This window comes from Coccinella septempunctata, chromosome 3 (genome assembly GCF_907165205.1).
Source record: "Coccinella septempunctata chromosome 3, icCocSept1.1, whole genome shotgun sequence".
Lineage (NCBI taxonomy): Eukaryota > Metazoa > Arthropoda > Insecta > Coleoptera > Coccinellidae > Coccinella > Coccinella septempunctata.
This window is the reverse complement of record NC_058191.1, coordinates 14,300,762-14,371,052: the sequence shown is the minus strand read 5'-3', so window position 1 is coordinate 14,371,052 and position 70,291 is coordinate 14,300,762. Positions and strand designations below refer to the sequence as shown.

Sequence of the window (70,291 nt, the reverse complement as noted above, 5' to 3'; positions counted from 1 at the left end):
CCCCGAAGTGATAATCCGGGGAATAATGTCTAAGGATTTATCGAGCATAGTTATCCTCGGAAAGATAAATGACCGAAATGTGAAAATACTGGTAGACACTGGCTCGACCAAAACTATTGTGCGTCCAGAAATTGCTGAAGGATTCAAGATTCGCCCAGTTAGGATCAAACTTCGAACTGCGTCTGGACAAGAAATACCGACTTATGGATCGATCATCTCCACTATTGAATTGGGAAACACAACAGTTAGCCACGAAGTTCTGGTAGCTGGAATCACGGAAGAAGTTATTCTGGGATTGGACCTTGTTAAGAAGCTTGGATGCCAATTGGATATGAAGAGTGATGTACTTCGGCTAGGAAGTGAAGAGATTCCATTCAATGATGTGGAGGACAAGATATATCGGATTCGACTGATCAACATCACGTTGCCAGGGCGAACTGAAGGCATAGTAACTGGTAGATGTGACGATGTAACGAGGAATGGCTGCGTGAGAGTAATTGAGCCCTCTGACGATACAACCTTAGCCAAAGGACTATTACTTGGGAAGACCTTGTCACCCTGAAGAAGGATACCTTTATTGGACGTGGTGTACCTGTGTACCATATTTCGGGTGGGATAAGTACTGCAGAAGTCTCAAAATCGCAAAGCAACGTGTGACATTCCGAGTCATTCGCTTGACAAGAGAAGACGTGCTACAGTGCTCCTAGTGCTATCAAAGAGAAAGCGGACGAGAAAGTCGAAGTGTCACAGTGCCGTAAAAGTGAAAGCGGAGGTGAAAGTGCCCACTAACCAAGCTACGGAATATTTGATTCCGTCTGTGAAGTTTGTGTAGGTTCTATATTTGTTATCGGAATTTTAATTCGTTAAAATTTTCAAAGTTGGTGTTCATCCTAAGTGTCCAGAGGATTTTTTTTTCTCGTTGGTACTGCAGAAAACATCAGGTGAGCTTATTTTTCGTATCTCTTTTCTGATTTTTCTCATAGCGTATAAAACATTCGGCTTTATACCATAGTTTTATATTAGACTATTCCAGTGAAGATTTCTGAATACTTTATTATTTTCAAATTGTTTGATATTTTGAGATTTTTGAGTATAAAACCATGTCGGAAACCTCAGATAATGAGGATTCCTACATGGAAGCGACCGATGCTGAAGAATTCAGAGAAGGCGAACACGAGGAGCTTGTAAAACTCAGAGAATAAAATGGGCAGTTGAAAGCTCAAATAGTCAAACTGACTGAAACTGTGTCACAGTTAGTCGGTGAGATGCGCCTCTTGAGGGAGGAAATGACCCGCAATAATATGCCGAAATCTCCCACTTCCGCCGCAATCACAAAACCGGTAGCGGGTTCCAAGAATAATTCCCTTATGGGAATTGTTTCACAACCCGAAACAAGGAAAAATGATTCAACGCAGGTCGCGAAGGCCCCAAACGCGCAACCAACTAAACGCGCGCGAAAAGAAAGCTCCTCTTCTGATGAGGAGACTGTCAAGAAGGCAACGGAAGTGCCTAAAAGAGATAAAATTCCACCCATCACGATGATGGGCACCTCAGATTGGGTAGAGATATCTAAAGTTCTCTACACAAAAAGGATAAGCTACAACCGTGCAACTACAGTTAAAGATGGTATAAAAATCATCGCGTCAACCGTAGATGATTTTATAAAACTCACAACATTCTTCGAGCAGCATGGTAAAGAATTTTTTACCTACCAAATGGAGGAGGAGAAGAAGATATATGCCGTTATTAGGCATTTACCAATCGACGCTGATCTTGCGTTGATTAAGGACGACCTGATATTCCAGGGAATATCAGACGCTGAGGTGTCCAGAATGACATCGAACAAGACAAAGAAGCCAATACCTCTCTACCTGTTTAAAACCCAGAAAAAGGAAATCTTCGGAGTGAAGCGACTCTACAACCTCTGTATTGTGGTTGAACATAAAAAGAGGTCTGAAAGTCCAAGCCAGTGCTTTAGGTGCCAAAGGTACGGACATGCACAAAACAAATGCTCCTTCCCGTGGAGATGCGTGAAGTGCTCAGGAAGGCATAGCAGCAATGACTGCACACTCACCAGAAAAGGTGAAGAGAGAAATGCCACATGCGTCTTATGTGGAGAAGAGGGCCATCCAGCCAGCTACAAAGGATGTAGCGAGTTCAAGTTGGTGACCAGAAAGAAAAATTCCCGAAAATCAGTTGAACAGAAAAAGAAGGTAACAAAAACAACAACTTCTGAACAAAAAATTCAGGAAGTAGCGAAGACCCAACCTACAGAGCAGGAAAAGAAGAGGGAGACTCCAAAACCCGTCCAGAAAAAAGAAGGACAGAAAAAGCTTACAATGAAACAGGCTGTGAACAGTCAACAGGAGAAGAAAAAGATATCTGAATCAGCCGATGATTCAGATATCTTCACGGAAAAAATTTTCAACAAGATAATTTTGAAAATTGAGAGGGAAATGGAGAAAAAACTCCAAGCATTATTTAGTAAACTAAATTAATGGACCTTACGGATATTAGGAAGAAATCCCTCAAGATAATCTCGTGGTGTTCCCGTTTATGTTTAAACGGGATCAACACTCGGAAAGCCGAGATAGAACAAATAATATCAGAAAGACAACCTGATATTATAGCCCTACAGGAAACAAGAATAAACCGGAACAGAAGACTGAATTTCATGAATTATGAAACATATAGATGTGACAGAATTACAAACACCGGAGGAGGAGTAGCAATATTGGTGAGAACATATCTGAAACACTACTTTAAAAGTAGATCCGACGAAACACAAGGAAAAACAGAAAAAGTGACGATTGTTGCCGAATTAAATCGGCAAAGAGTCGAAATAACCTCGGCGTATAAGCCACCACAAAACAATCTATTGGAAGATGAGATAAACAACATGTTGGAAGGATCAAACCCAAAAATCTCCATCGGAGATTTCAACTGTAAATTCCCATTATGGAATAGCATAACAGAGAATAGAAATGGCAAAAAACTCAAGGATTTCGCCGAAAAACAAAATGCCATAGTTATTGGACCAGAGCTACCGACATATCTTGCTTTTGGAAGAGGAATACCAGATGTAATAGATATCGCGATATTGAAAAATATAACTCAAGAATTCTCGATTGAAACTTTGGAAGATGGAACCTCAAACCACAAACCCGTGGAATTGACAATTGGAGAAGAACCAAGAGGAAAACTGCTGGAAATAAGAGAATATACCAATTGGACTAAATACAGCCATTTAATACAATCGGAAATAACAGAAATTCCAACAATAGGCACTCCAGACGATCTGGAATGTGCGGTTGATAAACTGGAAGAGATTATATTGAAAGCTTACGAAAAAGGCACGAGAAGGGTGAAGAGACCAGCACCAAGTCATCCGCATGGCGATACGCCTAAAGAAGTAAAAGATCTTATACAAGAAAATCGAAGACTCAGAAGAATATATAGGATGAACAAAAATGATCTATAATAAATAGAAGGAACCTCAACCGACATAGCCAAGTTCTGAAAAATGCCCTGAAAGATCTAAGAACAAGCAGATGGAACAAAAGGGTTCAAGAACTGAATACAATCGATCATTCTGCATGGAGAATGCAAAAAAGCCTACGAGGAGAAAAAACTAAAATTCCACCCCTACACGGAGAAAGGGGAATGGCTTATACCAATACTGATAAGGCAGATGCATTGGCGGACTCGATCGAACGAGAATCGAGAATAAATTACAGGATAGACGACGATAATGAAGATTTGGAAGAACTGGTTGAAGAAAATGATGAAGAAATGGATGAATTACCAGCGACTGCTGAAATAGACAAGCCAACATCTCCAAACGAAATCAGGGAAATAATTAGAAATTTGAAGAAGAGGAAAGCTCCCGGAAGCGATAAAATAACGAATGTTGTGTTAAAGAAATTACCTAGAAAAGGTATAGCCGCTCTAACAAATATCGCGAATGGAATTATGAGGACAGAACACTACCCAGAAAAATGGAAAACAGCAGAAGTCATAGTATTCAATAAACCATTCAAAGAGAAGAAGTTTCCACAAAACTACAGACCGATAAGTCTACTGTCGGCGTTAGGAAAAGTAGTAGAAAGAATTATCGCCACGAGGCTAAATGAGGAAACCGAAAATCTGGAACTAATACCACCAGAACAGTTCGGATTCAGAAGAGAGCATTCAACAGAACAACAATTATTAAGGCTCACAGAGTACATAACAGAGGGATTCCAAAATAAACAAGCTACAGGTCTTATTTTACTAGACGTCTCAAAAATAGAAGATTTTACGTAAAAGTGGGAGGAGAATGCTCCTCAACAAGAGATATAGAGGCTGGAGTACCATAAGGATCAGTACTTGGGCCACTTCTGTACAACATATACATCCACGATATTCCGAAAAATCCAAGAACCATGCTAACGTTATATGCTGACGACACAGGCATAGCAACTCGACACCGAAACCCTGAAATAATAGAACGAGTTCTACAAGAGTCGATTGACGAAACAAATGACTGGTGCATAAAGTGGAAAATCAACCTCAATGGACAAAAGAGCCAAGCAATATTACTACAGAAGAGAAGACTGCGACCCACAACAAAACTGGATGTTGACGGCGAAGAAATCGACTGGAAAAATGAAGCCAAATATTTAGGAATAACGCTTGACAAAGGACTTACCTGGAAAAGTCATATCAAACAAGCAATCGACAAAACGAAAGCAGCGATGAATAGACTCTATCCTCTGATAGGAAGAAGAAGCCACATGTCGAAAGAGACAAAATTGAAGATAATCAAAGCCGTTGCTAGGCCTCAACTGACTTATGGCTCCGTTGCCTGGGGTTTCGCGGCAAAGAGCCATATCAAAAGAATTCAGGCCACTGAAAACAAGCTGCTACGATGTGCAATAGATGCACCTTGGTTTATAAGGACCTGAAATAGGAAACCATAACGGAATTCATGAACAGAAAAGCAGAGAAATTATTCGAAACAGCGAAAAACCATCCGAATCAAGAACTCAGGAGACTAGTGGACTACGACCCAGAGGAAGACAAAAGGAGAATGCGAATTTACCGAAGGAGACCAAGAGATCAATTAAAAAGAAATGAAAATAACAACAGAAACTTATTGAAAAATTCAATAAAGTGTTAATCCAATAGAGGATAAACACACAAATCCCAGCACGATAGTGTGCGAGAAGAAAACCGACCAAGAGATGAACGGTTTATAGGCAAATGCCCGGAACCAAAATTCAAGAAGCAGTAGGGTTTTTAGTGGGTCTCGAGCTCAGGAGAGTGAGAAACCCCACACTGTTCCCCTCAGGAGATGAGGGTGGTTCGTCTGTCTTGCAGATTTTCCCCCTGCTACACCAAAAAAAAAAAAATCGCAAAGCAATTCTGAAGAACTGGTGTCCCTCCTCACTTCAAAATGTCAAGAACTCGACCGATACCAACTACTCGAAGTGAGAAACTTGGTTCAAACGTTCTCCGACGTTTTTGCTACGGACGGAAAAGCAGGGAAGACTGATGTTGTGCAGCATAAAATCAATACTGGTGATGCACAACCTATCCGACAGCATCCTAGACGTCTTCCTCTGGCAAAAAGAGAAGAAGCTGAAAGGATTATTGAAGACATGGCGAGAGAAGGTGTAATCGAACCGTCAGATAGCCCCTGGACATCGCCCGTAGTATTAGTGAAGAAGAAGGATGGAACTACTAGATTCTGCGTAGACTATAGGCAGCTCAATCAGGCCACGAAAAAGGACAGCTATCCCTTACCGAGAATTGATGATACCCTGGATACACTCCCGGGATCACGTTGGTTTTCCTCCTTGGATCTGAAGAGTGGATATTGGCAGGTTGGCTTGGATCCAAAAGACAGAGAAAAGACTGCCTTCAGTATTGGAACGGGTCTGTGGCAGTTTAAAGTTACGCCTTTCGGTCTATGCAATGCTCCTGCCACATTTGAACGTCTGATGGAGACAATATTGAGAAGGCTCTCCTGGAAAACTTGTCTGGTGTATCTGGATGATGTGATAGTAGTGGGAAAATCATTCCAAGATCACTTACGCAACCTATCCGAGGTTTTCCAGCGACTTCGTGATGCCAACCTAAAGCTAAGTCCTAAAAAATGTAATCTGTTTCGAACAGAAGTGAAATATTTAGGACACGTAGTTTCACGTAGAGGTGTCAAGGTTGATCCGGATAAGATCAAGGCAGTGCAGGAATGGCCCATACCGAAAGACAAGAGTGAGTTGCGGAGTTTCTTAGGCGTTTGCACTTATTATAGAAGATTTGTATCTGGTTTTGCCAACGTTGCCAAGCCGCTGACGAAATTGACGGAAGATGGACAGGAGTACATATGGTCCGATGATTGCACTGAAGCCTTCGAACGATTGAAAAAGGGCCTGGTCACAGCTCCAGTTCTGAGTTACGCAAGGGCTGAAGGTAAATTTGTGCTCGACACCGACGCCAGTAATACAGCCATTGGCGGCGTTCTATCGCAAGTCCAGGATGGACAGGAAAGAGTCATCGGGTACTTCAGCAAGGTATTGTCCAAACCAGAACGGAATTATTGCGTGACCAGGAGAGAACTTTTAGCAGTCATCAAGTCCGTAGAACATTTCTACAAATATTTGTACGGAAGGAAATTCTTACTAAGAACGGACCATGCTGCTTTGAAATGGCTCCTGAGTTTTAAGAACCCGGAAGGACAAGTGGCTAGATGGATTGAGAGGCTGCAAGAGTATGACTTTGACACTGAACACAGAGCGGGGACTAGCCATCGCAATGCAGACGCGTTATCAAGAAGACCTTGTCCCGAGAACTGCAGCCATTGTTCGCGTCTGGAAGAAAAGATCGATTTAAGGCGAACCACCGTGATCGAAGACGACTGGTTACCTGAGGAAATTACAAGAGCACAAGAGGAAGATAACGACTTGAAAATAATCCTGAGTTGGAAGAAGAGCGGTAGACGACCTACTTGGGAAGAAGTATCCAGACTGAGCCAGAATGTAAAGTCGTATTGGGCACAATGGGAAACGTTGAAGATTGATGGAGGTCTTCTGAAACGTTGTTGGGAAAATGAAGATGGAACTGAGCAGAGACTTCAGTTGATTGTGCCGAAGAGCCGTGTGACAGACATTCTGACCAGACTACATAATGGAACTTCAGGTGGACATTTCGGGATAACTAAGACGTTGGAAAAAGTCAGGCAGCGATTTTATTGGCTAAATTGTAAGAGGGACGTTAAAGATTGGTGTAGAAGATGCAAGGTTTGCGCTGCTGCTAACGGACCTTATGGTAAAGGAAAAGCACCAATGAAGCAATATAACGTCGGATCTCCCATGGAACGAGTAGCTATCGACATAGCTGGCCCCTTTCCCGGAACAGACCATGGAAACAAGTACATTTTGGCAGCGATGGACTATTTCACGAAATGGGTGGAAGCCTACGGTATTCCTAATCAAGAGGCAAGTACGGTAGCTGATAAATTGTTCAGAGAATTCTTCTGCAGATTTGGAATACCTCTGGAGCTGCATTGTGATCAAGGCCGAAATTTTGAATCGAAGTTATTCCAAGAAGTATGCAGCAAATTGGGAATTCACAAAACAAGGACTACACCTCTTCATCCACAATCAGACGGCATGGTCGAACGAATGAATCGGACCATGGGAAAACATCTAGCCAAAGTAGTTTCTGATCACCAGCGGGATTGGGATGAATATTTACATCTTTTCACCATGACATATAGATATTCGGTTCAAGAATCTGTGACGAGGCAGATTTTGCCCCGCCACGAAAACGAAATTTCTTCACCTATACTTGTATAATAAGACCCATCAACCGAAATATTTTCGAAGAAAACCGTTATGTTATCATAGGGGGTCTTTACCGATTGATATTATGTCATTGTTTTTCACCGACCAGTCCCATATTTGTAGCGGAGACCGTATATGTCCTTTGTTTTCAGAATTCTTATATTTTATAATTATTTCCGTTCAACCGTACATTTTCTGAGTCGAGAGCGGTCTTTCAACTTGTTCAGTTTTTTCCTTCTCTTCAGTTGTTTCTGTTTCTTTCCGAGCCGGCTGATTGACCGAACAATAGTGCTGCAAGTTTCCCAAGGAGAGGGGAGGTACTTCTTCGGCGCAGGGCGCTGAAGGTCAGGGGAAAATTAATTGAGATCGTGCTGTGGAGAAAAGTGCCGAAGGTTGAATTGGAAATTTTGATTATTACGTCAGGAAGACAAAAGTTTAAGGCAAGTCACTCGTAGTTTTATTATTTCTTACGTAGTGCATACCTGAGGGCTATTTTCCGCTTTCTTCAGTCTGTTGGACTGGCTGAGAATACTTACTAACCGTTTAAACTTGATCTAGTGATCGTAGACTGTGTAGAGTGCCGGCCATCTGTGTCCGTGCGACCGCCGTGGGGTCCCCGTAGGACTTGGAGTTCCTACCGTATTTTTGGTGCTTATTTTGTTAATATATTGCCGACTTCCGACCGATCGAGTTACAGGTTGACAATTCCTTCCGACCTGCTGTCTGACTGGCAGCCATTTTGTGGACCACAGAGAGAGAGAGAGAGAGATAGAGAGGGAGAGAGAGATAGAGAGGGAGAGAGAGAGAGACAGCACTGCAATTGGACTGAGGCCAGCCACGGTACCGATTTCCGCCGACAGAGGGTAACAGAGAGAGAGAGAGAGACAAGGAGAGAGAGACAGGGTGCACTGCCATTCGACTGAGACCAGCCACTGTACCGATTTCCGCCGACAGAAGGAGTGACTTGCCAGGATCTCAACAGACCGTAACTACCGTCTATTTTTTACCGTACTCCTCTGGAGTGACCGTACAAAATTTAACCGTATTTACCGTCTATTTCAACCGTATTTTTCCTGGAGAGACCGTATTTCATCAGCCGCCCTCACACCGACCAGGCCGCCGGTTGACATCGACATTCATTATTACTTGTACATTTCTGTATATAATTCAATCCAGTAGGAATAAATAACTGAACGTTTATTTTGTTGCCAGTTATTTTTGCCAGTGAGAGACAGTTCCCAAAATCAGTTAGAACTAGATTTTCGTCAGAAGAGGTAGGTACTCTTTTTGAGCGATTAAAAACCGTCAGAAAGCAGAGACCAAGAAGACGCTACCACCCTAGTTTTCACTGCTACCCTTCTCCACTGATCATTCAAGTCTACCCGGGCTCTCTAATTTTTGGAGATTCTGTGAGAGACGTGGGGTTCCACTGATTGCCCCACTGGCGCCCGAGCAAAGGTAAGGAGCGTCCAGGGTGAGAGAAAAAGCCCATCACATCTGGCGCCCGAGCAGGGACTTCTGCTGTTCTGTGAGTAGTTCCTGTTACCGTAACCGTCCGTATCGTTTCTGAATTTTTTTTTCTTCTTTTCGAACCAAAATACTCTACACTGGCAAATTGGTAACCGTTCTTTATTTCTTGTATATATCCATATAGTACATATTGTGAATATTTCTTCCGAGTTTTTGGTGCCGTAAAAATGGATGTCAACCGACTGAAAAGCGACGAACTTACGTGGGAGTTAGAGGCACGAGGCTGTACTGTAGGACATACCGTTCAGGAGAAGAGAACTCAACTGAGAAGGGCTATCCATTCCGAAATTCCGTTAAGTCAAAGAGATGACATTGACCAGGCACAGGAAATTGGTGTTTGTGGTGCCAAGTTGTTCGACTTGATGGGAGAGATATGTGAGTTCGATTTTAATAATAGAGACAATGAGTTACAGCGCATAAGGAGCCGGCTATTGCACGTTCAAGGCCGACTGAGAAGTCTATCTCCGGAAGCTGTCAGTCTGCTTCACAAGAAAACCGAGCTGGAGCACTCCCTGAAGGTTGCTATGAGATTGCTGGAGAATACTCACTGGTTAGGTGGTATTCCAGGGAACCTGTCAGCCGGCACACCGTCGCTGATTGACCGGGAATTACCGGACTGCGCATCTAGACTTGGTCCAGGTTTGATTCCGTGTTCAACAACCGTTGGAGAGGCAGACTTGTTGAACTTGGGAGAAGAAGGTGACATATCCCGACCGACCACTCAGGATAACAGGCTGCAGCAAGACCGCCAAGAAGTTTGTAGGGTAATAACCGAACAAATTGAACGCACTATTTTGCAGAATCGACCTACGTACAACCGACCACCAACCGATGTCCTTCCATTTACCGTCGACCAACCGCTACCAACAGACCAAACCGATGATGACCATAGACCGTTGATAACATCCCCTGAGTCAAGGCGATTAGCGAGGGATTTTGCCGAATCAACAAGGAGAGTTTCATTTGCGTCATCTCATACCGTAACCGCTGGAGTGAGAGAAGTAGGTAGCGAAGTCTCAACGGCCAAGGAAATCGAACTGACGACCGAAGATCCGTCGACGAAACCGCCGAAAACTACCAATTATTCCGTTCCTACTGTTCCTGTTTGGAAATGGAGCCTGACATTTGATGGGTCGACCAGTGTGACCTCGTTCCTGGAAGAGGCTGAGTATCTTGCCGAGGCTAGAAAGGTGAGCCTCGAACAGTTATTCGAGTCCATCTACGAGTTGTTACGTAAGGATGCAAGAGACTGGTACATTCCCCGAAGAGGCACATTCAGCGACTGGACAGATTTCAAAGACCAACTCCGAGAGGCCTTTCTTCCTCCTGATTACGAGGAGATTCTACTAGAGGAGATCAAGAAACGCACTCAAGGAACCGATGAACGACTATTGTTGTATGTAACTCGAATGCAAAATCTGTTTCAGAAACTGACCGTAAAGCGACCGACCGAGGAAGAGCAGGTGAATATCATCAGACGACGTTTACTGCCAGAAATACAAACCGCCCTAGCCTTCCAAACGACTTCCACGATAGATGAACTGCTCCGGAAGGGAAAAGTTTTCGAATTGGTCAAATGGCAAACCGCTAACTATACTTCGCCACCGATACAAAAAGGTCTCATCAACGAACCGCATCTTACCTTCCGAAATCCCTCACCGAAGGTCCAACCGATCGGAATGCACCTCAGCACACTGTCCGAACCGTCCGATGAACCGAAACTTGTCCAAAACTCTACAGCACGTCAGAGACAAGATGAACCGAAAAATACCGTCCGACCGCCAACCAAAACCCAGTGCTGGAGATGTGGTGGTAAGGGCCATCTACGAGTACAGTGTACATCGAAACCGATACTTTTCTGCTCTCGATGTGGCAAGAAGGGTATAATGTCCAGAGATTGTCAGTGTTCGTTACCGAGGACCCCGGTTATTCCGAAGAAAAATTTTTCTGATAACCGTCCTATAATTACTGTTGTTATAGGAGACAAGGAGTTCCAGTCACTCTTGGACACCGGATCAACCAGGTCCTTCATCAGCAGTGAAGTGGCTGCTCACTGCAAGGCCGCTGGAATAAAACCGAATTATGTTAGGGACGTTACCACCACCGTCGCTAACGGAAGTTCTATCCCGATTAAGGAAATGTACACAGCACAAGTTCAGGTTGGATCCGAAAATATTGAGGCTACGTGGTTGTTAGTTTCAGATTTACCGATCAGTGTAGTACTGGGAATGGATGTACTGAGAGCACACGACTTCTCCATCAACCTCCGAACCGCCGAATGCTTTCTGAATGGCAGGTCTCTAAAGGACAAGCCCATGACTCAGGAAAAGCAGAATCAGAATCCGTTACCGTTACCGACCGAAGGAACCATATGCCTGACCGAGGACAATGTAAGTTGCTCATGGTACGGAGGAAATTGACAGGGGTAAAATCGAATCCTATAGCATTTCCCGACTACAGGATTGTGTCAGGAAAATTATACCGCCATTTTTGCGATTCCGATGATTTTACAGAGCCAGAATTGGAAAATCCCTGGAAGTTATGTGTTCCGAAAGATGACCGAAGAGAAGTCCTTCTCGAAAACCACGACCGACCGACCGCTGGACACTTGGGAATAGAAGAAACGAAATTTCGCATAGCCCGCAGCTACTATTGGCCAGGAATGTTCCGAGAAATTGCCCAATATGTCCGAAAATGTAGCAAGTGTCACCGATACAAGGTTCCACAGCAGAAACCGGCAAGAAATCACTCCTATGTGGTGGAAGAACCTTGTGAAAATGACAGATTCTCCAAATGGAAGGAATTTAGGCCCATGAGAACAGCTGTCCAAAGAGGTGTGTACCAGGCTTCCAAGGAAGATGGAGTGAATTCCCCAAATCAGGAGTCAATCGGAGATCCCAGAGCATTCTTGAACTTTGATAGGGAAATGCGTTCATCGAACGCCAAATTTTCTACCGAGATTGCTAACAAGGAGGGAGAAAATCACAACGAACCGAATACCGAACCGCAAGTTGCTTACCATTTAAATAACCGTAACCGATTTACCGAAACTTTTAAATTTGTCCGAACTAGATTAACACGAGCCTTCGTCCAGCAAAGTCACCATAACCTACGTCGTAGGGACTGGCGTCATAGGATTGGAGACCAAGTGTACCGAAGAGAGCATCCCTTGTCTTCTGCAGTGAAGGGAGTTGCCGCCAAGTTGGCTTCGAAATACTCCGGACCGTATACCGTTGTAGACGTAGTCTCTCTTGTGGTGTATGACATCAAGGATGGCAGTGGTAAGGTTGTCAGCCACGTCCACACAAAGGACCTGAAATCCCCTGGGATGGAAAGGTATATGCCGTTAAGAACCTGACCGAATAATTTTCCAATTTGAAAATCCGAGAAGGCTAAAAGTCTTCTTACCGAAATGGCGGATGCGCCAACCGACAGTTTTTAAATTACCGTTCGAATTCATCAGGTCATGAAATGACGCCGAGGTCAATAACCCCGCAGCTTTCACAGGCTGAGACCGACATTTAGAAATACCGCAGCGATACCCAAGGGGGGTTGAAAGAAAAATAAAACTTCGTTTTATTTTTTGCCGACCAAGGAGGGGGATGTGACGAGGCAGATTTTGCCCCGCCACGAAAACGAAATTTCTTCACCTATACTTGTATAATAAGACCCATCAACCGAAATATTTTCGAAGAAAACCGTTATGTTATCATAGGGGGTCTTTACCGATTGATATTATGTCATTGTTTTTCACCGACCAGTCCCATATTTGTAGCGGAGACCGTATATGTCCTTTGTTTTCAGAATTCCTATATTTTATAATTATTTCCGTTCAACCGTACATTTTCTGAGTCGAGAGCGGTCTTTCAACTTGTTCAGTTTTTTCCTTCTCTTCAGTTGTTTCTGTTTCTTTCCGAGCCGGCTGATTGACCGAACAATAGTGCTGCAAGTTTCCCAAGGAGAGGGGAGGTACTTCTTCGGCGCAGGGCGCTGAAGGTCAGGGGAAAATTAATTGAGATCGTGCTGTGGAGAAAAGTGCCGAAGGTTGAATTGGAAATTTTGATTATTACGTCAGGAAGACAAAAGTTTAAGGCAAGTCACTCGTAGTATTATTATTTCTTACGTAGTGCATACCTGAGGGCTATTTTCAGAGAGAGAGAGAGACAAGGAGAGAGAGACAGGGTGCACTGCCATTCGACTGAGACCAGCCACTGTACCGATTTCCGCCGACAGAAGGAGTGACTTGCCAGGATCTCAACAGACCGTAACTACCGTCTATTTTCTACCGTACTCCTCTGGAGTGACCGTACAAAATTTAACCGTATTCACCGTCTATTTCAACCGTATTTTTCCTGGAGAGACCGTATTTCATCAGCCGCCCTCACACCGACCAGGCCGCCGGTTGACATCGACATTCATTATTACTCGTACATTTCTGTATATAATTTAATCCAGTAGGAATAAAGAACTGAACGTTTATTTTGTTGCCAGTTATTTTTGCCAGTGAGAGACAGTTCCCTAAATCAGTTAGAACTAGATTTTCGTCAGAAGAGGTAGGTACTCTTTTTGAGCGATTAAAAACCGTCAGAAAGCAGAGACCAAGAAGACGCTACCACCCTAGTTTTCACTGCTACCCTTCTTCACTGATCATTCAAGTCTACCCGGGCTCTCTAATTTTTGGAGATTCTGTGAGAGACGTGGGGTTCCACTGATTGCCTCACTGGCGCCCGAGCAAAGTTAAGGAGCGTCCAGGGTGAGAGAAAAAGCCCATCACAAATCTACCAAGGAAACTCCATCCAGTATAATGTTCGGCGGAGAAATAAGGCTGCCTTGCGACTTTTGAATCGAAGTTATTCCAAGAAGTATGCAGCAAATTGGGAATTCACAAAACAAGGACTACACCACTTCACCCACAATCAGACGGCATGGTCGAACGAATGAATCGGACCATGGGAAAACATCTAGCCAAAGTAGTTTCTGATCACCAGCGGGATTGGGATGAATATTTACATCTATTCACCATGGCATATAGATCTTCGGTTCAAGAATCTACCAAGGAAACTCCAACCAGTATAATGTTCGGCCGAGAAATAAGACTGCCTTGCGACTTAGAGTTTGGATGTAACCCTGGAGAAGACGTAGCTGGGGAGGACTACGTTAGTAAATTAAGGAACAAGCTGGATTACATTCATGACAAGGTACGCAATCAAATGCAGCAAGCAAGTGACCGAATGAAAATGCGCTACGACATCAAGGCTATTGAAGGTGGATTCACCACTGGAGATCTGGTGTGGCTACATAATCCACAAAGGAGGAAAGGTTTTTCACCAAAGCTGCAGAGACAGTGGGAGGGACCGTATGAAATAATCAAGAGGATAAACGATGTAGTTTACCGGATAAGGAAGATCCCCAGAGGAAAACCAAAGGTTGTCCATTTCAACCGATTAGCCCCGTACGTGCAGGACAAAGAAGAAGTACGTCTTGTGGAAGCCCCGATGCAAGGTAGCAGCGATTACCAGAAGTTTATGGATTGTTATGGTGAGACACGCGTTGCACGGTTCGGCGTTACAGAGGAAGTACATCAAGATCTCTTTACCGTGTCTGAGGAATACTCTGTCGCTCATTGCGTAGCGGAGGACCTTCGTATGAGCAAAGGAATAGCAAGAGTATTCAGAAATAAATTTGGACGTCAGGAACAACTATTGCGACAGCAGCCAAGAATCGGAAAAGTTTTGAAATTGAAGGCTGAAGGTCGGTTCATTTATTACGTAGTCACAAAGCAACATTCTTATCAGAAGCCAACCTATCAGAATCTATCGACGGCACTGCATAGCTTGAAAGAAGACCTTCAACGCTTTGGGGTTAGGAAATTAGCTGTTCCCAAGCTCGGTTGTGGATTGGACCAGCTACATTGGCGAGTTTTGCGAAGCATGCTGGAGATGGTATTTCAGGGGACTGGTATACGGATCCTGGTGTGCAGTTTCAACCCAAAGCAGGCCAGGGAGCCTGGAAAAACTGTGGAGTGCTACTTCCATCAGAATGGCTACTGTAGGAATGGTGATGAGTGCAAGTTTCGCCACGGTCCTCGGAGGAATTCACTAAATCTGTTCTGGGACAGAACAGGCTTAAGGAGGGGACAGTGTAACCAGTCCGGCTCTTGCGGTCGGACCTTTCGAGAACCAGAGCGGTCGAGAGCTTCCAGAATAACCGCGAAGGTACCTGAATGTTTCCGGCGCCTATATAAGCCCAGCGGAGGAGCAGGTAGGCAAGTACAAGTACAAGTACAGTTACAGTGCAAGCGTCTAGTGGAAATAAACAAGAGTGGAAATAAATAGTAGTGTAATAGTTAGTTTCGCCATAGCTGTGTCGATAATTGCTGACATGAGTATGCCCGTAAGAGGTGTTGGAATAAGATTCAGATTTGATGGAGGCCTTTTTAACCTGAAGCGCCTCAGAGCAAAAACCAGTACAAAGTTTATCACTGAACTTCAATATGCAGACGACTGTTCACTTATCGCTAGCAGCTCGGAGGATCTACAGATAATGTTGGACACCTAGAAACATATATACGAAGCTTTAGGCCTTAGACTCAATATCGACAAAACCAAAATCCTGGTAAGTCCGCCAGAAAGCCTTCAAACAGCTTTCAGTCTGGAGAATGAAACTCTGGAACAGGTCGAGCAGTTCAAATACTTGGGAAGCTTCATAAATACTAGGGTTAACTTTCACACGGAAATACACAACCGTATCAATTCGGCATCACGGGCATTCTGGAAGCTAAAGGAGAGAGTGTTTCAAAATCACGACCTCAATCTGAAGACCAAGACAGCTGTTTACAAAGCAGTGGTCCTCCCAACGCTCCTCTACGGAAGCGAAAGCTGGACGCCCTACAGGCGACATATTAAACAGCTCGAACAAACGCAACAACGTCATCTAAGACAGATAATGCACATCAGATGGTTCCACAAAGTTTCGAATGCAGAAGTCTTGCAACGCGCGAGTTGTACAACAATTGAGACTCAAGTAACGAGGGCCCGACTCAGATGGAGCGGCCACATTCTGAGGATGCAAGACACAAGACTGCCCAAAATAGCTCTATATGGCGAATTCACTGAGGGAACCCGGAAACCAGGAGGCCAGTACAAGCGGTTTAAGGATACACTACATCAATCCATAAAATCAGTTAATGCCAATCATAACTGGGAACAACTAGCGTTAGACAGGTCACAGTGGAGGTCTTTGGTACACAGTTATAATGGAGACTCGAGAAGGATACAGCGGCGGCCAGATCTGGTTGGTGACTATCCATGCCCGGAGTGTGGTAGGATATGTAGGTCACGATTGGGTCTCTACAGTCACAGGAGAGTACACAGTCGCAATTAGCCCTGAAAAATTATAAGTCTGTTCGCACCTTTTTTTTCCTTTTTTTTTCCTTTCTTTTTCTTTTCTTTTTGTTTTTCCCTTTTTTCGTCTTTTTGTAGATTCATTCCCGGCAACGGGATACAGCAATGAAATGAAATGAAATAAACCGTTCATCTCTTGGTCGGTTTTCTTCTCGCACACTATCGTGCTGGGATTTATGTGTTTATCCTCTATTGGATTAACACTTTATTGAAATTTTCAATAAGTTTCTGTTGTTATTTTCATTTCTTTTTAATTGATCTCTTGGTCTCCTTCGGTAAATTCGCATTCTCCTTTTGTCTTCCTCTGGGTCGTAGTCCACTAGTCTCCTGAGTTCTTGATTCGGATGGTTTTTCGCTGTTTCGAATAATTTCTCTGCTTTTCTGTTCATGAATTCCGTTATGGTTTCCCATTTCAGGTCCTTATAAACCAAGGTGCATCTATTGCACATCGTAGCAGCTTGTTTTCAGTGGCCTGAATTCTTTTGATATGGCTCTTTGCCGCGAAACCCCAGGCAACTGATCCATAAGTCAGTTGAGGCCTAGCAAAGGCTTTGATAACCTTCAATTCTGTCTTTTTCGATATGTGGCTTCTTCTTCCTATCAGAGGATAGAGTCTATTCATCGCTGCTTTCGTTTTGTCGATTGCTTGTTTGATATGACCTTTCCAGGTAAGTCCTTTGTCTAGCGTTATTCCTAAATATTTGGCTTCATTTTTCCAGTCGATTTCTTCGCCGTCAACATCCAGTTTTGTTGTGGGTCGCAGTCTTCTCTTCTGTAGTAATATTGCTTGGCTCTTTTGTCCATTGAGCTTGATTTTCCACTTTATGCACCAGTCATTTGTTTCGTCAATCGTCTCTTGTAGAACTCGTTCTATCACTTCTGGGTTGCGGTGTCGAGTTGCTATGCCTGTGTCGTCAGCATATAACGTTAGCATGGTTCTTGGATTTTTCGGAATATCGTGGATGTAATGTTGTACAGAAGTGGCCCAAGTACTGATCCTTGGGGTACTCCAGCCTCTATATCTCTTGTTGAGGAGCAGTCTTCTCCCACTTTTACGTAAAATCTTCTATTTTTGAGATAATTCCTGATCAACTTGCATATTTTGATCGAATATCCAGCACATCTCATCTTATATATTAATCCTTCATGCCATACTCTGTCGAATGCTCTGGCGACGTCTAGTGAAATAAGACCTGTAGCTTGTTTATTTTGGAATCCCTCTCTTATGTACTCTGTGAGCCTTAATAATTGTTGTTCTGTTGAATGCTCTCTTCTGAATCCGAACTGTTCTGGTGGTATTAGTTCCAGCTTTTCGGTTTCCTCATTTAGCCTCGTGGCGATAATTCTTTCTACTACTTTTCCTAACGCCGACAATAGACTTATCGGTCTGTAGTTTTGTGGAAAATTCTTCTCTTTGAATGGTTTATTGAATTCTATGACTTCTGCTGTTTTCCATTTTTCTGGGTAGTGTTCTGTGCTCATAATTCCATTCGCGATATTTGTTAGAGCGGCTATACCTTCTCTAGGAAATTTCTTTAACATACCATTCGTTAGTTTATCGCTTCCGGGAGCTTTCCTCTTCTTCAAACTTCTAATTATTTCCCTGATTTCATTTGGCGATGTTGGTTTGTCTATTTCAGCAGTCGCTGGTAATTCATCCATTTCTTCATCATTTTCTTCAACCAGTTCTTCCAAATCTTCATTATCGTCGTCTATCCTGTAATTTATTCTCGATTCTTGTTCGATCGAGTCCGCCAATGCATATGCCTTATCAGTATTGGTATAAGCCATTCCCCTTTCTCCGTGTAGGGGTGGAATTTTAGTCTTTTCTCCTCGTAGGCTTTTTTGCATTCTCCATGCGGAATGATCGATTGTATTCAGTTCTTGAACCCTTTTGTTCCATCTGCTTGTTCTTAGATCTTTCAGGGCATTTTTCAGAGCTTGGCTATGTCGGTTGAGGTTCCTTCTATTTAGATCATTTTTGTTCATCCTATATATTCTTCTGAGTCTTCGATTTTCTTGTATAAGATCTTTTACTTCTTTAGGCGTATCGCCATGCGGATGACTTGGTGCTCTTCACTCTTCTTGTGCTTTTTTCGTAAGCTTTCAATATAATCTCTTCCAGTTTATCAACCGCACATTCCAGATCGTCTGGAGTGCTTATTGTTGGAATTTCTGTTATTTCCGATTGGTATATTCTCTTATTTCCAGCAGTTTTCCTCTTGGTTCTTCTCCAATTGTCAATTCCACGGGATTGTGGTTTGAGGTTCCATCTTCCAAAGTTTCAATCGAGAATTCTTGAGTTATATTTTTCAATATCGCGATATCTATTACATCTGGTATTCCTCTTCCAAAAGCAAGATATGTCGGTAGCTCTGGTCCAATAACTATGGCATTTTGTTCTTCGGCGAAATCCTTGAGTTTTTTGCCATTTCTATTCTCTGTTATGATGTTCCATAATGGGGATTTACAGTTGAAATCTCCGATGGAGATTTTTGGGTTTGATCCTTCCAACATGTTGTTTATCTCTTCTTCCAATAGATTGTTTTGTGGTGGCTTATACGCCGAGGTTATTTCGACTCTTTGCCGATTTAATTCGGCAACAATCGTCACTTTTTCTGTTTTTCCTTGTGTTTCGTCGGATCTACTTTTAAAGTAGTGTTTCAGATCTGTTCTCACCAATATTGCTACTCCTCCTCCGGTGTTTGTAATTCTGTGACATCTATATGTTTCATAATTCATGAAATTCAGTCTTCTGTTCCGGTTTATTCTTGTTTCCTGTAGGGCTATAATATCAGGTTGTCTTTCTGATATTATTTGTTCTATCTCGGCTATCCGAGTGTTGATCCCGTTTATGTTCCACGAGATTATCTTGAGGGATTTCTTCCTAATATCCGTAAGGTCCATTTATTCAGTTTACGGTCTTCCACAAGGATCAGTTTTAGCACCTCTTCTTTTCAATTTATATCTGTGTAATATCCCTACGACTTCTTCTGAGAAATTTATTTACGCTGATGATATTGCCCTCGCTTTCCGTCATTCTGATTTTAGATGTATAGAAAATAATTTATCTACGGATTTAGAAATTTTGAGGAATTACTTTTTCGAGTGACGTTTGCGTCCTTACCCAAATAAAATCGAGGTTTCGTGTTTCCATTTGAATAATCATCAAAAATATAGAAAATTGAGTGTAGTTTTCGGTAATTCTTTTTTGGAACATAACTTCAATCCGAAATATCTAGGAGTTAAGCTGGATTCCCAGCCCATTTGGAAAGTTTGCGTCTAAAGTTAAAAACCAGGAATAATATTCTTCATAAACTAGCTGGCACTTCATGGGGTGCTGATGCAGCCACTCTTCGAACGGCAGCCCTAGCTTTGGTTTTTTCGGTTGCTGAATATTGTTGCCCCGTTTGGATTAATAGTGCTCATGTGCAGAAAATTGATGCACAACTGAATCTTTCCATGAGAACCATAACTGGAACTATTAGATCTTCACCTATTCAATGGTTACCAGTTCTTTCAAACATTTTACCGCCTCATATTCGTAGACAGACTGCGGTTATGAATTCCTGGAAAAAATTCCAATCCTATCCAGACTCGTTCCCAATTCTATCCTATATTCCCGAAAATACCATTCCGAGACTGAAGTCGCGTGAACCTTTATGGTCCAACTCTTTTCTTAATTCGAATATAAGGGACAAAGACCTTTGGCAGTCTGAATGGAATAAGTGCACTATTTTCAAAAAAGAATTAGTAACTGATCCTTCGAATAGAGTTCCTGGTTTTGATCTACCCAGGAAAATATGGTGTATTCTGAATCGTATAAGAACAGGTCACGGACGTTGCAATAGCATGCTTTTCAGGTGGAATTCAGTTGAAAGCCCTAGTTGTGAATGCGGGGAACCAGAAGAAACCATAAATCATCTAGTTAATCATTGTCCAATTTATAAATTTCAGGATGGTTTTAGAGCTATACATGCAGTTTCCGAATCTTTTTTGAATTGGGTTGTCAATTTTAGGTCAATCTGACATATTGAATCTAATTTTATTATTTTACGTTTTTCTGCTTTTGTTTTCTCTTTATTTCAGATAAAAGTTTCTGGTATCTTGGAGAAGACTTTCTGGATTTTCCTTTTTGTTGGAGAAAGAATCAATTTTTGCAGTGCGAGATGCCCTTCAATATGGAATATTTCAGCTTATTTCGTGAACAATTACAATCCACTACACTCACGGGGAGAAAGGGTTTTTTTACTGAGGTTTTTCCCTAAGCTCTTGTATCATACACCAATTTGTATGGCACCCCGTTACGCTAACCTCTGCTAAAACTGTATCTCATACACATGCTATAATTATTGTTTGCTGTTCAAGATTGTAATGCTCTATATCAAGAGAATATATATATATATATATATATATATATATATATATATATATATATATATATATATATATATATATATATATATATATATATATATATATTCTCTTGATATAGAGCATTACAATCTTGAACAGCAAACAATAATTATAGCATGTGTATGAGATACAGTTTTAGCAGAGGTTAGCGTAACGGGGTTATATATATATTATATATATATGTATATATATATATATATGTTATATATATATATATATATATATATATATCAGCGTCAAGGTATGCTTGCAGTATCCCAATTTTTTTCCTGATCTCATTGATTTTTCTTTCCATGGTGGAAGCACCATATATATATATATATATATATATATATATATACGAGAAAAACCCCCCTGGGAGGAAAGACTTCAAAAAAAAATAACGGCACTCAGGAAAGAAATAGGGATTCTTCACAATTATTCCACCGAGGACAAACCCAGCAGAAAAGTAGTAAGGAGAGTTCAAAATTATGCTAATAAGATCGGCCTGAAGAGAAACGACCCGCAATATAATCAAAAAATAAAAATCTACTCGGAAACTCTGAAGCAGAAGATAGCTGCACTAGGCAGCAGACTGAGGAGATACAACAAAAGAGCTCAAAGATACCGTCAGAATAACCTTTTTCTACAGAATCAGAGGAAATTTTTCAGACAACTAGAAGACGAAAAAGACGAAAAATCTACCACCCCCGCACAAGAAAAGATGGTAGAATACTGGTCGAGTATTTGGTCACAAGACGCTCAACACAATAATACAGCTCCATGGATTACACCCGAAAAATTAAGACTGCAGAGTGTGACGGCGATGGAAAATGTCGTCGTCACCGTGGAGGATATAAAAGCTACGGTTAAAAGGTTGAGGAACTGGTCGTCCCCTGGCATCGACGGGATACACAATTATTGGTGGAAACATCTCACATCAACACACGCGGCGCTGGCTCGGCTCCTCCAGTGTGCACTCAGGAACCCTAGTAGCGTCCCTGAGTATTTTACTCAGGGAATTACATACATGGTCCCCAAAAAAGGAGATCTATCGCAACCCAATAATTACAGACCGATCACATGCCTGCCATCTATATACAAAATTCTAACCTCCACAATATCTTGTAAAATCAACCAGTACCTGAAGAAGAACAACATAATGGCATGGGAACAGAACGGATGTAAGCGAAAGGGACGAGGAAGCAAAGAGCTCTTAGTGATAGATAAAGAACTGACTAAACAGGCAAAAAAACGAAAAAAAAATATATCAATAGCTTGGATAGATTATGAAAAGGCCTACGATTCTGTTCCCCACTCGTGGTTGGTCGAAGCACTTAAAATATACAAAATTGATGATCAGGTTATAAAGCTGCTTGAGTTCCTTATGACGTCCTGGCGAACGAAGATCTATATGAGAGGCAGCAAAACAGAGGAAATAAAGATAAAAAGAGGAATATTCCAGGGTGACAGTCTTAGTCCACTCTGGTTTTGTTTGGCCATGAACATCCTCAGTGCCATGCTGAACAGGTCTGCATATGGATATACCATCAGCACGCAGGTTACCATCACACATTTATTCTACATGGATGACTTGAAACTGTTTGCTAGAGGGCGCAAACAACTGGAAGGACTGCTGGAGCTGGTCAGAAGGTTTAGTGAGGACGTCGGGATGTCGCTGGGACTGGGGAAGTGTGCAACGGTCAATGTCAGCAGGGGAAGGATGACAGAGGAGGAGAATATCAGACTGGTGGATGGAAGGGAGATAACTGAAATAGGAACGGAAGATGGATACAGGTACCTGGGTATAGTGCAAACCTATGAGATAAAACATCAAGAAAATAAGGAAATTGTCGAGAAAGAACTGTTCAGGAGGATGCACAAAATACTCAAAACACAATTGTCATCCAAAAATAAAATAGAGGCCATAAACATTTGGGCCCTTCCATCATTCACATACACCGCTGGAGTAATCAATTGGTCGCGGACAGACCTACAGCGGATTGACCAACGCATGCGTGCTACCCTCACCAAGTATGGAATATTACACCCAAACTCGGCAATAGAAAGAGTTCATTTGCCACGCAAAGAGGGTGGACGAGGTCTGGGCAGCATAGAGGAGACATGCAGGAAGGAGAACGAGAGTGTCTCCAATTTCTTCGAGAAGAACAATCACTTGCCTGTCCACAAATGGGTAGTGGATCAAACGAGTGCTGCCTCATCATCTCACCAGGGAACTTCAGAAATGGAGGAAGAAGTGGACTATCTGGAGAATCTTCGAAGAAGGTGGCAAACGAAAGCACTACATGGGAATTTCTATTCCAGCCTACATCAGAATGAGGTTGACCTCGAGAGCACTAACATGTACTTAATGAAGGGGTATCTTTATCCACAAACGGAAGGAACTCTGTTTGCGATCCAGGACCAGGTGGTACCAACAAGGAATTATAGCAAATTCATCTTGAAACAGCAACTAAATAACACCAAGTGTAGGCTGTGCGACTGCGTTGAGGAGACAGTGCAGCATCTCTCCTCAGGATGCTCGGCAATTGCGGATACAAAATATATGTCCAGGCATAATAACATGGGTAAGGTGGTCCACCAGATGTTATGTCTTGGAGAGCGGCTCCTACAGAATTTTACACCTTATCACGCTTATACACCCCAAACACTGCTGGAGAACGAGCACACAAAGGTGTACTGGGATTTCGCAGTGCTTACAGACCAAGGGGTGGAGCATAATAGACCTGACATGATTGTATGGTACAAGACGGAAAAAACTGCCGTGCTCATCGACTTCTCGATACCGATGGATCAGAATTTGGCTAAGGCATATCAAGGAAAAATCAGAAAATATGAGCCATTAGCAAGACAAATTAGGGACATAGGGAAGTTAAAACGTGTCGATATAGTTCCGCTCATCATCAGTTGCAACGGTCTGGTACATAAGAAGACTACGGAACACCTCAAAGAAATGAAACTTCCACCTAACACCCTTATATGGATGCAGAAGGCGGTACTGCTGGGAACTGTCAACATAGTCCGCAGTGTTCTTTATCCACATTAGCTATACTGGACAACTCTTGGTGTTCTGACACCCGAGTTGTACGGTTAACCACCACGAAAGTGTGAAGGCGGAAAAAAAAAAAAAAAAAAATATATATATATATATATATATATATATATATATATATATATATATATATATATATATATATATATATATATATATATATATATATATATATATATATATATATATGGTGCTCCCACCATGGAAAGAAAAATCAATGAGATCAGGAAAAAAATTGGGATACTGCAAGCTTACCTTGACGCTGAGACTCCTCCTCCGAGATTACGGAAACTAACTTACCGTATAGCGGTGAAATTCAAAAACCAGAGTGGACTAAGACTGTCACCCTGGAATATTCCTCTTTTTATCTTTATTTCCTCCGTTTTGCTGCCTCTCATATAGATCTTCGTTCGCCAGGACGTCATAAGGAACTCAAGCAGCTTTATAACCTGGTCATCAATTTTGTATATTTTAAGTGCTTCGACCAACCACGAGTGGGGAACAGAATCGTAGGCCTTTTCATAATCTATCCAAGCTATTGATATATTTTTTTTCCGTTTTTTTGCCTGTTTAGTCAGTTCTTTATCTATCACTAAGAGCTCTTTGCTTCCTCGTCCCTTTCGCTTACATCCGTTCTGTTCCCATGCCATTATGTTGTTCTTCTTCAGGTACTGGTTGATTTTACAAGATATTGTGGAGGTTAGAATTTTGTATATAGATGGCAGGCATGTGATCGGTCTGTAATTATTGGGTTGCGATAGATCTCCTTTTTTGGGGACCATGTATGTAATTCCCTGAGTAAAGTACTCAGGGACGCTACTAGGGTTCCTGAGTGCACACTGAAGGAGCCGAGCCAGCGCCGCGTGTGTTGATGTGAGATGTTTCCACCAATAATTATGTATCCCGTCGATGCCAGGGGACGACCAGTTCCTCAACCTTTTAACCGTAGCTTTTATGTCCTCCACGGTGACGACGACATTTTCCATCGCCGTCAAACTCTGTAGTCTTAATTTTTCGGATGTAATCCATGGAGCTGTATTATTGTGTTGAGCGTCTTGTGACCAAATACTCGACCAGTATTCTACCATCTTTTCTTGTGCGGGGGTGGTTGATTTTTCGTCTTTTTCGTCTTCTAGTTGTCTGAAAAATTTCCTCTGATTCTGTAGAAAAAGGTTATTCTGACGGTATCTTTGAGCTCTTTTGTTGTATCTCCTCAGTCTGCTGCCTAGTGCAGCTATCTTCTGCTTCGGAGTTTCCGAGTAGATTTTTATTTTTTGATTATATTGCGGGTCATTTCTCTTCAGGCCGATTTTATTAGCATAATTTTGAACTCTCCTTACTACTTTTCTGCTGGGTTTGTCCTCGGTGGAATAATTGTGAAGAATCCCTATTTCTTTCCTGAGTGCCGTTACTTTTTTTTCAAGTCTTTCCTCCCAGGGGGGTTTTTGTCGCTGCTGTTTTATCAGTTCCGGTTCCTTGTTGGATGTTTCAAGAATGGTGTTGATCGCAGTAGCAGCACTGTACACCATGTGACACAGCTCATCAAAATCCATTGACCCATCAATCGCCATCCCTACTGCAACGTCAACTGCTTTTACGGTATCCAACACGTCTCGACTACACCGCACTCGGTGAATACCTCAGCTTTGAGGTAAGTTAGTGATTCCTTCTTGTCTATATTACTGTTTTGTAAATTTCCAGGGTACCGTCCATGGAGGGCTTTACTGTGCCATTTCTGAGTGAGCTGTTCGAGTGTCACGTCTCTTGAATCTTCTTCGCCTCCTAGATTTAGTGGGCTGAAGTTGTCGTCTTCCCTGCATACGGATTGGATAAATGGTGAGTGTTTGGACCTAAAATATTGTCGCAATTTATTTACCATCTTATTATGCGCGATTTCAACATTTTGTAATCCTCGACCTCCTTCCTGCCTTGGTAGGTATAATCTGTTGGATGAGGCATGTGGGTGATGAATACCATGCCTGGTGAGAAGTGCTCGGGTTTTAATGTCGAGATCTTTCAACTCTGAGGCTGTCCAGCCAACTACTCCAAAAGAGTAGGAGACACAAGGAAGGGCCCATATATTAATTGAAGTGAACATGGCTTTTGAACTGAGTTTTGACTGGAGTATTTTCTTAAGCCTGCAAAAATATTTCTCACGGAAGATGTTCTTCATTTCCTTTGTTTTGATGTCTAAGGCCTGTTGCACACCCAAATATTTATATTGCTCTTGAGCGCTCAGTCCCGGTATTTTTACGTCATCCGTTACCAGCATACACTCACCCTCCTGTATTCGCCCTCTCCTTACATGCACCACCGCACACTTATCCAGGTTCATTTGCATACCGATAGTTTTGGTGAAGGATGCAACAATTTTCAATAGTTTCTCCAGCTGCTCTTTGTTGGCAGCGTACAATTTCAGGTCGTCTATATACATTTGATGACTTATTTTGATATTTCTTATTTTGTCTACAATGTATCCGTATTGTTGTCTCGAGATAAGCCAGCTCAGAAAATTCATTGCCAAACAGAACCACAGAGGACTGAGTGTGTCTCCCTGGAAAATTCCTGTTTTGATATTGATTGTGTCTGTTGTGTAGTGTCCATCTTTTGTGTTCAAGACCAGATTGGTGCGCCAGGATCGCATCAGGTACTCCAGAAGATCCGTAATCGGTTTCGATATGCCGTAAAGTTTCAGCACTTTTATAAGCCATGTGTGTGGTACCGAGTCGAATGCTTTGCGGTAATCCACCCATGCAACCGATATACTTCTCTGTTTCTTTTTCACTTGCCTGGTGATGATATAATCTATGATCAACAGCTCCTTAGATCCCCTTGTGTTTCCTCGAACTCCATTTTGTTCGCGAGCTAATATATTGTTGTTGTTAACATGTTTCCAGATGTAGTGTGTCAGTACAGCAGTCAGTATTTTGTAGAGTGTCGGCAGGCAGGTGATAGGCCTGTACTTGCTGGGATCGGTTGTATTTTTATCCTTAGGAAGCATGATCGTGGTTCCAAGTGTGAGAAACTCTGGTATTTTGGTTGGATCTTTCAAGGCCTCACGAAATCTGTCAGCCAAATGCCTGTGCGTTGCTGTGAAATATTTCCACCAGTAATTGTGTATTTTGTCTACACCTGGGGCTGACCAGTTGCTTGTTCTTTTCAAGACTGCACTTATGTTATCTTCTGATATATTAACATCTTCCATGTGATACTTGGATGATTCCTCTTCAGCTTCCCGAATCCACTGAGCCTGATTATCATATGTTTTCTCTTCCTCCCATATTCCCTTCCAAAAAGCATGCATATTTTCCTTTGTCGGAGGTTTCCCCTGCAGCACGGGTTCCGTTTCAAGATTTCTGAAAAATTGCTGCTGATTTCTATGATACAGTTTGTTGTTTTTATATCTTTTTACTCTTTCATTGTAGCGCTTGATGCGGTTGCCTAATATTTTTATTTTCTGTTTCAGCTTATCATTCAAGATGGTCAATTGTTGTTTGAAGGGTTCGTTCCGGGATTTTAGCTTGAATTTCACCGCTATACGGTAAGTTAGTTTCCGTAATCTCGGAGGAGGAGTCTCAGCGTCAAGGTAAGCTTGCAGTATCCCAATTTTTTTCCTGATCTCATTGATTTTTCTTTCCATGGTGGGAGCACCATATATATATATATATATATATATATATATATATATATATATATATATATATATATATATATATATATATATATATATATATATATATATATATATATATATATATATATATATATATATGGTGCTCCCACCATGGAAAGAAAAATCAATGAGATCAGGAAAAAAATTGGGATACTGCAAGCTTACCTTGACGCTGAGACTCCTCCTCCGAGATTACGGAAACTAACTTACCGTATAGCGGTGAAATTCAAGCTAAAATCCCGGAACGAACCCTTCAAACAACAATTGACCATCTTGAATGATAAGCTGAAACAGAAAATAAAAATATTAGGCAACCGCATCAAGCGCTACAATGAAAGAGTAAAAAGATATAAAAACAACAAACTGTATCATAGAAATCAGCAGCAATTTTTCAGAAATCTTGAAACGGAACCCGTGCTGCAGGGGAAACCTCCGACAAAGGAAAATATGCATGCTTTTTGGAAGGGAATATGGGAGGAAGAGAAAACATATGATAATCAGGCTCAGTGGATTCGGGAAGCTGAAGAGGAATCATCCAAGTATCACATGGAAGATGTTAATATATCAGAAGATAACATAAGTGCAGTCTTGAAAAGAACAAGCAACTGGTCAGCCCCAGGTGTAGACAAAATACACAATTACTGGTGGAAATATTTCACAGCAACGCACAGGCATTTGGCTGACAGATTTCGTGAGGCCTTGAAAGATCCAACCAAAATACCAGAGTTTCTCACACTTGGAACCACGATCATGCTTCCTAAGGATAAAAATACAACCGATCCCAGCAAGTACAGGCCTATCACCTGCCTGCCGACACTCTACAAAATACTGACTGCTGTACTGACACACTACATCTGGAAACATGTTAACAACAACAATATATTAGCTCGCGAACAAAATGGAGTTCGAGGAAACACAAGGGGATCTAAGGAGCTGTTGATCATAGATTATATCATCACCAGGCAAGTGAAAAAGAAACAGAGAAGTATATCGGTTGCATGGGTGGATTACCGCAAAGCATTCGACTCGGTACCACACACATGGCTTATAAAAGTGCTGAAACTTTACGGCATATCGAAACCGATTACGGATCTTCTGGAGTACCTGATGCGATCCTGGCGCACCAATCTGGTCTTGAACACAAAAGATGGACACTACACAACAGACACAATCAATATCAAAACAGGAATTTTCCAGGGAGACACACTCAGTCCTCTGTGGTTCTGTTTGGCAATGAATTTTCTGAGCTGGCTTATCTCGAGACAACAATACGGATACATTGTAGACAAAATAAGAAATATCAAAATAAGTCATCAAATGTATATAGACGACCTGAAATTGTACGCTGCCAACAAAGAGCAGCTGGAGAAACTATTGAAAATTGTTGCATCCTTCACCAAAACTATCGGTATGCAAATGAACCTGGATAAGTGTGCGGTGGTGCATGTAAGGAGAGGGCGAATACAGGAGGGTGAGTGTATGCTGGTAACGGATGACGTAAAAATACCGGGACTGAGCGCTCAAGAGCAATATAAATATTTGGGTGTGCAACAGGCCTTAGACATCAAAACAAAGGAAATGAAGAACATCTTCCGTGAGAAATATTTTTGCAGGCTTAAGAAAATACTCCAGTCAAAACTCAGTTCAAAAGCCATGTTCACTTCAATTAATATATGGGCCCTTCCTTGTGTCTCCTACTCTTTTGGAGTAGTTGGCTGGACAGCCTCAGAGTTGAAAGATCTCGACATTAAAACCCGAGCACTTCTCACCAGGCATGGTATTCATCACCCACATGCCTCATCCAACAGATTATACCTACCAAGGCAGGAAGGAGGTCGAGGATTACAAAATGTTGAAATCGCGCATAATAAGATGGTAAATAAATTGCGACAATATTTTAGGTCCAAACACTCACCATTTATCCAATCCGTATGCAGGGAAGACGACAACTTCAGCCCACTAAATCTAGGAGGCGAAGAAGATTCAAGAGACGTGACACTCGAACAGCTCACTCAGAAATGGCACAGTAAAGCCCTCCATGGACGGTACCCTGGAAATTTACAAAACAGTAATATAGACAAGAAGGAATCACTAACTTACCTCAAAGCTGAGGTATTCACCGAGTGCGGTGTAGTCGAGACGTGTTGGATACCGTAAAAGCAGTTGACGTTGCAGTAGGGATGGCGATTGATGGGTCAATGGATTTTGATGAGCTGTGTCACATGGTGTACAGTGCTGCTACTGCGATCAACACCATTCTTGAAACATCCAACAAGGAACCGGAACTGATAAAACAGCAGCGACAAAAACCCCCCTGGGAGGAAAGACTTGAAAAAAAAGTAACGGCACTCAGGAAAGAAATAGGGATTCTTCACAATTATTCCACCGAGGACAAACCCAGCAGAAAAGTAGTAAGGAGAGTTCAAAATTATGCTAATAAAATCGGCCTGAAGAGAAATGACCCGCAATATAATCAAAAAATAAAAATCTACTCGGAAACTCCGAAGCAGAAGATAGCTGCACTAGGCAGCAGACTGAGGAGATACAACAAAAGAGCTCAAAGATACCGTCAGAATAACCTTTTTCTACAGAATCAGAGGAAATTTTTCAGACAACTAGAAGACGAAAAAGACGAAAAATCAACCACCCCCGCACAAGAAAAGATGGTAGAATACTGGTCGAGTATTTGGTCACAAGACGCTCAACACAATAATACAGCTCCATGGATTACATCCGAAAAATTAAGACTACAGAGTTTGACGGCGATGGAAAATGTCGTCGTCACCGTGGAGGACATAAAAGCTACGGTTAAAAGGTTGAGGAACTGGTCGTCCCCTGGCATCGACGGGATACATAATTATTGGTGGAAACATCTCACATCAACACACGCGGCGCTGGCTCGGCTCCTTCAGTGTGCACTCAGGAACCCTAGTAGCGTCCCTGAGTACTTTACTCAGGGAATTACATACATGGTCCCCAAAAAAGGAGATCTATCGCAACCCAATAATTACAGACCGATCACATGCCTGCCATCTATATACAAAATTCTAACCTCCACAATATCTTGTAAAATCAACCAGTACCTGAAGAAGAACAACATAATGGCATGGGAACAGAACGGATGTAAGCGAAAGGGACGAGGAAGCAAAGAGCTCTTAGTGATAGATAAAGAACTGACTAAACAGGCAAAAAAACGGAAAAAAAATATATCAATAGCTTGGATAGATTATGAAAAGGCCTACGATTCTGTTCCCCACTCGTGGTTGGTCGAAGCACTTAAAATATACAAAATTGATGACCAGGTTATAAAGCTGCTTGAGTTCCTTATGACGTCCTGGCGAACGAAGATCTATATGAGAGGCAGCAAAACGGAGGAAATAAAGATAAAAAGAGGAATATTCCAGGGTGACAGTCTTAGTCCACTCTGGTTTTGTTTGGCCATGAACATCCTCAGTGCCATGCTGAACAGGTCTGCATATGGATATACCATCAGTACGCAGGTTACCATCACACATTTATTCTACATGGATGACTTGAAACTGTTTGCTAGAGGGCGCAAACAACTGGAAGGACTGCTGGAGCTGGTCAGAAGGTTTAGTGAGGACGTCGGGATGTCGCTGGGACTGGGGAAGTGTGCAACGGTCAATGTCAGTAGGGGAAGGATGACAGGGGAGGAGAATATCAGACTGGTGGATGGAAGGGAGATAACTGAAATAGGAACGAAAGATGGATACAGGTACTTGGGTATAGTGCAAACCTATGAGATAAAACATCAAGAAAATAAGGAAATTGTCGAGAAAGAACTGTTCAGGAGGATGCACAAAATACTCAAAACACAATTGTCATCCAAAAATAAAATAGAGGCCATAAACATTTGGGCCCTTCCATCATTCACATACACCGCTGGAGTAATCAATTGGTCGCGGACAGACCTACAGCGAATTGACCAACGCATGCGTGCTACCCTCACCAAGTATGGAATATTATACCCAAACTCGGCAATAGAAAGAGTTCATTTGCCACGCAAAGAAGGTGGACGTGGTCTGGGCAGCATAGAGGAGGCATGCAGGAAGGAGAACGAGAGTGTCTCCAATTTCTTCGAGAAGAACAATCACTTGCCTGTCCACAGATGGGTAGTGGATCAAACGAGTGCTGCCTCATCATCTCAACAGGGAACTTCAGAAATGGAGGAAGAAGTGGACTATCTGGAGAATCTTCGGAGAAGGTGGCAAACGAAAGCACTACATGGGAATTTCTATTCCAGCCTACGTCAGAATGAGGTTGACCTTGAGGGCACTAACATGTACTTAATGAAGGGGTATCTTTATCCACAAACGGAAGGAACTCTGTTTGCGATCCAGGACCAGGTGGTACCAACAAGGAATTATAGCAAATTCATCTTGAAACAGCAACTAAATAACACCAAGTGTAGGCTGTGCGACTGCGCTGAGGAGACAGTGCAGCATCTCTCCTCAGGATGCTCGGCAATTGCGGATACAAAATATATGTCCAGGCATAATAACATGGGTAAGGTGGTCCACCAGTTGTTGTGTCTAGGAGAGCGGCTCCTACAGAATTTTACACCTTATCACGCTTATACACCCCAAACACTGCTGGAGAACGAGCACACAAAGGTGTATTGGGATTTCGCAGTGCTTACAGACCAAGGGGTGGAGCATAATAGACCTGACATGATTGTATGGTACAAGACGGAAAAAACTGCCGTGCTCATCGACTTCTCGATACCGATGGATCAGAATTTGGCTAAGGCATATCAAGGAAAAATCAGAAAATATGAGCCATTAGCAAGACAGATTAGGGACATATAGAAGTTAAAACGTGTCGATATAGTTCCGCTCATTATCAGTTGCAACGGTCTGGTACATAAGAAGACTACGGAACACCTCAAAGAAATGAAACTTCCACCTAACACCCTTATATGGATGCAGAAGGCGCTACTGCTGGGAACTGTCAACATAATCCGCAGTGTTCTTTATCCACATTAGCTACACTGGACAACTCTTGGTGTTCTGACACCCGAGTTGTACGGTTAACCACCACGAAAGTGTGAAGGCAAAAAAAAAATATATATATATATATATATATATATATCATGCCTATGATATTTGGCATATAGGCATATATATGCCTATATATATATATATATATATATATATCATGCCTATGATATTTGGCATATAGGCATATATATGCCTATATATATATATATATATATATGCCTATATATATATATATATATATATATAGGCATATATATATATATATATATATATATATTATATATATATATATATATATATATATATATAATACGAGTAATTTTAAGGGTTTAACGACTCTTTTGTGGAATGGAAATACTCTTTTTTCTCAACCAAGCTTTCGCAATTGTTTTATTGCTTCTTCAGGGTTTCTACAATATAAAATACAAAGATCAATTTAATATAAAAACATTTCTCTTTTAAAATTACCGAAAGTGAGGTTAAACGTTTCACTGACTTCAACAACGCATAACATACTTCGACTACAAGTAGTACAGACAGAACTTATTTTTTTTTTTCCGTTTATTCGTCATGTATATCTAGTTTTTATTCAGTCAATTTCAATTTATTTGTCCAAATTTCTTTTTTAACTCTCACTCTATTACGTCGCATTCAACATTTGTAAATTTCAATGTCATGATCACAGAATACACAAACCACAATTTCTTGTCAAATTTACAAATGTTAAATGCGACGTAATAGAGTGAGAGTTAAAAAAGAAATTTGGACAAATAAATTGAAATTGACTGAATAAAAACTAGATATACATGACGAATAAACGGAAAAAAAAAATAAGTTCTGTCTGTACTACTTGTAGTCGAAGTATGTTATGCGTTGTTGAAGTCAGTGAAACGTTTAACCTCACTTTCGGTAATTTTAAAAGAGAAATGTTTTTATATTAAATTGATCTTTGTATTTTATATTGTAGAAACCCTGAAGAAGCAATAAAACAATTGCGAAAGCTTGGTTGAGAAAAAAGAGTATTTCCATTCCACAAAAGAGTCGTTAAACCCTTAAAATTACTCGTATTATTTATAGTATAGACTCTGATAGTACATAAACATATATATATATATATATATATATATATATATATATATGAACCCGTAGTGCGCTGCTACCTCCGTTAAGTTCATTGGGCGACCTGACCTCCGGGTGAAGCAGTTATATAATTGGAATAATTTTTGTTTATATATGTAGAGGGGAAGGTAAATAACAGGGGTACCTAAAGAGGGGAAAAGATTTTTATCGACAAATTTTTCTTCAAACGAATCAGACCTTACTACCTCCGCATATATTTCTTATTAGTAGTGCGCTCTCACCTCCCGCTACGTTGCCAGATTTTAGGAGGACAGAAAGTAAGACAGCTCGAATTCTACTCATATATAGAATATAGCTGCTCTTCCGATTCATTCACACATATTGAAACCTGTAAATAGTTCGAGAACGATACTAATATTGATAAACTTCATACGCTGATAATTGATTGATAAGGTTCGTGATCTCGGTGTGAATGAATTTGGACAGTTTTGAATAAATATGCTTATGTCTACGATACTTCGTCCGATAGGGGAGTTTAATACCATATAGGTCCCAAAATGAATGATGCATGAAAATGAAATTTTTCGTGACATATAAGATTAATTCAAAAGACAATTTTACCGAATTTGTTCTGGTATGAAATAGTAGTCTAATTTTTGGGCATTATATTCACGACATCAGGAACTCCATATAAATGTTTTTCCCGAATGAATCGATAAAGATATACGTTTTACTTTCAGCTTCTATACTTCATTCCCTTTCATTTTAGCACTGGATTGGTCATGAAAATTGGATACCTTTCACTCTGTATGATACGAAAATGTTGGGTTAAGACGCTTGTCGAAACATTTTTGAGTTTTAAATCAGTGCTACGTAGTCCGTTCTACGTGAGTCTCTCAGTAATTACGTATTTCATCACAATGTCAAATCACTTCGGAAAATATGGAGTCGAAAATATGTAACGAACATAATTGACGTTCATACAAACTGATTGAAGACATACCAAATCTATTTATTTATATGGAAAATACAAGTGATCAGTAGCTTGAGGAGAGTTACTGTTGTTTATCTTCTTTGGCTGGAGGTTGAAGACGTTACATCAGTTGTAGAATTCAAAAAAATCAACCCGAAGATGAAATGCATTTGATGCAGTGTTAGCATTGAGTTGAATAATCAAAGGTGGTAGGGAATGGGTATCTCTTGAAGAAATGAACGGATAATTACAAGAATGTTGAATTCTTCAACAAAAATCATCTTGCGTGAATGGTAGTCAAAATAATTAGAAGAAGTTTGAAGCAAGAGGAGCTTCACCTCACAAAACAACTGGCTCGTATTCATGTCTGTTTATTTTCAATACATTGATATAATGATAATAATTATACAGGGTGTGGCGTAATGAATGGATAATATGGATCCTGCGGGTAGAGGACTCTATGGCGCTTCAGATAAATATATTTTACGTTTGGTAAAAGTGCCTTGGTTTTCGAGATATAATTATATAAATAATAATAATAACTGGATATTGACATTTTTCATCATAGTGCATCAAAAGAAACTCCTTGATTTAATGGCATTTCTTAATTGCTCGAGGAGTCTTTTACGATTTTTCAGTACACAGGGTGTTTCACAAGTAAACGGACAAACGAAAACCGTGAATAGAGGGCATTGAGCTGAGTTCAAAAACACCTCATATGTGTGTCTTGGGCATTCCGTTTCCGATATACAGAGGAGTTTATTCAAATTTCCCGAATTTTCGTTCAGCTATAACTCCAAATAATTTAGTTGTATTCGGCTAAAAACTCATTATCCGCTTAAGCTTGTAAGTTTCAATAAAACAGAACATTAAAAGTTGACGAACACAGCACCGGACTCATTGAGGCTATATTCAAACTTAAACTCATGCAAAACACTCTGTTTGTAGTTTTTTTCGTCATAATTTTCAATTTTTCAGGTATCTGCATTTATTTTCTCAAAATCAATGAAAGTTTGGTATGCTTTATCAGTGGATAATTTTTAATGAATAATTGTTTGGTGGTGAAATGCCTCTAGAAAAAACCAGCGCAGCATATTGACTTTTACTTCATAATAATTATTGGTATGAATATGATCGCCAATCAGAAGTGGAAATCTAAAAATGGAATTGGAAATGTTCAACTGAATTTTTTCGTTTTTGATATTTTAGCATATCTGGTTATTCAGATAAATCATTCACAGTGATAATAAGCTTTATTATTGATAATGAACAAAAATAGCAATAAAAAACTACGCTATCATGAAAATTATAATTATAACTTGATATCTTCCGAATGAATCGCTTTTTATGGACAACGTGGACCTGAAGTAATTTTCCGAATTGATTTTCACCTCATTTGGTCTTTTAGTGAAGGTAATGATTGGCACTTCGAATAAGTATGATAAATGCACTTTCGAGTTCTTCACTTATTCCGTTATATTCATTATTGGATCTATGGAAATCTATGGATTGGTCTGGTCTTATTACAATTTGTTATTGAAACATTGATGATATTCATGCACTAGCAGAAGTATTTATCAGTATTTCAGGTCATTTCATTAGAAGGGTAGGACCCCAACATTGGACTGCTAGATCTCCAGATCTGACACCCCGCGATTTCTTTCTTTGTTTTCATTCACACAACTAGTTGTCCAAAGAAAAATAGATTAATTCTGAAGATCAAGTTTTAATATTTAGTTTGAAGATAGCGTAGTTTTTCCATCCATATTTGTGCATTATCAATTTTGAAACATTTTATCATTGTGAATGACTATTTTGAAGACCGAATATGGTATAATTGTTGAACACATTCATTTCATTTCTTTGAAAAAAAAATCAATTAAGAATTCCTATTTTTCATGAAGTGCTCTATTCCTTGAAGGCGTCTGACCAAAACAATTACTTCTAAAACATGATCAACAGGTGGCGCAACCCAAAAATCAATTCATTTTGAGACAATAATAATGCAGATAACAAAAAAGTTTAAATTATGATTAAAAAACTACATACACGTTGTTTTTATGAGTTTGAAGTTAAGTAAAGCCTCACTGAGCCCGGTCCTGATTTTTGTCGAATTTAAATGCTCTGTTTCAATGAAATTAACAACTCAAGGCTAAATATAAATTTTCAGTCGACTTGATAGAGAATTTCAGGACTTATAGCCGAACGGAAATTCGAGAAATTTCAAAAAACACCGAAGAGACCTATATATAGGGTGCCCCAAAACTATTGAAACAAACGTCACACCACGATAGAGTAGATCAAATACTATCGAATGACACCAACATTAGTTGAGCGAAAATGTACGGTTTCTGAGAAAACCTAACCTAACGTTGCCGATTTTCGAACTATTTTTTCAATCACAAGGCAAATTTGTGATTAAGGATAGCGTTTTTACCCCATATTATCACCCCTGTTTAATCTGAGTATTGAAAATCATGTAGAAAAAACAATTGTTTCAATTAACATCAACTTAGGTCGAGACTTAGGTTATGGTTATGAAATAAAACACCCCTTACCTGGAATCAATGGAAGAGCGGCTTTCCACTGAACAAGGGGTGATTATTTTTAAGATGTTAACTACACAAAATTGAAGGCCCCCTTAAGGGCAAAAATGGTGGATTCGGCCCGTCGCGCGAAGGACAGGTCTTTGATGTTTTTCTATATTTTCTGGGGAGAAAATTTAAATGAAAATCTGTTAAATTTAACAAATAAATCTATTGCAGAAATTTGAATACAAGCACGTATTTGGTCGATAACGACCACAATAAAAATCTCAATTTCTTTCACACATGCAAAGTGCGCAAAGCAATAATCATTAAAATTTCATCGATAAAAATCTTGGATTAAAAAATTCTCTTTTCTCAATTTCACAACAACAATAAAAATATGATCAAAAATCAGATGAATTTTAGAGGAGCTTTCAGGACTCTGGACAAATAAAAATTGGAACCTTCTACCTTTTTCTGCGACCAGCGACCGTCGTTCGCCTGGGGTTGCTGGTGAACTTTTCGATCACCAGACTTTCCTCGCACAGTACGGCGAATTCTTTACACTCAACCGCACTTCCCGCACTTTTCCGTCGTCAACGATTAACGCTATTCGTTTCGACTCTATCCAAAATTCCTAAAATCCTATATCCGATTTATATCACAAATAAACGCAATTATTACGCCCTGACTGACTTTAACCACGGTACTAGATCTCTTACACTATTCCCCGAATAGCTTGTACCCGTCTCCCTTTTTGAGACCTAACTCCGAAAAAAAAATACTTCTAAATTTCTCGGACTGCCGAACTTACTTTCGGACTTCCAAATCTACTCTATTAGAATCCCGGATTCTACTTCCGTCTTCCCGACGTATATTTTCTTCGACCAACTTCCCACTGACTCCCTTCCCTATTTTGGTTCCTTTTTATCATTCCCCTTCTTAGACCAAAAACCCAAATTTCCTCTCCACCTCTCGTGGGTGTATCCAGAATTATTCTACGACGCGCTAACCTTGCATTTTTCTGAACTAATTGAATTAGCCGGTTAAAACTCAAGAGCCTGCTAATTCTTACAACGCCGAATCAATTATCTTCGAATATTGAATTGATATATAAGCTCTTATGGGCGAGTTATTATCTAAGCTAAACCGTTTTCCTTTTAACTTAAAATCAGCCTCAAGTCCGACATGAAACTCTACTTCTTCGATACTTATCTTCTTACTGGAAAAATATCATTCATACGCTTGTCATCGAAACCTTTATTTTCAATTATCTTGAACGTTGAGAGCCCGAGAAAGAATTTCCTAGCCCAATATTCTACCAGCATATATATCTCTTCAATATTCCTATTTATTACAGTTATCGATTAACTACTTAAAATAATTTCAATTAGGGGAGATAAAACAATAATCTTAATTCAATATAATTTAGAATCGATATCCTTCTTCACAAACTGGCCCTGTTATTAAGAAAAATAGTTCGAAAATCGGGAACTTTAGGTGTTTTAATAAAATTCTGATTATTTTGGAAACGGTACGTTTTCGTTGAACTAATGTTGGTGTCATTCGATAATATTTGGTTTACTCTATCGTGGTGTGACGTTTGATTCACTAGTTTTGGGACACCCTGTATATGGGGTGATTTTGAACTCCGCGCAATGCCCTCAATTCACGGTTTTCATTTGTCTGTTTACTCGTGAAACACCCTGTATACTCCTTGTACTCTGAAAATTTTGAAACAAATGCCTCACCCTCATATGAAAATTCAAATTCTTCTTGTTGTAAGAAACGTTCATCCAGAGACTCTGGTTCATCCCCCCGACCCTGGTTACATTGCCCGTTGAAAATGAAATCGGCATCTGTTTACTGCAAAACACGTGTTAATGCTGATACGAAGGGTTCAAACTTCTCTACCTGATTCGAGCTTTTTAGGAACGAATTGCTCAAGATGAGTTCGAGTAACATTTCGTTTTGCGTGTTATATTGGATAAAATTGAATTTATGCCATGGACGATTCGAGAATTATTGATGTCCAGAATGCTCTAGAATGATGAAAATTTTCAGATTTCATTGAAACTCTTGCGAAAACTGTCTCGTATATTGTCAAGTTTAGATTTTAATTCATTCAGAACTTTGAAGTTCGACAAATAACGATGTAAATAATTCAATATTATATTTGCCTCAAGACTCGAAACTTTTCGAGAAACGATTTATTTAATTATTTGATGACGAATAAATCAATTATGTGTGTTGATATTATATTTTCATTCATTGAAGAATATTTAGAATAATGAAGTTCAACAAATGATACGAACAAGATACTTATTCAATTAACCTCATGATCCGAAACATTTCAGAATTTATTTCGTGTTTAGATAATCCGCTGCATATCGTTGTTCACAATATGACTGTCAATTTAAGACCAATTATAGAACGATTCAATTAATAGATCAATAGCTTTCGAAAATGTTGGTCAGTCTATGACTGACAACTCATTTTGTCAAATGACGGATTTCAGTATCAGACTGCTATATTAGTATGATGAGAGTTCAAAAAAATTTGTATGGACTACAGAATTCAGATGGTTGATATTCCGTGTCGCTAACAGTCAATCACATTTCCTTCAGCGTAGTTGTTGTTTTGAAGAAAAAGTAGTAGATTCTCGCAAAATCCGAAACTCTACATGTATAGCAGTTGTTCAGTTCGGGATTAAAGTTTGTCCTAGATTGATTTTGACATTTCAGTTCAGTTCTGTCAGATCAATCTAGGATCATCTTAAATCTCGGCCTAATCCTGAAGTGATCAACCGGGCCTTATAGTAATAGCAACGTAGCATTCATTAAGTCGGTATATTATTGGAATAATACTAATTTTTTATAGTGGAGAATAGTGGATTCTCCTCGGTAGTTATTCACGAAATTCATTTTATTATGTTTTTTTAAGGTGAATCGGCCCGAAATCTTGGATCCCCCCGACCTGCTAGTTTCGTATACTTCTATTACAATAGCATAAAAACTCAAATTTCAACATTTTCACAGAAATTTTTGAATTTAAGGGAGAGACACATTGAAAAAATCGATAGCAATTTACCGCCTAAACTACGAGCTTGCCGAAGTTGAAACTGGTAACAATCTACTCAGTGCTTCTGTAAAAAAAAATTAAAACCTGTGAACTCGTCATCGCCTTCCAAAGTTCCAAAGGCTGTATTTTGGAAGGGCTGTCGATTTGGAAAAAAATTTATAGGAACTACCCCCGCTTATTTTCATTAAGGAATCATCTCCCTTAGTTCTTCGCATTTGTTCACAGATATCCTGTATATAGATATATTTTATCTATGTACCTACTTATTTTGGATAGTAGAAGTTTAGTTTCGAAGACCAAAACAAAAATGTCAATTGCACCTGATTTGTTGATTATAAGAATCATTTATTTTGAATAATAAAACAGCATGCGAAAATACTTAAATTAACTTTTGTCTTTCTCCTTTCATCATGCCTCCATCATAGTGTCCGCTGTTCATCATAGCTTTTGGGAATTTACCAACCAATCATCTGTATATCAATCATATGTATCCGAGAATGTATTTATATTATTAACTTCATTTTGTAGATTCATCATGTCTTGACAAAAACATGGTTGCAATTTCAAAATATGTTGACTCGAGGCCTTCTAAAGACTTCAATTTTGTTTAATTTTTCCCTTACATCCTTTATGATCTATCGAAAAATGAAATCTGTTTTGAATAATTCTTCATAAAATCTCACTTGTTTCGATATAATTGGTAATTTTCTTTATGATACATCACTAAAAAAGTTAACACAGAAAGATGATACAACCTCTCTAAATTTTCGGGAAAATCCAATATTTCAAACATAATCGATAATATGAGAGATGTTTCCGAGCAAAGTATTCCTCAAAATCATTGAGCAATCCGATTCAAAGAAAATATACAGAGCGTTCGATCTGGAATAACACATCAATGACCAACATTGGGTTCGGCCGACGTTCATTTCTTTTATATTGTAAAATTTATCGCGATTCTGAAATAATTTGAATTAATCTGAAAATGTTCGGAATCGCTTATTCTCATTGAATATTCATCACTATCTATTACGGTAGTGACGATCCTAGCAGGTATGCAGCGCTTGTCCGGCACGCGGTCGCCCAAATAAAAGGGATGGCCTCAGACAGCCACCTTCATTTGTCAGTCAGTGTCAATTATTGAGTATTACTTTCTAACTCCAATTATCCAAATTTTGAATGAGACGACGAAAAATATTAAATGAAACTGAATTTTTCAATCTTGTCAAATCGAATATTCCTTGTTCCCTTTCACCGAAAAAAAGAAAAACAAAAGAATGCTTGCTTCAGAAGAACGTGATGTAAAGATCGAACAAACCACCATCTGAGAGCAATTATCGTTATCGATAGGGACTCGAGATAGGAATGTCTAGGGTTTGTAAAAATTACCAGATTTTGAAATAGAATCGCGTGGTCGTAAAAACAAAAACGGCTAGGGTTCAATTATGATGCTTCCTACAGTTACTGCATGCGTGTACTTAAAAATGTAAATTGCATTTTTATTGTGTAGATTAGATAACATAAAAATCTGTAGAGAAGATGTCGGAGGGCAGGGACATCATCATCCAAATGGGAGATTATAGATTCTCATTTACAGGGTGTTTTTAAAGTTTGAGTGGAGTGGAAATTAAAACAACTCTATCTCCTGAACGGAATCGCCTATTCATCCGAAATTTGGAATGGAGATAGTTTCCATGAGGTTCCAGAAAACTGCAATCAATATCATTCTATTTGCAGGACAGTAAATTTGGACAGTCGTTGTCGTTAAAATTTCGCGAAATCACCCAATGAATTTCATGATTTCTCGATATCTGCGTAAACTATAAAATTTATTTATTCAATTTCTTCATAGTGACAATAAGCTCTTTCTCGTGTTGATATTTAACATTCTATTCTTCTCATACCGAAATGAATTTTGAATCTTTACGAATTTAATCAATTAAATATACATTATTGAATGTTTATTCCAATTTTCATTTGATCCAATACAAAAAAAAATCAAAGGTGCGGTGCGTTCTATAAAATAACATCAAATAAAATCATCTCTGCAACCAAAGATGTAGGAACAATTAATTCTTTAATGCAATTCATTAAGATATAAAATTCACTTCATCATGGGATGAAAACGATCACTTTATATTTTATTTTTACCAATTAAATTACTTAAAAATAAATAATTGTTGAGGAACCATCCTCGAGTTACTCTTCAGAAAACTGATCTAAGTAGTCGATCAAATGAAAACTAAAATTAACATTCAATAGTGATTCAATTGATTAAATCCATAAAAATTTAAAATTCACTTCGTTATGAGATCAATAGGATGTTGAATATCGACACGATAGAAAAAATTATTGTCGCTATCAAGACGAAAAATCAGTTTCTGGAACCTCATAGAAGCTATCTTCATATCAAATTTCGGATGAATATCTCCGTTCAGGAGATAGAGTGGTTTCAATTTCCATTTAAATTTGAAAAACACCCTGTAAATCAGAATCTAGAACTCTTAGATACTACATGTGGGGGTTCTTCGTAATCCTCGAGGGGTTCTCTATCTCACATTAAAATGTTTTTCATCTTATCTGGGACACCGTATATATGTAAAAAAAAGTATATTTTTTGTCTTTGGAGCGGGCGGAGCGGCACATAAGGAATTCGGCACGCCTTAGGATCGGCCTGTACTTCTGAATATTCTTTTCCAAAAAGTATTCTCCTTTCTCTGAACAGCTCATTTTTTTATATGCAATGTAACATTTCTGATTATTCGTTATTCTAATAGGAAGTATTATCTATATAAATAATTTTCATAGAAAGAATCAATATTATTATGGTTTTATTTCAGGTAGGTAATGAATTATTTCGCCAAATTCAGAATTATAGAGATATATTGAATTGATGTGACTGATACTGGATGAAGATCCACAATTGAATTCAAAATAGATAATACGATTTTACAAAATTAGTTTTGAACCACGACACAATAACATCTTCAGGTGGGTGAAGGTAAGCTCAGTTTACCCAGTAGTGGAATTAATAGTATTCCAAATCTTGCTTATGACCATGAAGGTCTTTCGACTAGGATCGGCCTTCCAAGTGAAGATTCTTCTGTTCTTCAGTTGTTTGAGGAACCCTCATGTTGGGGAATCATCTCCCATAGATATATCAGTGGTTATTCATTAGAAAATAGGAAAAAGAAATTCAAAAATTTCTCACACTTTATTGAAAATTCGTCAATATTTCCTATCAGTTGTTATCAAACCGGCCGAAACAAGGCAACATTTGGCCCGATAAAATCATGCAGAAACCAGAGACGGAATAGCTTGAAATATCTCCAATTGTACAAATTCGTGATTCGTGTTGGCGTAGATTCAGGGTTTTTAGCCCGATATGTATTTTAACAAGTGTTTGAAACAATGAATAATTTTTCTCCTGTTGTGTTATCTTGCAGGTAGTTGTACATTCTTAACAAAAACCTATCTGGTATCATCCATTTAAGCCGTTTCCCTACATAGAGCATTACGCTCTTGTGAGTGATACACTTTTTGTAGTGCTATCGATGTTGATATAAATGAATATCGAAAGTTCGAGCTGAAAGAAAGTTCTTCATAGTATATATAGATATATTTTACCTCTAGGTGTACCTAGAAAAGCTCCTTCCTGTTATTCTATGTTCTAAGAACATTACTGATTTATTCGTTATTCTAATGAGTGGTATTATCTATCATTTTCATAGAAAGAATCACTATTATGTACGAGATTCAAATCGATTTGTTTTCAAGTAAGTAATTAAATCGCCAAATTCAGAATTATGGTGTTAGCTTGAGATGAAAGAAGTTCAACGGATGCATAGATACACACGATGAAATGTATACAGTCCTAATCCCATTCGAGAGAGCTAAGATTGGTTTTCTTTCACGTGATTCTTTCCCCTACAAAAGAATGCGATAACAATTGTTGAAATATGCCGCCTGGATTGCAATTATATTTCGGCGTCCAGTCCTCAATATCACCTAGAATACCATGTAGTACGTGTTGTCATGTACGCGCGCACAAGGTTTAAAGATTCAAATCCCCACTCCGCTGCTCCATATCCCCGCTGTATCCATGCCCAACTCCTCATTGTGTTTCTTGTGCTCGGCGTACGAGGTTGTCGATTCAACTAACGGAATACGACGTATAAAATAATTCGATTCGGAGAAGACACGTAAGTGGAAATCATCTGAAATATAACTAGATATTTCAGGGTTCTCTTACAGCATGGGAAAATCCAAGCATAAACGGGACTCTAGTTCAGACAGCTCGTCGGAAAGATCTAGTTCGAAGCGTTTGCTGAAACGTATTAAACAATTGGAAAAGAGATTAGACGATCGCCGTAGAGACAAAGATGGCAAACGCAAACATAGATCCCGCTCTCTTTCTCGTGCAGAGAAAGGTACTCGTTCTTGTGCAGAGAACGGTTCCAATGACCGATCGCTTTCTCGTGCAGAGAAACTTCGACGGGTGGAAAAAGACGAACATTTGGAGCAAAGACGACACAGTAAGTCTCCCTCCAGAGTGTCACGTAGATTTCGTGCAGATTCTACGGACAATTTCGCAACTACACCCCCTATTGAAGTAGGTTCCGTAGATGCATACAGTGTTACAGAACCTACAGACGACGTATTAGATTTGAATACGGATGAGGATACACTAGAGGAAGAGCTGTCAGAGAATATTTTACATATTCTCGGAAATAGCGATCGTAATAAAAATTTGGAAACCCAATTTGGATTACATGGCGCGATAGCCCCCGTTTGGGAAAATATTTTAGTGAAAGGTTTCAAGAAGGAGGAAATCGAAAACCTCCTGCAGAGATATGAAATGCCTAATAACCTCACATTATTAGCACCTCCAAAATTAAACAATGAAGTCGCAGCCATCCTTTCGAAGACAAATGTTGCTCGAGATGGATCTTATACAGAGATCCAACACCAGGTTGGCAAAGGTCTATGTGCCTTGGGCAAAGGAATGAACCTTATCTTGGCAAACAGGGAAAATATTCCTGAAGAGTACAAGACAACTCTACTAACCTATTTGAGTGATTCTAGTCGCATTCTAGCGACTAGCAAAGGGGGGGAGTCAACTAAATACAAACCCAATCCGACCAAGAACACTTTAAACTACAGGCGCCCAGTCCGTCTTCTGGAAGAGACGAGGCAGAAAAAAGGGCAATCTTCCAGATATCAACGTTGGGAGAACCAGAAACAGGAACCGAGAAAGCACCAGAACGACTACTGGAAGAACCGTCGTTAGCTAAGGTAAGTGAGGGACTAGCTGGTCGCTTGAAGTTATTCATTAAGGAATGGCAGAAAATAACTTCAAACCCTGTTGTGCTTAGCTGGATTGAAGGTTATAAAATTCCTTTCAACAGTCAACCTTTACAGTTGAATATCCCTAGTCAGAAAATATTTTCAAAATCTGAAGAACAAATTATTCAGGAGGAAATTAGTAGGTTACTGAAGTTGAATGCCATTCGGAAATGTTTTCCTTTGCAAGGAGAATTCAGATCGTCTTTCTTTCTTGCTAATAAAACGAATGGAGGAAAACGTTTCATTTTGAACTTAAAATCCTTGAACTTGTTTGTATGTGCCCCTCATTTCAAAATGGAAGACACGAGAACGGCGTCACGCTTGATTACTCAGGGTTGTTATGGCGCCACCATTGACCTAAAAGACGCATATTATCTTCTATCTATTGATGATGACTACCGAAAATACTTGAGATTTCTTTTTCGTGACACTTTATATGAGTTCAACTGTTTATGTTTTGGTTTGTCATCGGCACCTTATACGTTCACTAAATTGATGAAACCAGTTATTCAAACACTACGTTCCGAGGGAATCATATGCGTCAATTACTTGGACGATTTCTTAATACTGGGAATCTCAAAAGAAGAGTGCTCTAGAAACGTTTTTAAAGCCTGTAGACTACTACACTCCTTGGGTTTCATTATTAATGAGGAAAAAAGTTCTCTGAAACCGCAAACCAAATTCAAATTTTTAGGTTTCATTTTCGATACTTTGGACCTTTCCATCGAACTTCCGATTGAAAAACGCATGAGAATCCTTGAGAAAATATCGAACCTTCAGAAACGTAAGGTAATTAAAATCAGAGAGTTTGCGCAATTTATCGGAACTCTCACATCAGCCTGTCCGGCCGTCAAATACGGATGGCTCTACACGAAAAGGTTCGAAAGGGCTAAATTTCTTGCTCTTGGCAAGAATAACGAAAATTTTGATAGTTTTATGTATATTGGGAAAGAGTTGACACCGGACTTGCAATGGTGGTATCATAACATACTTTCTTCGAAAAATTCATTGAAAAATGATCAATTTGATTTAGAGGTTTTCACCGATGCTAGCCTTTCAGGATGGGGGGCGTACTGCATGGGTGAGAGCACCCATGGCTGGTGGTCAGGAATAGATAAATTGAAGCACATTAACTATCTAGAGTTGAAGGCGATATTCCTTGGACTGAGATTCTTCGGGAAACATTCTTTCGATGAAAAGATTCTCATCAGAACGGACAATACAACTGCACTTTCTTACATAAATAAAATGGGCAGCGTGCAGCATCCAGAATTGAACGAGCTATCTCGTCTCATCTGGAAGTGGCGCGAAACGAAAAATGTAGTGTTATTCGCATCATACATAAAATCGGAGGACAATTGGCAGGCAGATAGGGCTTCACGCATTCTACCTCCCGAGACGGAATGGTCATTAAATAATGACGCTTTTAAGACAATTGAAAGAAATTTTGGGACTCCCGAAATTGACTTATTTGCCTCTGCTAATAACTATAAATGCAAAAAATATATATCGTGGTATAGGGATTCCGGGGCATACGCTGTAGATGCATTCACTTTGGATTGGTCGGCTTTATACTTCTATGGGTTTCCTCCGTTCGCCATGATTAGCAGAGTGTTACAGAAAATTTCAAAAGAAAAAGCTGAGGGTATAATTGTAGTACCTCTTTGGAAATCCCAAGCTTGGTACCCGCTTTTTCTCAAGTTGATCACACAATCACCAATAATTTTTGAACCAAAGAGTAATTTATTGATCTCTCCCTACAGCAATGCAGCTCATCCTCTGGCAGATCAACTTACCCTGGTGGCCGCGAGATTATCCGGAAAGCCTTTATAATGAAGGGCGTACCCAGGGAGGCAATCAATACAATACTCGGCTCACTTTCTACTTCAACCATTAATCAGTACAATACCACATACAAACATTGGTGGAATTTTTGCGATAAGAATGAATTTTCACCTTTTGATGGAAACCCTAACAATATTTTAGCATTTCTACAGAACCTTTTGGAGACATCTAATAATAGCTACGGTTCATTCAACAGTCACAGGTCAGCCCTATCCTTAATAATGCCGAACGATATAGGAAATCACCCCCATATAAAACGTTTTTTGAAGGGTGTGTTCCGTAAACGACCACCTACTGCAAAATACGACACCACGTAGGATCCTAGTCAGGTTTTAGATTACCTGCGCAACACAACATCCTCTGATCTAAAATCCTTATCGATGAAATTAGTAACTCTATTAGCATTAGCGTCGGGCCAGAGGATGCAGACATTATCTCTCATCAAATGTTCAAACATCCAAGAAACCGAGGAGGGCATCAAAATATTCATCCCTGATCATACAAAGACTTCAGGTCCAGGGAGGTTTCAACCCTTCATAAACCTTCCATATTTCAAAGAAGAGTCGAGGTTATGCACAGCTTCCTTGCTTAAACAATATCTCTTACAGACGAAGGTTGTTAGGCAAAATGACAACCTCTTCATCACCTACAAGAGCCCACATGGAACGGCCTCAAAACAAACGCTGAGTAGATGGGTGAAAGAAATATTGAAAGCATCTGGAATAAGTGACTCGTACAACTCTCATTCTACAAGACATGCTTCCACCTCAGATGCCTTCAGAAAGGGCCTTCCTCTAGACGCAATTAGAAGATCTGCCGGCTGGAGCTCTTCCTCCCGCATCTTCAATAAATTCTATAATAGACCTTTAGCTGAAAAAAATACATTTATGGAAACTGTATTCAAATAATAATAGTTCGGAAGGTTAGAATCACATTTTCGTTTAATGCCTAAATTTTTTAATTTTCTAATAAAACCTTATAAATCACAATTTTCTTTCGTTTACTTTACTATGAGTTGGCAATTCCTATATCTTTAAACAGCTACATGGTATTCTAGGTGATATTGAGGACTGGACGCCGAAATATAATTACTAGATCAAATGAACTTACCTGAAGTTCGATCGTAATTATATGAGGCGTCCAGTCCGAAAATATCACCTAGTACCCTACCCAAAATCCCTGCCCTGGGAATTGCCAAAAATCTTTGAAGTAATGAGGAGTTGGGCATGGATACAGCGGGGATATGGAGCAGCGGAGTGGGGATTTGAATCTTTAAACCTTGTGCGCGCGTACATGACAACACGTACTACATGGTATTCTAGGTGATATTTTCGGACTGGACGCCTCATATAATTACGATCGAACTTCAGGTAAGTTCATTTGATCTAGTAATTATGGAGGAGATAGCGCGCTGCGCCTCTATTTACTTAATTCCTCCGTATACTGATATTCCGCCTGTCTACATCTGCTTGTACGGTACAACGTTGCCATTTTCGGAGGTGCTAACCAGCAAAGAGTCCCGCAGAGCAATTCTTCTATATACAGCTCGGCACACTAGCGCCAGTGATATACACTCGAACTAAAAGATTGTTCAGTACATAAACGGGGTGCGTTGTGACCTCAAAACGATTTTTTGATATGTTGATCCCTGAAGCCTCCTGAATCTAACAAGCTAAAAAACAAGGCAAAACGATGTCACCTCCGAAATCGGAGGTGACATCGATATATATGAGGTGAGAGCGTTAAACGAGTTACTATTTTGGAGGTGGTATTAACACTTTATAACTATATATATATATATATATATATATATATATATATATATATATATATATATATATATATATATATATATATATATATATATATGACTAACGTCGGGTTCCAGGACATTTTCGATCAGCTAACGGCTAGTTCCAAGACAATTGTATAGTTCCGGGACGGTCTTGGAATTGACATTATGTCTTATGTTGACTTCCAAGACCCAAATATCAGTTCCAAGACAGTCTTGGAATTGATATTATGACTAATGTTGCCTTCCAGACGGTCTTGGCATTGTAGTTTTCAAATATAGAAATATGTATTTCTCACGTTTAATTAATCCCAATTGCGTTTTTTCAAATTCCACTATATATCATTCGAAATTCCTGCAAATTAGAAACAATGATCACCTGCGAAAAAGATTGAATACGTTTTCATTATCTCATTTTCTTTTTATAGAATATTGTGCTATATTCTCTTCTCAGTATTATAACCAGAAATATTGCAGAAGCATTTCTATTTACATAAGGAATGTAAATGGTTTTCTCATATATGTACAAGCACTAGAGATGAAATTTTGCCAGCAAAGTTTGTCGATTGTAATATTAAAGCTTGGTGCATGGCAATTTTGCGAATGTTGATAATCACGAATTTGCCGAACAACAAAATCCTTGAATATTAAGCCTGAATTTTTATGTCGATTAGTATTCGACATGACTATTTCACGAGAAAATTTGTTGAAAAGTAATATAGTCATCATAGTGGCTCATTTTTCGAATGAATGGAGGACAAATACGTCAAAGGACTCCATCTTCAATTTACTGATATATGCTAAATATTAATTTCCTAAGCTATCGTTAATTCGAGAAATGTCAAAAATTTTATCATACAGGGTGATTTATTGGAAATTTCGCATACAATCATGGTTATTATGGTTTACCATTCTTTGTAACCATGATACAAACTGGTTTACTAATTTTCTCAATTTTTTAAATTAATTTCAACTTATCAACCACCCCATACATTTTGTGATATTTGATTCGTATGTTCAATGTCAGGAATGCTATCGATTACCATAATAAAAAAATTTCTCATTTCAGGTCCGCCTCGAAAAAATTTAATGAGTAGGTTTCGAGTCGAAACAACACCTTGTATATGAATATTTTGAAATCTTGTTCACAAAATTGGAAAGACTAGACAAAAATAAGTGAGATTAAATGTATACCTGTAAGCTTGATTCAATTCTAGATGTCTCGAAATTATTGACAGATAATATGCAGTAGCTTCAGGAGAGTTAATGTTGGTTATCTTCTTTGGATAAAAGTTGAATACCTTACATCAGTTGTAGATTTCCAAAAAATCAACATGCATATGATGCAGTAGTTGGGAATCTCTCGGAGGACTTAACGGATAATTACAAGAATGTTAAATTCTTCAACAAAAATCATCTTGCATCGATGGAAGTCGAAAGAATTAAAGGAAGTTTCAAGGCAAGAGGAACACATGAATTAACAATTTATAGGTTGGATCGCATTCATGGAAGTTTATTTTTAATACTTTCATATAATAATAATTATCTATTTATTCCACGATGAGATTCATCGAAAATCCTGTAAGGTGGTAACTTTTCGCATTCGTTCACCATAAAATAAAATTCTCAAATGCCACCACTTTTTTGGGTCTCCCAATAGAAGGAAATTCTTTGTCATTCTTTTCACTCACAATATTTCTGATTGTGGAAACATTCAGCTAAAATATAAGTCGTTAAGATTCAGATGAATCATTATATAAATTCGCTTACATTGAATATGTTTGCTACGGTCAGATATATTGTAGATATAGGGTGTAGGGTTACCTACTATTTAAATGAGCGGACCTGAATTCTAAATAGCACCTCCTAAAATCCTGTCTTCTCTCTTTTTCAATCACTTTCGTCATTTTTGTAATGTTAATGAATATTAGTTGTGGCCACGGCGTTATGACATTAACGACATTTCATGAGTGCCAACCTTACTCCGTTCTAGTTACAAAAACTTGAGAAAATTATTTCATGGCCAACCGAGTGCTAAAATAAAAGTGAATTGAGTATACTACATACACATTCCTGTTATTTCCAAATTATCAAAACGCATTTCCAGTGGAATGTAAAAGAACTATGGTATTTCTATTATAGATTGATCCCCTCATTCTTAATATTTGAAAGAGGAAATATTCATAGCAAGGGCAGACCCGTACTAAAGCGACTGATACTTGATCTTGATGATATGTCCATTGAGTTTCGAGAAAAAATATGAAATAGGTAAATTTTAATTTCTCAACTTGCGAACTTTCGATGAAAATTCTAAAGTTATAACGTCTTCGGGGCTAGGAGTTGTGACGTCATCGATGTTTTTCTGAATACCGAAATGTCATAAGTAATACCAAAGAGAAAGTTTCTCCACTCCCTAAAGCTCTTTTTGTCCTCTATTCATTATATAAACATTCGGAAATTTCACTGCATAGGCGTCAATGACGGACGGACCTGGTGAATGTGTATATATTTATATACAGGGCGAGTCTTTGCTTTGTAAAAATATTCCACAGTAAATTATTGAGGTCAAAAGAAAAAAAATTTTCATGTACAATATTTTTTACGATTTAGCCCTGATAAAAAGATATAGGTAGATTTTAAAAGAATTGCATGCGATCAATGTAGCCAATTTTTCGAATTTCACCTATAGTTTTTATTTATAAACGACAAATTACTCGAAAACATAATAACATTTAGTAATGTTTTTCAACAACCTCTATTTTTTAAACCGAGCCGATTCGGAAAAAATGGTAAGGGAAAAAAGTGTTTCCTTTGACCTCAAGAATCTACTGTAAAATATTTGTACGAGTCAAAGACTCACTCTGTATATGCTTAAAATTTTTTTTATTGAAAACAGAAAAATAATACAAGTTTATCAGAACACAAAAACGAAAATATTATAATCTTAATATAATGGTTGTTCATTACACTGTGGAATGAGAATAGGGCTTCAGGCGTTGCCCAAAACTCGAATGTCTGAAATATTTGGTTAGAGAGGAAGACGCTTCATTAACAATTTTTTTATGTTTGTAAATTGAAACATTTCTCCAAATACAATGCTGAATTGACCCTTCGTACATTGGAAAATCAAGTTTTGTTTTTTTGGGGAATGGAAATTCTTTTGGAAGATCTTCCGTAAATTTGCACTTTATTTTTTCATTATCCATCTCAAATTTTCTTGAGAAAAATACTGAATTAAATTCAAGATTTTGACGGACGTTTTCCAGGTACGGACTTCTTGGACGATTGACGGACTGTCCGTCACAATGAGGGACGTCTGGTCACCCAAAGTTATGGATAATGCACGATGATACAGTATTGCATATCCATCAGTGGAACTACACAAACATAAAGTTTCTGATTGTGCAAATTGGATTCAGTCCTGAACATCCTACGAATGTTCAGAAATTTATGGATGCTCGAAAATGATATATCCAGTTGTCGTACAGAAAAGTATAATTTCTAAGAACAGATATTTCGATCCATTTCTGAATATCCAAAAGATGTTCAATAACGTACGTATATGGATGTTCGACGGACGACCCTTATTAAAAGTGCATTGGGCTTCCTATGGATATACAGGAATGTACAATTATGGAGAATTCTTGTTGATCCAAAAATGTACATCCACTGGACGTACATTAACGTACAATTGCTTATTGTAGAAATAAGAGCCGGCCCTGTACATCCTACGAATGTTGAGAAATGAATAATTATTGATGCTAGAAAATGATACATCCATTTGTTGAAGTCGTACAGAAAAGTACACTTTCTGGAAGCAGATATTCAGATCCAGATCCGAACTTCCAATAGATGTACAATCATGAATAACTTACGTTGATCCAAAAATGTACGTTGAATGGACGTACACTATCGTACAATTTACGATAGTACAATAAAGATCCAGATTTGTGTATCCAGAAGATGTCCAATAAGAAACGCATATAGATATTTGTCCAACATCCCTTATTTAAAGTAAAATGGACATCCATAAAACGTCCATTTATGAACGTACAGTAAAGTTCCAGAAATGTACATCCATTGGACTTCCATGTAAGGTCCGTGGATGTTTGTACTTCATTTGGATATAAAATGGACGTCTATTGGACGTCATGTGCTGTATGGAAAGCTTGTTGGAAAGGACATTTAATGTTGTGTAAATTTTGGAGATAATTGTGCTTTTTGAAAATTTGATGTACAGGGTGTTTTATAAGATGTGAAATAAAAAAACTCTCAGTACGGACCCGCGCTATAAAAAAATCATTATAATTGAATCATCGTCATTTACCAATGCTTTTATTTGTTGACATTTCCACGAAAACCTATAAAGGTGTTCAAGAGTTATGCCGACTAAAAGTTTTTGATGACATTCTTACAAAAAACATCTCTCGAATGAATATACTCAGGACATATCTCGAAAACTGATTCAGACTTTCCAAAATGTCTTGCATCTGCACTGAAAGCCTGTGCAATTATGTTTCCCTTCTACTTTCTTCGTTCTTTTCAGGTATATTAACCCATTTATGCATGAGAGAGATGGTTTTTGAACATATAAAATGTTTAATTACCAGGACATTCCTGCAGCTGCAGTTGTAACATTAGGGAGTTGTATATTATGTGTCAAGGTAAGAATGAATATCCGATGCGAGTGAATCATCAGAGTATCGAATTTTCATGCTAACCGAGATACAGATTAATATATATACTTTCCACGCCACGCTAAATATTGAATCATTCAATTGAAAACTGAATATGTATAACATTTCGAATACTACAATGAATATGATAGATCATCAAAGATTTTTTTGTCTATGTTTCCGATTGTATTTCCTAATGTTCATTACGTAACAAGTGATGGTATGAAATTCAGTCAAAGTGCTTTCGGAATCAGGTGCTGCAATATTTTATTATGTATCACACTCGGTATCAAATATCAAGTGATGGCATGCTTACATGTTGTGATCAAACAATTCGAAACTAGAAGAGCTTTACTCTACATCAGTCTTGGAGAAAATTCATTTAAACGATTTTTTTTTAATTTGGGAGAAGAAAAGTTGTTCTACTCTACTCTATTCTATGAGTTGAGCTGAAAATTTGAAACCCATACTAAGGGAGTTCTATAAAATTTTCCATTTACCAATTTTTGGTGGTGGCCCTCTAGAATTTGAAACTTTTTTAGTAGTGTACTGTATTCAACTAGTCTAACCTAATCTACAGGTTGAGTCAAAAATGTGTACCTACTCAGCTTTCTGGGGGTGATAGTACATTGAAAAAAAGGTATAGTTTGATATATAAACTCATGGCCTCAAATGCATATTGAGAAAGATATATACTTCCAAAGTTGATGAAATTAAAAAGAATTCTCCGCATAAGTTCTAAACGGTATATTCTACCAGATTGAAATTTCGTGCATAAATGTATTTCTTATAATACATTTTTTTTAATTACATTTCTACATTTCTGATATTGTTATAACGGGTGTTTTTAGAGGGTGAATCGTGATTTTTTGCGACAACTTCTTTGGTATTCGTTTTGATGAAAAAAATTGAAGCATTCTATGGAGCGAAGAAAATTACATGAAGAAGGTACTTTTATCCAAATAAAAAAATTGAATCGTTTTCGAGATATTTGAGTTTATGTAGTGACATGATGTTTGCAGATTCTTTCATCGCGACACTCATCGATAACGATATTTCAGCAGGCCATGATCAATTTTGTTCTTAATTTTGACGTTCATGTCATGAACATTGTTGTAGTTAAAATAATTTTCGCAGGAATTTGGAAAAATTTTTATTCATTATCCTTTTAATACATCGCCAATGTTTCGAATCGGTTGTGATTCTTTCTCAAGGCTGGAATGTCAAAATAAAACCAGAAACAGATAAAAAGGACCTAGAGACGATCTGTCACCCACCTCGTATTGCATCGGATTGAATATCGTCAATTTTATCTCGTATTAATTTTCATTTAATCTTCAAGTGGTTCATGTGTTGTTAAAACGACATGGGTAAACAGAATCGCCTTCTGGTACGTTCCACAAATCACAATGAGTAACATGGAGATGATATTCAACTCTCCCATAAAACATTATATATGTTCGTTACAATATCACTTCTCGGGTAAAATACAACAAGGTAAAAACAACAATGGTAATACACAACTTAACAAACTAAATCAAAACATTTTGTTTTTGGTGGATGCACCTTAAATACATTCAAATGACTTTCACCATAAAACACCAAAATGAACAAACAACACAAACACCGAGGCTCCGAAAGCTCTCAGTTATATCCATCATTAAGAACCACCATTTTGAGTCACTGAAACCCCAGCATTGCCCAATATAAAACTATCATACACCAAACTGGGGTTTCAGTGACTCAAAATGGTGGTTCTTAATGATGGATATAACTGAGAGCTTTCGGAGCCTCGGTGTTTGTGTTGTTTGTTCATTTTGGTGTTTTATGGTGAAAGTCATTTGAATGTATCTAAGGTGCATCCACCAAAAACAAAATGTTTTGATTTAGTTTGTTAAGTTGAGTATTACCATTGTTGTTTTTACCTTGTTGTATTTTACCCGAGATGTGATATTGTAACGAACATATATAATGTTTTATGGGAGAGTTGGATGTCATCTCCATGTTACTCATTGTGATTTGTGGAACGTACCGGGAGGCGATTCTGTTTACCCATGTCGTTTTAACAACACATGAACCACTTGAAGATTAAATGAAAATTAATACGAGATACTTAGACAATTATTTTAATAAAATTGACGATATTCAATCCGATGAAATACGAGGTGAGTGGCAGATCGTCTCTAGGTCCTTTTTATCTGTTTCTGGTTTATTTTGACATTCCAGCCTTGAGAAAGAATCACAACCGATTCGAAACGTTGGCGATGTATTAAAAGGATAATGAATAAAAATTTGTCCAAATTCCTGCGAAAATTATTTTAATGTTTATAATATGGACGTCACCAATAATCGAAAATTGTTGTAGTTAATTTCTCGTGTGGTTTTTCTGCTTATTTTTTGCTATTTTCAACTGGAATTTTAAGAAATGGGATGTTATTCGTTCTCTGAACAAACTGATATCCTTTGATGCTTGGCGAGTGCTTCGGAAAAGCAAATGCTGCTGTAAGTTTTATGCAGAGATGATTATATCATCGACAAAATTCAGAACAGAATTGTTCATGGCCTGCTAAAACATCGTCATCGATAGATCTCGCGATGAATGAATCTGCTGACATCATGTGACAACAAGAACTCAAATATCTCGAAAACGGTTCGATTTTTTGTATTTGGAGAAGAGTACCTTTTTCATGTAATTTTCTTCGCTCCACCGAATGCATCTATTTTTTTCAACAAAACGAATACAACGAAAGAATTACCATAAAAATTATGATTCACCCTCTAAGAACACCCTTTCTAACAATATCAGACAGAAATATAGAAGTGTAATAAAAAAATGTATTTCAACAACATACATTTATGCACGAAATTTCAACCGTTTAACAGTTATGCGGAGAAATTAATTTTATCAACTTTGGAAGGATATATCTACCTCAATATGCATTTTGGACTAGGAGTTTATATCAGACTATACTTACTTTTCAATGTACTATAACCCCCAGAAAGCTCGGTACACATTTTTGACTCACCCTGTATATACCAAAACTGAGCGAGTTGTGAGAATAAAATATTCAGATCGTCATTGGGAAATGACGATGGAGTTGTGAAAATGGACTATGTAAAACGCCATCTTATGGCGCGTCCATCTTCGATTTGGTTTTTTCGTGGCTCACTAAATTTTACTATCCGAGCTCCTTCATTTCATTTGATACCTTAATTGAGGCAGTTATGAGAAAAGACTGATCAAGTCACCATATACTAAGTTGAACTAACCGAGTCTTTCCATCACACGAAGATAATTGTACATTGTACTGTCACCGAATCTGAAGATTTGCTACACGTTTCAGGTTCAGGGCAATCGGTAGAAATCAAATGTAGTTGAAAAAGGGGTTGCAAATGTTGAGCGGACAGTCACGTACTTACAGAGCATGTGTAATAGAGGCTCGTTTTGAAAATTATGTATAATGATATACAGGGTGTTGTTTCGACACGGAGCCTACCTAATTATTTTTTTGAAGCCGGACATGCGATGAGTAATTTTTGGAATTCGTTATCTCGGAAACTAATTGATTTGAAATAAGATAAGCTTAATCAATACCAATCAGAATTGTGACGAAAATTTAAATATTCAATAATAAAAAGGTACCTAAGGCCGTTGAAGAAAGGAACCTTGGGTGGTTAGGACTTTAAAGTAAATAATTAATTCTTAATTTTTTTCATAGTAGGAGAAATTTCGTATCCTAACATTTTCTACTAAGTTTATTACTTCAGGACATATAATCAACACATGTCCACCATGTATAATTATTTAAAATGAGGAAATCTAGGCAATCAACATTGAACAACTTTTTTAGGCAAGGTCTTGGAACTAGACATTGCATGCAAAAATTGATATAAAAGTTAAACAACAATTAGTATATTGAGTTTGATGTACCCAAAGCTTTCTCGAACTAATATATGGTAAAATCAACCGATATACAATCGGTTATATATGCTCTTTCCATATGTACAAAATGTCTTGGAACTCAACGTTGGTCATATATATATATATATATATATATATATATATATATAGGCATATATATGCCTATATGCCAAATATCATAGGCATGATATTTGGCCTCGAAAAATGTGCAGTGGTAAATGTGAGGCGTGGCAGACTGGCTGAGGGGGAGAATGTTGAACTGTCGGACGGTCGGACAGTGCCAATACTGGGACAGGAAGAAAGATACAAGTACTTGGGTATTCAGCAAACATTCGAGATCAGACAGCAGGAAAATAAGATGGAAACAGAGAGGGAGCTCATAAGGAGAGTCCGCCGCATCATGAACACCCAATTGTCGGCAAAAAACAAAATGGAGGCCATCAACATCTGGGCTGTGCCAGTGTTCGCGTATACTGCTGGAATTCTCATCTGGTCGAAATCAGATCTTGAGAAACTAGACAGAAAGATCAGATCAATCCTCACGCAATATGGTACGCTTCACCCGAATTCCGCTATTGAAAGGCTCTATCTGCCACGTAAAGAAGGAGGTCGAGGACTAAGTAATTTGCAGGACATATACCTGAAAGAAGAGAAGAAGATTAAGAACTACTTCCAGACAGGAATCACACCAATCCAAAAATGGGTGGCTTCACAACGCTACCCCTCCTCGGGAGAAACCAGCACGCATGAACCTGAAATCGAAGACTTCAAGGAGATATTGAAGCAAAACTGGCAGACAAAACCTCTGCACGGAAGATTCTTCGCAAGCCTGAACCAGTCTGATGTAGATAAGCTGAGCTCGAGTACTTACCTGACGCAAGGTTACCTTTTTCCCCAAACAGAAGGAACATTCCTGGCGATTCAGGATCAAGTCGTGCCAACACGAGTCTACACTAAGCATATTATGAAACAACAGGTACAAACAACAAAATGTAGACTCTGCGATAAAGCCGAGGAAACTGTGCAGCACTTGTCATCTGGATGCTCCACAATAGCCGGCACCAAATACCTTGGACGCCATGACAATATGGGGAAGGTCGTGCATCAGTCGCTGTGCCTGAGGGAGCAACTACTCCCACATTTCATCCCACACCACATATACGCACCGCAGACTATCCTGGAAAACGAAACCACCAAAGTCTACTGGGATTTAAGCATTATCACCGATCGAGGAGTAGAGCACAACAGACCGGATATGGTGGTGTGGTCAAAGAAGGATAAGAAGGCATATATCATAGATTTTGCTGTGCCTCTAGATCAAAACCTTTCCAAGGCATACGGAGAAAAAATCGCAAAATACGAGCCATTAGCGAAAGAGATAAAGAATATGTGGCGCCTGGAAAAGGTGGAAATTAAACCATTGATCATAAGCTGCAATGGGTTGGTGCACAGAAAAACAACAGAACATGTCAAGGAAATACAATTACCAGCCAACACAATTCTTTGGATGCAAAAAGCGGTGATCCTGGGGACGGTTGGGATCATCAGACAAGCAATATATCCCCATTGACGATCAAAGAAGGTTCTTGGCTGCGGCCCGAACTTTCTGGATAGTGGACCACAGTCGTGTGAAATTAAAAAAAAAAAAATATATATATATATATATATATATTGTAACGTTTTCTTCGCTTGATTAAAACGTCCGACTGATTAAAATTATTTATTTACACTTAATACACATATAACTCACAAACTAACTATTACACTACTATTTATTTGCACTCTTGTTTATTCCCACTAGTCGCTTGCACTGTAACTGTACTTGTACTTACTACCTGCTCCTCCGCTGGGCTTATATAGGCGCCGGAAACATTCAGGTAGATTCGCGGTTATTCTGGAATTTCTCGACCGCTCTGTTTCTCGAAAGGTCCGACCGCAAGGGCCGGACTGGTTACACTGTCCCCTCCTTAAGCCTGTTCTGTCCCAGAACAGATTTAGTGAATTCCTCCGAGGACCGTGGCGAAACTTGCACTCATCACCATTCCTACAGCAGCCATTCTGATGGAAGTAGCACTCCACAGTTTTTCCAGGCTCCCTGGCCTGCTTTGGGTTGAAACTGCACACCAGGATCCTTATACCAGTCCCCTGAAATACCACCTCCAGCATGCTTCGCACAACTCGCCAATTTAGCTGGTCCAATCCACAACCGAGCTTGGGAACAGCTAATTTCCTAACCCCAAAGCGTTGAAGGTCTTCTTTCAAGCTATGCAGTGCCGTCCATAGATTCTGATAGGTTGGCTTCTGATAGGAATGTTGCTTCGTGACTAGGTGATAAATGAACCGACCTTCAGCCTTCAATTTCAAAACTTTTCCGATTCTTGGCTGCTGTCGCAATAGTTGTTCCTGACGTCCAAATTTATTTCTGAATACTCTTGCTATTCCTTTGTTCATACGAAGGTCCTCCGCTACGCAATGAGCGAGAGAGTATTCCTTAGACACGGTAAAGAGATCTTGATGTACTTCCTGTGTAACGCCGAACCGTGCAACGCGTGTCTCACCATAACAATCCATAAACTTCTGGTAATCACTGCTACCTTGCATCGGGGCTTCCACAAGACGTACTTCTTCTTCGTCCTGCGCGTACGGGGCTAATCGGTTGAAATGGACAACCTTTGGTTTTCCTCTGGGGAGCTTCCTTATCCGGTAAACTACATCATTTATCCTCTTGATTATTTCATACGGTCCCTCCCACTGTCTCTGCAGCTTTGGTGAAAAACCTTTCTTCCTTTGTGGATTATGTAGCCACACCAGATCCCCAGTGGTGAATCCACCTTCAATAGCCTTGATGTCGTAGCGCATTTTCATTCGGTCACTTGCTTGCTGCATTTGATTGCGCACCTTGCCATGAATGTAATCCAGCTTGTTCCTTAATTTACTAACGTAGTCCTCCCCAGCTACGTCTTCTCCAGGCTTACATCCAAACTCTAAGTCGCAAGGCAGTCTTATTTCTCGGCCGAACATTATACTGGTTGGAGTTTCCTTGGTAGATTCTTGAACCGAAGATCTATATGCCATGGTGAATAGATGTAAATATTCATCCCAATCCCGCTGGTGATCAGAAACTACTTTGGCTAGATGTTTTCCCATGGTCCGATTCATTCGTTCGACCATGCCGTCTGATTGTGGGTGAAGTGGTGTAGTCCTTGTTTTGTGAATTCCCAATTTGCTGCATACTTCTTGGAATAACTTCGATTCAAAATTTCGGCCTTGATCACAATGCAGCTCCAGAGGTATTCCAAATCTGCAGAAGAATTCTCTGACCAATTTATCAGCTACCGTACTTGCCTCTTGATTAGGAATACCGTAGGCTTCCACCCATTTCGTGAAATAGTCCATCGCTACCAAAATGTACTTGTTTCCATGGTCTGTTTCGGGAAAGGGGCCAGCGATGTCGATAGCTACTCGTTCCATGGGGGATCCGACGTTATATTGCCTCATTGGTGCTTTCCCTTTACCATAAGGTCCGTTAGCAGCAGCACAAACCTTGCATCTTCTACACCAATCTTTAACGTCTCTCTTACAATTTAGCCAATAAAATCGCTGCCTGACTTTTTCCAACGTCTTGGTTATCCCGAAATGTCCACCTGAAGTTCCATTATGTAGTCTGGTCAGAATGTCTGTCACACGGCTCTTTGGCACAATCAACTGAAGTCTCTGCTCAGTTCCATCTTCATTTTCCCAACAACGTTTCAGAAGACCTCCATCAATCTTCAATGTTTCCCATTGTGCCCAATACGACTTTACATTCTGGCTCAGTCTGGATACTTCTTCCCAAGTAGGTCGTCTACCGCTCTTCTTCCAACTCAGGATTACTTTCAAGTCGTTATCTTCCTCTTGTGTTCTTTGAATTTCTTCAGGTAGCCAGTCGTCTTCGATTACGGTGGTCCGCCTTAAATCGATCTTTTCTTCCAGGCGCGAACAATGGCTGCAATTCTCGGGACAAGGTCTTCTAGATAACGCGTCTGCATTGCGATGGCTAGTCCCCGCTCTGTGTTCAGTGTCAAAGTCATACTCTTGCAGCCTCTCAATCCATCTAGCCACTTGTCCTTCCGGGTTCTTGAAACTCAGGAGCCATTTCAAAGCAGCATGGTCCGTTCTTAGTAAGAATTTCCTTCCGTACAAATATTTGTAGAAATGTTCTACGGACTTGATGACTGCTAAAAGTTCCCTCCTGGTCACGCAATAATTCCGTTCTGGTTTGGACAACACCTTGCTGAAGTACCCGATGACTCTTTCCTGTCCATCCTGGACTTGCGATAGAACGCCGCCAATGGCTGTATTACTGGCGTCGGTGTCGAGCACAAATTTACCTTCAGCCCTTGCGTAACTCAGAACTGGAGCTGTGACCAGAGCCTTTTTCAATCGTTCGAAGGCTTCAGCGCAATCATCGGTCCATATGTACTCCTGTCCATCTTCCGTCAATTTCGTCAGTGGCTTGGCAACGTTGGCAAAACCAGATACAAATCTTCTATAATAAGTGCAAAGGCCTAAGAAACTCCGCAACTCACTCTTGTCTTTCGGTATAGGCCATTCCTGCACTGCCTTGATCTTATCCGGATCAACTTTCACACCTCCCCGTGAAACTACGTGTCCCAAATATTTCACTTCTGTTCGAAACAGATTACACTTTTTAGGACTAAGCTTTAGGTTGGCATCGCGAAGTCGCTGGAAAACCTCGGATAGGTTGTGTAGGTGATCTTGGAATGATTTTCCCACCACTATCACATCATCCAGATACACCAGACAAGTTTTCCAGGAGAGTCCTCTCAATATTGTCTCCATCAGACGTTCAAATGTGGCAGGAGCATTACATAGACCGAAAGGCATAACTTTAAACTGCCACAGACCTGTTCCAATACTGAAGGCAGTTTTTTCTTTATCCTTTGGATCCAAGCCAACCTGCCAATATCCACTCTTCAGATCCAAGGTGGAAAACCAACGTGATCCCGAGAGTGTGTCCAGGGCATCGTCAATTCTCGGTAAGGGATAGCTGTCCTTTTTCGTGGCCTGATTGAGCTGCCTATAGTCTACGCAGAATCTAGTAGTTCCATCCTTCTTCTTCACTAATACTACGGGCGATGTCCAGGGGCTATCTGACGGTTCGATTACACCTTCTCTCGCCATGTCTTCAATAATCCTTTCAGCTTCTTCCCTTTTTGCCAGAGGAAGACGTCTAGGATGCTGTCGGATAGGTTGTGCATCACCAGTATTGATTTTATGCTGCACAACATCAGTCTTCCCTGCTTTTCCGTCCGTAGCAAAAACGTCGGAGAACGTTTGAACCAATTTTCTCACTTCGAGTAGTTGGTATCGGTCGAGCTCTTGACATTTTGAAGTGAGGAAGGACACCAGTTCTTCAGAATTGCTTTGCGATTTTGAGACTTCTGCAGTACTTATCCCACCCGAAATATGGTACACAGGTACACCACGTCCAATCAAGATATCCTTCTTCAGGGTGACTGGAAACATGTTGACATTTAGCAATCGGATGGGAATGCTGTCTCTTACCCTTACCAAGGTCTTTCCAAGTAGTAGTCCTTTAGCTAAGGTTGTATCGTCAGAGGGCTCAATTACTCTCACGCAGCCACTCCTCGTTACATCGTCACATCTACCAGTCACTATGCCTTCAGTTCGCCCTGGCAACGTGATGTCCTCGGTCAGTCGAATCCGATATATCTTGTCCTCCACATCATTGAATGGAATCTCTTCACTTCCTAGCCGAAGTACGTCACTCTTCAAATCCAATTGGCATCCAAGCTTCTTAACAAGGTCCAATCCCAGAATAACTTCTTTCGTGATTCCAGCTACCAGAACTTCGTGGTTAACTGATGTGTTTCCTAATTCAATAGTGGAGACGATCGATCCATAAGTCGGTATTTCTTGTCCAGACGCAGTTCGAAGTTTGATCCTAACTGGGCGAATCTCCAATCCTTCAGCAATTTCTGGACGCACAATGGTTTTGGTCGAGCCAGTGTCTACCACATTTCGATTTTCACATTTCGATCATTTATCTTTCCAGGGATAACTATGCTTGATAAATCCTTAGACATTATTCCTCGGATTATCACTTCGGGGGCATTTTTGGCTTGGGTCGATTTATGCCCCTTATCACCGACCCCTTTTAGTTTCCCTGCTGCGACTCTTTTTCCAATTCTGGACAGTTTCGCTTGAAATGCCCACTTTTGTTGCAGTTCCAGCACACAGTATCCTTTTTCCTAGTTTGTTATATTCTGCGGATTTGTTCTCTGACAATGTCCTCAATAGATCGGTCTGTTTCTTGGACTTGTCTTACACGAAGGTGTCCTCTATGCGACGCTTGCTTCGCTGCCTCTATTTCCAAAGCCTGGGCTAAGGCATCATCTATGGTTCTAGGGCGTGCTAGTCTCAGGGCTTGTTGTATTTCGCTATCCTTTATCCCGTCCACGAATGTCTGGATTGATAGCTGTTCCAGGAAGCTATCTGGAGCAGATGGATAAGCCAGCCTGACTAATCTCGCCACATCAGCTTCAAACTCTTGGAGATTTTCCCCTGTTTTCTGCACTCGATTCTTTATTTGTGCATGGTATACTTGTTGTAGATGAGCATCACCATATCTCATCTGAAGTTTCGATGTAAGAACTTCGTAACAGGCTTGTTGGCTCTCCGGAATCGTTTGCAGAATGTTGAGCGCCTCTCCTCGTAGAGCTATTATTAATGCCGTGGCTTTTTCGTTATCGTTCCAATTGTTTGCCAGCGCAGCAGCTTCAAACTGTTTTTGGTAAGTTGACCAGGGTATTTTTCCATCAAAAGTTGGAGGCTTGATCTTCATTCTACTACCTTCGCCGTCATTTTCCGCTTTCGCTGTGCTGTAGGGTGTTGAAGCCAGAATATCTGTTCTGTTTGACATTTTTTTCAAGGAATCTATCAATTTGGAATGATGTTCAATTATTCCTGCCATTTCCTCCAATTTTCCATTAACGTCGTCATAAACTTTGTCAAACTTTTCATCAACTCTTTCATAAACTTTGTCAAACTTTCCATGAACACTTTCATAAACTTCGTAAAATTTCTCGTTCACTATATCAAACTTCTCGTCTACTTTTTCAAATTTTTCATTTATGGTTTCCTGTTTCTTATCCAATTTATCTGTAAGTTGACTCACCACATCATTACAATTTTCCTTAATCTGGTCCATTTTCTCATTCAATTTTCGAGAATTTTCTTCCAACTTACAAGAATTCTCGTCCATTTTCTCATTTAATTTTCTCAAAAAAGTCCATTACCGCTTGAGTCTCCATCGCGTTCTGCAGTCTTGTGGTCACTGGCATGAACTCCAAATATCCAAAATTATTTATTTAATTCGAGCGATGTTGAACCCCACACCTGACACCAATGTAACGTTTTCTTCGCTTGATTAAAACGTCCGACTGATTAAAATTATTTATTTACACTTAATACACATATAACTCACAAACTAACTATTACACTACTATTTATTTGCACTCTTGTTTATTCCCACTAGTCGCTTGCACTGTAACTGTACTTGTACTTACTACCTGCTTCTCCGCTGGGCTTATATAGGCGCCGGAAACATTCAGGTAGATTCGCGGTTATTCTGGAATTTCTCGACCGCTCTGTTTCTCGAAAGGTCCGACCGCAAGGGCCGGACTGGTTACACTATGTATGCGTTGCGGTCAGTTCGGGGAACAAATCATATACAGAACGGTCACTTCGAGGAACAAGTGGTCACTTTGGGGAATTCCTCGAAGTGCCACATATAAGTTACATACATATAAGTTCTGTCTGTACTACTTGTAGTCGAAGTATGTTATGCGTTGTTGAAGTCAGTGAAACGTTTAACCTCACTTTCGGTAATTTAAAAGAGAAATGTTTTTATATTAAATTGATCTTTGTATTTTATATTGTAGAAACCCTGAAGAAGCAATAAAATAATTGCGAAAGCTTGGTTGAGAAAAAAGAGTATTTCCTTTGCACAAAAGAGTCGTTAAACCCTTAAAATTACTCGTATTATTTTTTTTATAGACTCTGATAGTACATAAACATATATATATATATATATATATATATATATATATATATATATATATATATATATATATATATATATATATATATATATATATATATATATATATATATATATATATATATATATATTGTATTTTATATTGTAGAAACCCTGAAGAAGCAATAAAATAATTGCGAAAGCTTGGTTGAGAAAAAAGAGTATTTCCTTTGCACAAAAGAGTCGTTAAACCCTTAAAATTACTCGTATTATTTTTTTTATAGACTCTGATAGTACATAAACATATATATATATATATATATATATATATATATATATATATATATATATATATATATATATATATATATATATATATATATATATATATATATATATATATATATATATATATATATATGTCAATCCTACAGTTTGGGGACGCGTATAACTTATACACTTTATACGACTTATACAACTTATACAGCTTATACGGTGCAAAACGTCCCCAAAATGTATGAAGTATAGTAATTGTGCACACAGTTGTAAGGAATGAATTATGTGATCAGATCACGGTGGTATTTGAAGATTTCCATGGTGATTTTTCCCTGCGTTGACATTTTGCTGAGAATGTGGGTAGGTTATTATATATTTTAAGATTTTGAAAAACTATCAGTTGAAGCAAAATTATAACTGACAAATTGTAATGTAGTTTTCTTGCTTTTCATCTCCCGTTTCACCCCCTTCAACCGTAAATATATTATTGACGTTGATATGGAAATTCCATTCATTCAATGAGGGAATTAATGTCTGTGAGGGAAATACGAGGACAATTTAATGGAGTGCAGACAAATTACTGAAAACAAAAAAGTTTCTGGACGGGCGGGAATTGAACCCACGACCTCTTGATTACCCGTCAAAAGAGCTTGATCGGTAATCGAAAAGTCGTGAGTTCGATTAGTCTGCCTGAAGAGGTCAATTTTATAACTTCACGTTCATGACAGCACTTCAACTCTCTTTTATGGCAAGAACAGACATAGGTACAACTATGGAGGGTAGCCTCCATTGGTACAACACATTCGACATTAGAACGACCTTGTGGATTATGTGTTTGGACGTCATTTTTATGGCCTAAGTACACATTTTCGGGTACCGGAAACAAACAAAGAGCGCACAGTTTTACGGGTGTAGTGTATCTTTTTCGGTGCCTACGTCTGTTTTCGCCATTAGAAAGTGGAAGTAGGCGCACCCTTAATGTTATCGAGAGAAATAACGTCATATATACTCACTTTTATTAATTTTATCGGAATACATAGAATAGTTGAGTTTTTAACCACTAACACTTTAGTGTTTAAAAACTCAACATATTGAAAATCATGTAATTTAGTTTGAAGTTTAATTATGGATTTTCATTAGTATCGGCCTCATCAGTTCAATATGCGAGTAGAGAAGAGACTATAGGCGGGTATATGTCTCCCCCTTTAAGTTACATTTACAAAAAAATACAACAAATACCCTACAGAATTTCGAAGCCCCCCCTCTTCAATCACTTATTCCATCAGAACATAGAATACTTATGATTTGATTCTTTATTCTAAGCATATTTCCCCCTCCCTTAAATCACTCCGAACCGCCTTTGAATCCATCCCTAATAGCACAAAGTAGTCCTATGGACGTCCATAGGACGTTTTCTTCGGACATTACGGACATCCATGGGACGTCCATTTCTGGTACAATGGACGTTCTATGGAAATACGAGGGAAGCACAAATGTCACAACTTTGAACCGAATCCGGACGTCCATTGCAGACGTCCAATGGATGTCCCGTTGGGACCATCATTAGCTATCTCAACGGTGCAAAAATTTACCAAGGCACGTTGCCTATTAGCCTTTTAATTTCCTAGAAACCAATGTCTTACCATCAGACGCAGGTGTGTTATTTTCTGTGTTGTGCATTTCCATCCATACTTACTAGAAAGTTTTTACACTTGGCCCGGATTCAAACTCGCGAGTATGTGGGGACATCGCATTACTGAGTCTTCGCTGCAACCGTCCTAGCTACCGAGACTAACGAAATAACAACTTGTAGGAACATATTCATTATATTGTTGACTGATTTATGGAATAGTAGTCGATTAATACAGAAATACCATATAATAAAAACTAAAGTCTTAAAACTCAAACATAGATTATTTTATAATAGTAATTACTCAAGTATTTAGTCTTCGTTCATCATAACGATATTCATAATATAATATTCATAAGATATTCATAATATACTACAAAACGGAAAAATGGAGTTTAGCGAAAAATAATATAAAATTTTGGTATTCATTGATATACATGTAAGTATTATTTGGTCCATATTACGTCCATTACAGACTCCTAGTGAATATCCTTTATGGACATTCAAAAGATGTCCTTACCAGATATCCACTAGGTGTCCGTGATGGACGTTATACGGACCATGTAATGTGTATATGTTATTTGGTCCATATTACGTTCATTACGGACTACTAGTGAATATCCGGTATGGACATTCAAAAGATGTCCCTACCGGATATCCACTAGGTGTACGTGATGGACGTTATACGGACCATGTAATGTGTATATGTTATTTGGTCCATATTACGTTCATTACGGACTACTAGTGAATATCCGGTATGGACATTCAAAAGATGTCCCTACCGGATATCCACTAGGTGTACGTGATGGACGTTATACGGGCCATGTAATATATACATGATATTTGGCCCATATTACGTCCATTACGGACTACTAGTGAATATCCGGTATGGACATTCAAAAGATGTCCCTACCGGATATCCACTAGGTGTACGTGATGGACGTTATACGGACCATGTAATATATATGTATAAGTTATATGGTATGTACTATGCTCATCACGGACACCTAATGGATATCCAGTAAGGACATATTTTTGACATTGCCTGTATTAAGTCAGTCAGGGACTATTTCGGGACTATATGTTACGGACATATGTCATATAGTCCTTATTATGTCCATCACGGGCATCCAATGGATATCCGATACGGACATTGTACATAAATTGGACTAACAATGGATATATATCGTGGATGTCCTAAAACTGTCCGAAAACAGACATCCAAAGGACATACAAATCAAGTCCATGGACGTTCCGACGTTAAATGGACATGAATTGTACATCCCAAGGACGTTGTGTGCTATTAGGGATGGAAATACTGAGAACATCATTTACATCATTCAAGACAAACTTATCGACGGAATTTTATAAAACTTGGGAGGTTATTATTGATACATTCCGAGATATGAATTATTTCAATACTCCAGGGCTGGACTCATTTATCCTCATTTGGAATAATTAATTCTTTCGCTTTTTAGAAAGAACCTTAATTAGGCTTCAGTAGGTACGTGCCACGTGGTACCACTGAAAGTTGTCCCATATAAGGTCTTATTCTTTTATGAATTTTTGATATCAGACAAAGTTCGAAAAATTGAATGTATTCACATTAACATGACTTCGATATCTTATGATTGAATATGAAACGTGAAAGTTTTCGAGATAAAAACAATGAAATGCATTAATAATATAAAATTTTGCTGTTTAGGATATGACTTATGACAGTTTGCGCATGAACATGAACAGATTCAGTGATTAGACATTAATCGCGTTGGACATATTTTAGAAGTTGCCATTGTAAATAAAATTTCACGAATCAACAGAAATAATATGAGACAATTGTGTAACACATAACTATACAGGGCAAGTCTTTGACTCGTAAAAATATTTCAACAGTAGATTCTTAATGTCAGAAGAAAAACTTTTTCCTGTACTATTCTTTCCGAATCGGCTCGGTTTAAAAGATACAAGCTGTTGGAAAACCATAAAAAATTATAGTTTTAATTCTATCTCACAAACGGTTTTATTGAATGAAATTCATTTCGGAATATGGTTCCATTGTTGTGTTGAGTTCCATTTTCGGTCGAAAAAAGTCGTCTGTTTGCACCTCCCATATTTCCCTGGTATGAGGCCCTCGGCGCTCCCGATCGTTACTA

At 39.1% G+C, this 70,291-nt stretch overlaps 6 protein-coding genes across 6 annotated transcripts; all 6 read left to right on the top strand.

The window, feature by feature from the left end:
* The first annotated feature begins 9,883 nt into the window (after positions 1-9,883).
* On the top strand, positions 9,884-12,260 carry LOC123310255. The gene is made up of 3 exons (XM_044893724.1): positions 9,884-10,549; positions 10,787-11,749; positions 11,873-12,260. The coding sequence occupies exons 1-3, from the start codon at positions 9,884-9,886 to the stop codon at positions 11,975-11,977; spliced, it is 1,734 nt and encodes a 577-aa protein (XP_044749659.1). The 3' UTR covers positions 11,978-12,260.
* Positions 12,172-24,224, top strand: LOC123310254. Its single transcript, XM_044893723.1, has 3 exons — positions 12,172-12,365; positions 12,432-12,695; positions 21,572-24,224. Exons 1-3 carry the CDS (start codon positions 12,172-12,174, stop codon positions 24,222-24,224), a joined length of 3,111 nt encoding a protein of 1,036 aa, XP_044749658.1.
* A 20,368-nt stretch (positions 24,225-44,592) lies between these two features.
* LOC123310252 lies at positions 44,593-45,876 on the top strand. The gene is made up of 2 exons (XM_044893721.1): positions 44,593-44,788; positions 44,841-45,876. The coding sequence occupies exon 2, from the start codon at positions 44,842-44,844 to the stop codon at positions 45,874-45,876; it is 1,035 nt and encodes a 344-aa protein (XP_044749656.1). The 5' UTR covers positions 44,593-44,788; position 44,841.
* Positions 45,696-48,950, top strand: LOC123310229. The gene is made up of 2 exons (XM_044893679.1): positions 45,696-45,881; positions 47,696-48,950. The coding sequence occupies exon 2, from the start codon at positions 48,158-48,160 to the stop codon at positions 48,683-48,685; it is 528 nt and encodes a 175-aa protein (XP_044749614.1). The 5' UTR covers positions 45,696-45,881; positions 47,696-48,157; the 3' UTR covers positions 48,686-48,950.
* On the top strand, positions 46,543-47,765 carry LOC123310251. The gene is made up of 2 exons (XM_044893720.1): positions 46,543-46,777; positions 47,000-47,765. Exons 1-2 carry the CDS (start codon positions 46,680-46,682, stop codon positions 47,763-47,765), a joined length of 864 nt encoding a protein of 287 aa, XP_044749655.1. The 5' UTR covers positions 46,543-46,679.
* A 9,383-nt stretch (positions 48,951-58,333) lies between the features above and the next one.
* Positions 58,334-59,737, top strand: LOC123310250. Its single transcript, XM_044893719.1, has one exon. The coding sequence runs from the start codon at positions 58,334-58,336 to the stop codon at positions 59,735-59,737; it is 1,404 nt and encodes a 467-aa protein (XP_044749654.1).
* The last annotated feature ends 10,554 nt before the right edge of the window (positions 59,738-70,291 follow it).

Excerpts from the sequence above, each read along its gene's own strand:
- LOC123310255 (XM_044893724.1), top strand. The coding sequence starts at position 9,884 with ATGAGATTGCTGGAGAATACTCACTGGTTAGGTGGTATTCCAGGGAAC. Across the intron at positions 10,550-10,786 it reads ATCTTGCCGAGGCTAGAAAG|AAACTGACCGTAAAGCGACC; the intron begins GTGAGCCTCGAA and ends AATCTGTTTCAG. Across the intron at positions 11,750-11,872 it reads TATGCCTGACCGAGGACAAT|AGCCAGAATTGGAAAATCCC; the intron begins GTAAGTTGCTCA and ends ATGATTTTACAG.
- LOC123310254 (XM_044893723.1), top strand. The coding sequence starts at position 12,172 with ATGAGAACAGCTGTCCAAAGAGGTGTGTACCAGGCTTCCAAGGAAGAT. Across the intron at positions 12,366-12,431 it reads AACGAACCGAATACCGAACC|ATTAACACGAGCCTTCGTCC; the intron begins GCAAGTTGCTTA and ends TGTCCGAACTAG. Across the intron at positions 12,696-21,571 it reads AAATCCCCTGGGATGGAAAG|GAAAGAAATAGGGATTCTTC; the intron begins GTATATGCCGTT and ends AACGGCACTCAG.
- LOC123310252 (XM_044893721.1), top strand. The coding sequence starts at position 44,842 with ATGGGAAAATCCAAGCATAAACGGGACTCTAGTTCAGACAGCTCGTCG.
- LOC123310251 (XM_044893720.1), top strand. The coding sequence starts at position 46,680 with ATGAGAATCCTTGAGAAAATATCGAACCTTCAGAAACGTAAGGTAATT. Across the intron at positions 46,778-46,999 it reads ACTCTCACATCAGCCTGTCC|GGCGTACTGCATGGGTGAGA; the intron begins GGCCGTCAAATA and ends TTCAGGATGGGG.
- LOC123310229 (XM_044893679.1), top strand. The coding sequence starts at position 48,158 with ATGAAATTAGTAACTCTATTAGCATTAGCGTCGGGCCAGAGGATGCAG.
- LOC123310250 (XM_044893719.1), top strand. The coding sequence starts at position 58,334 with ATGCCAAATATCATAGGCATGATATTTGGCCTCGAAAAATGTGCAGTG.